General features: G+C 35.6%; 8 protein-coding genes and 2 pseudogenes across 13 annotated transcripts; 6 read left to right on the top strand and 4 right to left on the bottom strand.

The window, feature by feature from the left end:
• The first annotated feature begins 2,939 nt into the window (after positions 1–2,939).
• Positions 2,940–4,350, top strand: LOC110695268. The gene is made up of 3 exons (XM_021872520.1): positions 2,940–3,063; positions 3,490–3,603; positions 3,901–4,350. Exons 1-3 carry the CDS (start codon positions 3,020–3,022, stop codon positions 4,079–4,081), a joined length of 339 nt encoding a protein of 112 aa, XP_021728212.1. The 5' UTR covers positions 2,940–3,019; the 3' UTR covers positions 4,082–4,350.
• A 689-nt stretch (positions 4,351–5,039) lies between these two features.
• LOC110695266 (probable glycosyltransferase At5g03795) lies at positions 5,040–10,500 on the top strand. The gene is made up of 6 exons (XM_021872519.1): positions 5,040–5,434; positions 5,523–5,804; positions 6,984–7,270; positions 8,659–8,891; positions 9,138–9,295; positions 9,823–10,500. Exons 1-6 carry the CDS (start codon positions 5,282–5,284, stop codon positions 9,922–9,924), a joined length of 1,215 nt encoding a protein of 404 aa, XP_021728211.1. The 5' UTR covers positions 5,040–5,281; the 3' UTR covers positions 9,925–10,500.
• Positions 10,501–15,814: 5,314 nt separating this feature from the next.
• LOC110695366 (flavanone 3-dioxygenase 3-like) lies at positions 15,815–19,550 on the top strand. Its single transcript, XM_021872610.1, has 3 exons — positions 15,815–16,086; positions 16,558–16,805; positions 18,762–19,550. Exons 1-3 carry the CDS (start codon positions 15,853–15,855, stop codon positions 19,339–19,341), a joined length of 1,062 nt encoding a protein of 353 aa, XP_021728302.1. The 5' UTR covers positions 15,815–15,852; the 3' UTR covers positions 19,342–19,550.
• Positions 19,551–20,196: 646 nt separating this feature from the next.
• Positions 20,197–23,171, top strand: LOC110695338 (annotated as a pseudogene).
• Positions 23,172–28,579: 5,408 nt separating this feature from the next.
• LOC110695265 (probable 1-deoxy-D-xylulose-5-phosphate synthase 2, chloroplastic) lies at positions 28,580–32,704 on the top strand. The gene is made up of 10 exons (XM_021872518.1): positions 28,580–28,984; positions 29,199–29,375; positions 29,584–29,748; positions 30,206–30,356; positions 30,442–30,713; positions 30,806–31,079; positions 31,187–31,494; positions 31,572–31,853; positions 31,990–32,274; positions 32,376–32,704. Exons 1-10 carry the CDS (start codon positions 28,895–28,897, stop codon positions 32,517–32,519), a joined length of 2,148 nt encoding a protein of 715 aa, XP_021728210.1. The 5' UTR covers positions 28,580–28,894; the 3' UTR covers positions 32,520–32,704.
• Positions 32,603–36,763, bottom strand: LOC110695263 (pentatricopeptide repeat-containing protein At5g65570-like). Of its 4 annotated transcripts, XM_021872517.1 has the most exons (4): positions 33,595–36,763; positions 33,435–33,502; positions 33,190–33,325; positions 32,603–32,708 (listed from the first exon to the last, which is right to left on the bottom strand). In XM_021872517.1, the coding sequence occupies exon 1, from the start codon at positions 35,810–35,812 to the stop codon at positions 33,614–33,616; it is 2,199 nt and encodes a 732-aa protein (XP_021728209.1). In that variant the 5' UTR covers positions 35,813–36,763; the 3' UTR covers positions 32,603–32,708; positions 33,190–33,325; positions 33,435–33,502; positions 33,595–33,613. The 4 variants fall into 4 exon arrangements, with proteins under 4 accessions (XP_021728209.1, XP_021728207.1, XP_021728208.1 ...); XM_021872515.1 differs by having other exon boundaries at positions 33,435–36,763; XM_021872516.1 differs by having other exon boundaries at positions 33,190–33,502.
• Positions 36,764–46,537: 9,774 nt separating this feature from the next.
• Positions 46,538–53,511, bottom strand: LOC110695337 (KH domain-containing protein HEN4-like). The gene is made up of 10 exons (XM_021872589.1): positions 53,448–53,511; positions 52,005–52,648; positions 50,530–50,895; positions 50,355–50,386; positions 49,730–49,970; positions 49,316–49,546; positions 49,140–49,219; positions 48,069–48,112; positions 47,731–47,858; positions 46,538–47,052 (listed from the first exon to the last, which is right to left on the bottom strand). Exons 1-10 carry the CDS (start codon positions 53,509–53,511, stop codon positions 46,903–46,905), a joined length of 1,980 nt encoding a protein of 659 aa, XP_021728281.1. The 3' UTR covers positions 46,538–46,902.
• A 1,298-nt stretch (positions 53,512–54,809) lies between these two features.
• On the bottom strand, positions 54,810–61,600 carry LOC110695262 (KH domain-containing protein HEN4-like). Of its 3 annotated transcripts, none has more exons than XM_021872512.1 (7): positions 60,750–61,600; positions 59,496–59,837; positions 58,567–58,806; positions 57,580–57,813; positions 57,412–57,494; positions 55,844–55,955; positions 54,810–55,258 (listed from the first exon to the last, which is right to left on the bottom strand). In XM_021872512.1, exons 1-7 carry the CDS (start codon positions 61,263–61,265, stop codon positions 55,190–55,192), a joined length of 1,596 nt encoding a protein of 531 aa, XP_021728204.1. In that variant the 5' UTR covers positions 61,266–61,600; the 3' UTR covers positions 54,810–55,189. The 3 variants fall into 3 exon arrangements, with proteins under 3 accessions (XP_021728204.1, XP_021728202.1, XP_021728205.1); XM_021872510.1 differs by having other exon boundaries at positions 54,810–55,265; positions 60,750–61,599; XM_021872513.1 differs by lacking the exons at positions 54,810–55,258; positions 55,844–55,955 and adding an exon at positions 56,311–56,805.
• A 1,651-nt stretch (positions 61,601–63,251) lies between these two features.
• LOC110695261 lies at positions 63,252–69,219 on the bottom strand. Its single transcript, XM_021872509.1, has 7 exons — positions 68,768–69,219; positions 68,611–68,678; positions 67,326–68,071; positions 66,896–67,025; positions 66,067–66,398; positions 65,855–65,985; positions 63,252–65,325 (listed from the first exon to the last, which is right to left on the bottom strand). The coding sequence occupies exons 1-6, from the start codon at positions 69,075–69,077 to the stop codon at positions 65,859–65,861; spliced, it is 1,713 nt and encodes a 570-aa protein (XP_021728201.1). The 5' UTR covers positions 69,078–69,219; the 3' UTR covers positions 63,252–65,325; positions 65,855–65,858.
• Positions 63,704–65,110, top strand: LOC110695335 (annotated as a pseudogene).
• Positions 69,220–69,757: the final 538 nt, after the last annotated feature.

The raw sequence follows: 69,757 nt of genomic DNA, 5'->3' as shown, positions 1-69,757 counted from the left end.
AAAGAAACCATAACAATTACGTAAGTGATTGCGTTATGCTCTTTCCTTTAAATCGTGGACAGCTTGCCGCATGAATTGTGTTAAGTGAGCAAGAAAAAAACTAAAGAAACAAATTGCAACTCGGTCCTTAGGAGGTTGAGCATGGCTACGGGTCGAGCACCAAAAACAATATCTTTATCTGCTTGGGTACTTTATAGTTAATACGAAGTATTCCATAATCAATAACGAACACTAAAATAATTACCATAAATCTAATTGATAGGGCTTATTTAGGTTACCAAACTTAAGGTACTCAATTAGATCTTCATCAGGTTAGATTTCAGATTTCCAATATGATATCAAAATTAAATTTTTTTGATAAAGCGGCAAAAGCGCCTTGTGAAATTAAATTTAATTGCTTATAAAAAACGTTACACACTAATTACTGATGTGGCAATTATCTCAACTATATCAATATATAATAAAACTAATATTTATTAGTTTACAATTTTTTGAATTTTCTTTTATTTTAGAGAAAAATATCCACGTAGAAAAAAAATTGCTCATTAGTTTCTTATCTATATATGAAACTAGATTAAACCCCATGCAATGCACGGTTGTTAAATAATTATAACGACAATAAATTTGACCAAAAATAATGGTACATAAAAATTATGAATAGATTTACCAAATATTAAAAAGTATGAAATATATTTTTTAAAATTATAAACATGCAAAAGAATATAATTAAACACATGTAATATTTATAATGGGTTATTTGATATTTAAAGAAGTTTGTTTTAGATTTTGTACAAAATAGAAGTCATAATTTAGGACAATTGTACAAATCTTTTTTTTGGAGGGAAAACTTTTAGTAATATGCTGACAAGTGTCCCTCTGAGTTTCGCCTTTAGTAGTATGTAATTGATTGATGATATTGACACCCACATATAACTACACCTAATAGTACGAGTCGAATAACTGGAGTGAGTATCCAATCAACCAATTTGATAACAATATCAATTCGAGTGCCTATGCTTTAGATCGAATATTATAAGGTCAATTCAAGTTCAGATAATTTTACTTAACCCTAGGGGTGCTAATCGATTTGAGTAGCTCGTGAGCAATTCGGACTCGACTCGGTCAAAGCTCGGTCAAATAAGACTCGGCTCGAGTTGGCTCGACTCGACTCGATATGTTAATGAGCACAAATTGAACAAACTCTAACTCGACTCGATAAGCTCGTGAGCAACTCGATAATATATTTTATTAATATAGAATTTACAAATAAAGTTATTACCATGAACAAATTTGACACTCAATAAGAGTTAATTTATATTATAAAAAAAAAGTAAATCCTTAATAATAAATAAAATAAATAAAAGAAAACTATATAGAGTGAACAAAAACAATAAAGGCCTACTCCCTTTGTCCCTTATTTTTTGCCCCATTGCAATTTATGGATCAAACTTATAAAACTTTGACCATAAATTCCCGGTAATGTATAAGTGATAATATATTCGTGCGGGGTCTTGTTAGAATCATTTCATTATATATTTTATTAATATCAAATTTTTATAATTTTTATGCGTATAGAAATTGAGATATATACGTTTGGACACGCGTCTTGAAGACCGTGAAAAGTCAAATGGGCCAAAATATAAGGGACAGAGCGGAAGTATAATTTTAGAAGGCTCAAAAATTTAACGAGCAGATCGTGAGCTACTCGACTCGACTCGAAATTTTAACGAGCACGAGTCAAGTAAGTTTTATTGACTTGAAACTTTAACGAGCACGAGTTGAGCACATGAAAAAAGTTTTCAAGTCGAGTTGAGCACCCCTTAACTCGTGATCGAGTCGCTCGATTAGCACCCTTACTTAACCCTACTTAATCAACTCTGCCCTTCAATTTTAAGTCTTTCATTCTTACATTGCTTATTTATAAAGTAACTTTCATGACAAAATGGTAAGTAGAGGGTTCTAAATAATTTAATAATTCGTAACAAGAGTTGGTTTAATTATATACTTGATTGAGTTAAATCTTAGCTTATAGGTTTATTATTATCTTCAATTTAGGATGACCAAGTAGTTTGATACACCCTAAGAATTGCACATAAAAAGCCAAAAACTGGTAATAAAAATGTTGATTTTACCAATCATATCAACACGTGATTTTATTATGTTATAATTTTTTCAATTTAAGTAATCTACTAATTGCTTACATATAGTCATGAAGAGTTACATATATCATTTATTTATTTTACTATTGTTATTACTCTATTATTTTTCTGTATTAGAGGAAATCATTGCACAAGTTAAAGGTTGTGATATAATCCAACGGTTAACCATAATAATTTTATCAAACATTTTTATATTCAACAAGCCAATATAGTCAAACATCCAATTCAACATCAGCGAAAGTTTGAAACAATCAACATAACAACCAAAAATCACCGGCTAATTACCAAACAAGGTGAAAGATAAAGATGTACTCAATTCATTTGTAAATACGGGATAAATAATTGGATTAAACTAATCATAATGGAGAAAGAGAAAAAAAAAATATTATGGATCAATTGGGATGTCTTTATCTTGCATTGTTCAATAATGTACGTAAAATGACCTACTTATAATACTTATAGTATAGTATAGTAGACAAGAGACAGCCCAGTGACAAATAATACTTCGTATTACTTATTTTCTTACAAATAATTAAGTGAATCTAAGTCGTTTCTTACTTATTGTGTTTTATTGAATGATTGTTGATCAAGTTTAAGAATAACTTAATTAGAGATTAATTGACATGGGAAAGGACCTTATAAAGAAGATAAAAAGAAAAATAAGATCGAGAATAAAAGTATTTATCTTGGTTATGTATGCAATAATATACTCGTATACATTAAATTAAAAAAAATAATTCAAATGGATCATGGCTTGGGGTCGTTCTTCTATAAAAGGAGAGTATTCTCCATTCTCTTCTTCCCAAACAAAAATAACAAATTAAAGAGAGACTAATTAGTGAAATTGAGAAATAATTATCATGGAGGGATCAAAGAGTTGTTGCCCACCTGGTGAAGCTAACAGGTAATCATATACTATGAATTTATATTTCCATAAAATATTTTAGTAATTAATACAAGTATTAATTATTATATACAAGTATATCTTTAACAATTTTTACAACATGCATGATGTTAATTAGTAAAATTATACTCTTAGCTATATATTTTTTTTGATGCAATACTCTTATCTATATATAATCAACATATAGAATATTTTTTTTAATCAGTAAACATCAATAGCTTCAGAGAAGGAATCTAACATTAATAGTTTTCTACATATAGTAAAAAAGTCAGTTTTAATAAGTAAAAATTACTCCCTCTGTTTTTTATTTTTTATATTATTGTTATTTTTTTCAATTTTCAAGTGAATACGTTATTTGTTTATATAATTGATGCCTGTTATTTGATTAATAATCAAGGTAATGATTCTAAATGTTTTTGTTAACAGCAAAGCATGCTGCAAGTGCGGCCCTGGGTGGACTTGCGTGATAAGAAAAATTGAAGACCCTCAACCTGATGCCAAGCCTTTCACCAACTGCAGCGATACCTGTGTCTGCATCACGTACGTTTTCACTCTTCTTATATGCATAGTCCTAGTATTTCAAATAGGACAATCATTTAAGAACGAAGAGAGTACATACTCCTTGTATAAATTTAATAGCCTTCATTCGTAAAACCTTGTGAACTCTCGCTTACACAAATTTAATATCAGATTTCTTCTAGTGACCATAATTTTGATGAGATGCGTGCGATTAAGCACTTTGATTAAAAAAAAAAATGGACAGTTATTATGAATGAATTGAACTTGCATTGTTTTGACACAAAATAATACTCCGTACTTTGAATTTCATAATTGTAGGGACGAGTCAAAGAAAGTGGAGACTGAAGGAGGATACTGTGTATGTGGAGAAGGGTATGCTTGTAGTTTCACAAAAACAGAAGGTCCTGATGCTGGAAAAGTGCTCTTCGAGTGTGGTAATGGTTGCAGGTGTGAGGTTTCTGGTTCTGGTAATGAGGTTATTGTCCTCAAGGATGCCTGATAACTTCAATGTGTAAGGGTTAGTGGAAACACATATATACCAAATGCTCATGGTGTAGTACTTCATATGTACAAGCAAGTTGTATTAGCAATTTGGGAGGCCACTAGCCAAATTTCAATATTGTGTGTGCCATGTTTTATTTCATCGAATAAGCATTGTTGTCGATACTCAATAGGGTGTAATCGTGTAATGTTGTTACACTCTTGTGCAATGTAATGTTATTTGTTGTTGTGTGAAGTTTGTATACTTAACTCATCACTACTTTGTCAGATTTGTGGCCTAGCTCTCCAATCCGCACACAAAATATAGAGAGATTAATTAGCAATGCCTACACGAATATTTTTGAGATTGTGGCCGGAAGAATCAGGTCTAGTATGTTTCCACATCAAGTCACAATTATTGCAGCATGTTATGGTCAATACTTGATAGTTGACATAAAAAAATATAGAATTTTGAAATCAGTTGGTAGAAATAATAAGTGTTACAAAATTAGGATATAGTCATTCACATATTTGAATGGCTTCACATAGGTTAAAATAAAAGCTAAAGTAATAAGCAATAATATTTGTATTAGTTACAATATTCTGTAACCATACTTGAAAATTTAATTTTAATGCGACATATAATACTTGTAGTTTTTTTTATATAAAGAAAGGAAAAATAAAAGACTTTACTCACTGGGGAAAAGTAGTTGATGATTAGTTTATGTTTCTCCTCTTTTATTTTAGTTGAATTAACCTTATGTAATTGTGTATACTCGATGCAACTTATATTTGCCAAATTTAACATTTGTTTAACTTCTTTTTACTAAACTTCTGTTTAAATTAATTATTATTTGTTTGTTTTTACTCAAGTTATTTCTGTTGATAGTCATTCAAAAACATTGAGTAGAACAGTATAACACCTAAAATATGGTAGACCTTCAACAATTTAAATCTTGGTAACTTTATCTGAAAATTTCAAAGAAAGCAGCCCAAATAAAGGGCCAACCCACCATCTGATACAATCAATCCCAAAGCCCAACCCACTAAGTTACAAAAAAAGGGAAATTAATTAAATTTAAATACTACGTATAACAACTCACGCGCCTCTACAAATCACGTGTTTCACCGGCTTTCTCTCTCACACACTAAAACAACAAATACACACTCAAAAGAAAGCGCATCACACTGAATCACACTTTCCGTTAACGCGCCACCCATGACGGCGGCGAAACCACCGCAATCATCATCTTCTTCATCAATGGTCACCATTAGAGGATCTCTGCTAACCCTAGCTATTCTCACTCTCATCTCCTTCACTTTTCTCTCTCTTAAATCTCTCCATTCTCCTTCCTCCTCTCCTCCCACCACGGTAAGCTCACTTTCTCTCTCCTCCACTTTCTCTCTCATCGAGTTTCTCTCTCTAACGTGAATTTCCTGTTTCTGTGTTGTTCGAGAAGGTTCTGAATGTGGTGGAGGAGAGAGAAGAGGCGTCGGAAGCGTATCATTCTTCGGAGATCTTTAGGTTGAATTACGAGGAAATGGAGAGGAAGTTTAAGGTTTATATTTACCCTGATGGTGATCCGAATACGTTTTATCAAACTCCGAGGAAGCTCACTGGGAAGTACTCCAGTGAAGGTTACTTCTTCCAGAATATTCGAGAGAGTGGGTTTCGTACTCAAGATCCTGATGAAGCTCATCTCTTCTTTATTCCTATTTCCTGCCATAAGATGCGTGGCAAGGTATTCTTTTCTACATTCTAATTTTGTGTTTGATTGATACTTGTTTTTGAAGTCATTGATTTGGATTGCAAGTTATAATTATGTGAAATTTTGGAGTTATTTTGGATTGAATTGTTTGGAATTTGAACAAATTATTGCATTGAATTGATTTAGGTGGACATTAGGGAAAGTGAGGATAATTATAACGAGAATTTTGGCAATTTCTTGTGCTGGATTACTTTGTGAATTAGAAGTTCAAAATGAATGAAATTTTTAGTTAAGAGTGTTGAGATAGTGAAAACTTAACAGTGTACAAAGTGAGATTCGGGTTAATGCGATATGATCTGTTGTTTCAGGCTGGAAGAATTAAATTTTGGAATACACATAAATCTACAGTACAGATTTATTCTAGTATTTTTCGATAAAGATAGCAAAAAGGTGCATTCATTTGTAGGCTGATTCAGTGCTTTGTTTGTGGATGCTTGAGCAATAATGGTTGAATAAGTGTCACTTGTAGTTTGTATAAGAATGAATGACCGTGGTTTGTGGCAAGTTATATGGAGTTCTTTTTATTGTAGCAAATTGGCAACGCCGGTAGCTAAATTGTAGCACTTGTAGAAATGTAGGTCAATAAGGAAAGTTATACTGATGGTTTGGTAAGATGTCACTAGCATAGTTGTGCAAGCATAGAAAGGGAGATAGATTTTTGTATTCAGGATTACTGGCACTTTGTTTGGAAAGCAAAGAAGGAAGGAAAAGGACGGGAGGGACAGAGGAGAAAGGGGAGGGAAGAGAAAGGGAGAGGGACAGAGGAGAAAGGGGAGGGAAGAGAAAGAGAGGAGAAAGGTGACCTTCATTTTCCTTCCAAATCTCTCCAATTTTGGATGAATTGTGCTTCTTAAAGAGAGAGGGAAAATGGATCCCTCCCTCTCCTTCCGCTTCCTTCCCCAATTCTTTACCTGAAGAAGAGAAATTGTCCTCCTCCCTTTCTCTTCTCTTCTTTTCCTTGCATTTCCTTCTATTAAAAAAGTGTGACTAGTTATGTGTCATTTATCTGTTCACCTGCTTTGGTTTTGTTTTCTTTCCTCTTTGTTGTTGCAGATTATGCCAAACTAAAGCAAATATGTTTATCTGCCATAGTAGACGTCTGATAACCTTTATGATCCTTGTAATGAGTTATGAGTGCATTATACTACGCAGGGGACTTCATATGAAAACATGACTATAATTGTCAAGGACTATGTTGAGGGCTTAATAGCCAAGTATCCTTACTGGAATAGAACGTTGGGAGCTGATCACTTTTTGGTTACTTGTCATGATGTTGGAGTGAGAGCATTTGAAGGGTTGCCATTTCTTATAAAGAATTCTATTCGAGTAGTGTGCTCCCCAAGTTATGATGTAGGGTTCATCCCTCACAAAGATGTTGCTTTGCCACAAGTACTACAGCCCTTTGCTCTTCCTGCTGGAGGAAACGACATGGAAAACAGGTTGGTGGATGTCTTTTGTTGTTGCTCTTTCTGGCATATCACCTTTCTTTGTAACCCCCCTCCCCCCCCCCCTTTCCCCTCTTCCACTACTGCTCGTGTTTTTTATGCCCTGGTTTGTATAGGGTTTTCAAATTTAATTTGGGTTTTTTTCGAATGTTGTTATTGATCTAGTAACTTGTTTAATTGTTATCAAACCTGGAAGTGGAAGTTAACAATCGTGGATCTCTGGACTGGTCAATCATGAAAAATCAATAAATGGTCTAGATTCAAACCAAACAATATTGAAGATGTATGAATTTGTAAATATTTATAAATTACCCTGGGTTTTTTCTATTACCTATCTCAACTTCGGACAAAATTGTTGTTTATTTGTCCAAGTCTCATAGCAAATGACCAGAGCAGGTTTGCATCTGGGCACAGGAGACTTTGGAAAAAATTTAGTTTCTAGTTGAGATTCAAATTATGTTCCCAGGTTTTTTTTTAAAAAAAGTTGTAGCTAGGTATCTTTGATTGGCAGAACTTGATATGCAAAATCCAACATTAATAGTTGAAAAAAGGTGGTGCAGAACTAATTTATGAAAAAATGACCCTAAAAATCACTAAATATGAGTGTTGGAATAAATGTCCAAGAGTGTTCCATCACAAAGATAATTTGTAAGGGGAGGAATGGAGGAATGTTGTCCATTGATTCCAATGTGCTTATTCTCTCTTCAATATTAGTCATACTCATATGTGCAAAACACATATATGGAAGTCGTCACTCCTAGGTCCTCACATGTGAGTGTCCTTTTAACTATGCACATTGGATAGATATAAAGAAAAATTTCCTTTGGGGTTGGGTATCTTATCAATCTCAAATCCTTATCCAGTAAACAAGCCAACCTTTACTATGATGCCATGTTTAGTTCCAGATGTAGTGGACTAGTGAGATGTCCTGTTGCTCCTCTATGCCTTCTCATATACGTATCAGCTGTGTCATCCTAACAAGGACTTTAAACAGATAGTGAAAAGAACAACATTTTAGATTCAAGTGCTGATGAGTTTCGGTTGCGAAACAGTAGAAAACGAAAGGAAGACATTTGTTTGTGAATATTAAGGGGTGGGATATTTGCTTCGGAACTCTGAAGTTTTTCATATTGCTCCTCTTGGTGAATTAGTGCTAATTAATCTCTCTGTTTTGAGTTGCTAATTTGTACGAGTCCATCTAAGACATTGAATAAATTTCATTGGAAACAATATATGGCTAGCAGGCTAGGGATAAGATAGCATAAATTCGTGCCTTGAAAATCCTGCCTACTCTGGTAATCTGGTGGGCTTTGTTATATTTATTATTGTCTGGGTCATCTTTGTGCAGATTATCTGTAACTAACAGAAAGTACACTTTGCAGGACAAACCTTGGATTTTGGGCAGGCCATCGGAACTCTAAAATTAGAGTCATATTGGCCAGAGTCTGGGAGAATGACACAGAACTTGATATATCTAACAACAGAATAAATAGGGCTATTGGGCCTTTGGTATATCAGAAGAGGTTTTACAGGAATAAGTTTTGCATATGCCCTGGTGGCTCTCAAGTTAACAGTGCTCGTATAACAGACTCAATCCATTATGGATGTGTTCCTGGTAAGTTTTTTCTGTATCTATTGTATGGGTTGTGGGAATGGTTAATATTGTATGTATTCACATCACCTAATATACTCAGAAAAATAGTGTGACCTTGATAGTTAATGTGCACGAATTCATGTAGTTCTCAACACAACATCTTAGGTCTCAGATAATTGTTCTAGTTAAGCTTTACTGCAGCTTTTGCAGAGACTTGGCTTAAGAAATTTTAAAGTTAAAGTTTCTGTTTGTCTCTCTTTTCTGCAGTAATAATATCAGATTACTACGATCTGCCTTTTAACGACATTCTTGATTGGCGAAAATTTGCTGTTGTGCTGAGGGAGAGGGATGTCTACCATCTCAAGCAAATTCTTAAGGCCATTACAGACGCAGAATTTAAACGGCTTCATGAGAATTTGGTCAAGGTAATGATTTAATGCTGGCTGAAATTTTGACATTAAACTGTATCTGACAGCCTTAGGAACCCTTGTGAGCTTGTTGTTCTCTGTTCACGTTGTTCTGGTTAAACATTCTCTGAAACTCTGAAAGTGGATCTTCCTGAAGCCATTTGTTTTTCATAACACAGCTATAATTTCAAGTTTTTAGGTATACACACTAGATGCTACTCGCAGTTAGTCTCGCTTTATTACTCATGATGTTTATGAAGCAGGGTAGAATCTGGTATTGTAGTTTTGTAGAATGTTAACTCGGAAGAAAAACTTGAGTGCTACACAAATAAGCTAAGAAGAGAGAAGAGGGGGGGGGGGGGGGGTAAAATGGCATCTTCTTTACTCACTTAAAAATCAGCATAAACTATGAAGGTCTTTGTGATTATCATGACTTTTTAGTTCCAGGTTCCCACAATGATAAGTGATGATAAGAAAAGGGCAAAGATACACGTTTATACACCAGGATTGCAATGTTTGAAATCCTTTTAATCCTTTTGTATCAGGTACAAAAGCATTTTCAATGGAACACCCCTCCTATAAAGTATGATGCTTTTCATATGGTTATGTATGAACTCTGGCTGCGGCACCACGTTATCAAGTACTGAGTTTTTTTTTTGACACGTTATAAAGTATTTCTTTCACCTCCTGTTTGTACACTCAATAGATACCAGACCAGTCTCGAAGATCAAAGGAAAGTGATGCCTAACTGCCATGCCTACCAATTCTGTAGCTCTGTAAATTATGACCTACTGTTTTGTCATGCAACAATACTCTTTCCTATATGTAGGATATGTCAAAATTTAAAAGTTTATGGCGCTGTCCATTCATTTTGTAATCCTTTTTTCATCTTTAATCTTTTTGCTCCATTTCTAGCCTGATTATAATCTCATTCTGAACCATCTAGCTGCGCGAATTTCTACAATCTCATACTTGCTTGAAGTTATCAGATTAAATGCAGGAGTGACATTCAGACTGGCTAAGTGGCTAGTTACCCTTATACAAGCTGTTTTCCTTGTGTGCTTAGACCGGTGGACTGTCAGGGATGATTACTAGTTCACTACTGTTACTACTATTATTGTACAAATTTTCAAGCTTGTAACATAAAAAGCTCTAATCTGTATCCTGATACTGCTACGCTCACTTAAGTTTCCTATTTGGAAAATTGGATCTCATTTCCTTGATACCTTTAGATTTAGCTCAATTGTTGATAATCAGATTCATATAAAAAAAAAAATTTAGGATGGTGATCCATCAAATTCATACTAAACCATGAGATTGTAGTGGCTCTTACTTTAGAGGTGCTCATGTCCTTATCAGGGTCTAAATTTTGAACTTTACAATAAATTACAATAAATTAGTGTGAGACAGTCTCACTTATTAGTGCTTTCTTGTTTTAAGACTTATTATATGCCACATCATTACTCCATATCCAATAACATACTTTATATGTAGTATAATAATGTAAGATTTCTTCAAACTTAACCAAAATTTCTCTTCAATTGTCATATTCATTTAAGATTCTTGTCAAAAGAGAAAAAAAAAACAAATATTCATTTTAGATTTCTTAATTTTTTATTTATTTTTTCAATGACTATACCCACAAATTGAGTCTCAACTGAATTTTGATTTTTCAAGACTTTTATTTATTTATTTTTTATTTAATTTTTATTTTTTATGGGAAAGACTCTACCAAGACTTATATTTCAATGATTTTCAAAAAAAAAAAAGAAGACTTGTATTTCAATGCTACATATGTTTAGGTTTTAAACTTGCTACCAAGACAATGTTAGGAGTATGATAGATGTCATGTCACTCCATGTCAACAAGATTCAAGTCTTAAAGTTAGCATTAATTTTATTACATTGTCGGTCTTTATTTCCAATATTGAAAAGGCGAAATTCAATTTTTCATCACTAATTAAACCTATGTAACACCGATCAACCCAGAGAACAAGTTTATGTAGTTGATAAAAATGATGTTTATCAAGTGACAAAATTGATAATTAAATAAGTTAATATTACACGATTCATAGGTAAAACCACCAAACATCAAAAGTTCAAAATCGCTATTGGTGTTAGCTATTTCATCCACAATATCACAATTTTAGTCATCAACGAGTAACTTTGCTAGTATAAATCTTGAGAGTTGAAAGCTACGACCATGTATAAATATTTACACATGTTATCGATCAAATTATGATTGATGATGACAAACCACTTTCCCGCCATGTTCTACAAAACCTAGTGTCGCCAAATTGTTCTTCGTTTAAGTCCATTAATCAGAATTCAAGACTGTGTTTGTACCGTCTTTCTCAGAATTTGCAGAAATTTTGTTAATCTACAAGCGATTTGTAGGTAATTAATTCTTCTTACAAATTATTATTTAAGGTTCACTGGAATCCCTAATTTTCAAATTATGTTCTTTGCTTTGTAATTTTTCAGCTCTTTTGATTTCATCTTGTAGTTCTGATTTTTGTATTACATTGAATTTATTTTTCATTCTACTTGGTATAAAACCTTGTATTATGCTATGATTAATGAACATTTCTGCACTATTACAAAATTTGTCAACTTTGTACACTAATTTTGTTATACTGCTAGTATGAATGATGTGTTTGTAATCTTATTGAAATGTTTCATAAATGAAAACTATGGCACTTTAGTATCATTAAATTGATAAAATTGTTGGACACATTTGTGGTCAAAGTTAGTAAGCTTATTGAAGTAAGGTCAATTGGAAATAACCAAACAGTGATCATGACTCACGAGGGTAAGATTGTGTACATCCGACCCTCCCCCGACAATATTGTTTGACTAATTTGTGGTCAAAGTTAGTAAGCTTATTGAATTAATGTCAATTGGGATAATAACCAATATGTGATCACGAGGGTAAATTTGTGTACATCCGACCCTCCCCCCTCCCATACCGTGCTCAAAATAGGAGCTTGGTGTGAATAATTGGGGTAGTATAGTAGTACTGATGCTGTTGTGGTCACCATTAATTTCGAAAGTCAAAAGTGACCTATTATTTTGAGGACATGATATGTTTTTGAAACTGTGTTTGCTGGATGTTGTTATTAAGTGTATATCTTGACATATCTTCTCAACTTATTTGTAGTTTGAGTTCCTAGAAAAGGCAGGAGGCATATTGTGCAATATCTTGTATGAGCATGATTTTTGGTTGGACAATTTTTTTCGTGATGCTATGAGGGATTGGGGGTGTTCACGTTGTTGGAGCTTACAAAACATTTAATTACCACTTTACGAACTACAAGGTGTTGTGGAATGGGAAATCAAATTCAATTGTGGTTAGTATTCTGATGCATTCTGCTAATCAATTGCATAAGACGCAATAGAAGCTATTATAAAATTTTATGTTGTATGATTGGTGGAAGAGGAATTACGATGAGGTAAAACAAATGAATACATTGCCAAAATTGGTATCTAAATGGTTGATGTTTCTCACATTGGTGGTTTGCATATTCTTATATTAATTTGTTTTCTGTTGTCAGATACAATATGTGGAAGTTGAATACTGGAACTTGATTTAGGCGAATGCTATAAATGTTCACCAGAACTCTGTATTTGATTGTTCTGTCTTTATTCTTCCAAGCCCTTTGGCCTTTCCATTGACCTTCCCTACATGTAAAACGTTATGGAAGTTTCTTTAATTAGCTACCTTCTGTTCAATGAAAAGAAAGTTAACATTGAACTTTGGATCTGTTGTGATTTTTAGCTGGTTGTACTGTAAATGCCTTAACTAATGGATCACATATGATATTTTTGCTATGATAGTAGCTTAGATCCACTGCTGAGTTGTTAGTTTATTGAATTATTATTGTGTGTCTTTGTGTTAGGTAACTTAGCTTGGGTTCTAAAATCCTTCCATTGAAGTATGACAATCCATTTAGTCACATGTTAGCTCTGGATGTGGCATTTGGGGATCAAGCATTGGAGTCTCTTGTAAGTTACGCTTATCAAACTTCTTTTAAATACCTTCAAAAGTTTCCCATGTGATGTGAGAAAATAGGCAGATACCCGACTTTTTCTGTCTGTATTTTAATGTTTTTGAGCTATGATCGTAAGACTTGGGCATCATGATGATGATTCCCAGGTTTGGAATGACGTAGATTTTTAAGTTTGAGTTGTATGTTTAGTTCCCAACTTTCCTGCAAACTAAGAGGAGGAATATCTCTGTACTATTCCAAAACTATAGGTTATATATGAATGCATGCAATTTCATTTATTTAACTGGATTTTTAGAGTAAATGGTCTAGTGTTTCCTAATTAATATGATAGGAATAGTTAAGGGAAAGAGATGGAGATACTAACTTTTGAAGTGTCATAATTCTGGATTTCAGTAGTGGAAAATAGAACAATAAGAGCAATAAACAAAACAATTCATCATAACTATGATAGGTTTGGGAAGATGTATAATAGCCTTACCTCTTATCAATCGAATTAAGTCGAGACTATTTCCTAAAAACCTGCCTAAGTTGTTTTTTTTCTTTTTCTTATATATATATATATATATATATATATATATATATATATATATATATATATATATATATATATATATAACATAATAGTGGTTTGTTCCTTTTAAAGTTAAACATTTATTACAGCAGCCAGAGTAAGAGTAGTAAAAGCAACAATAATAATACAAATAACGAAAGGAATAGAAGCAATAATTCAATATAATCATTTTATTTTAGTCTTAACCAAATATGATGAGTAGGAAAATAAGTTCGGGTTAGTTATCTGATGCATGCAGATGATCTGATCAATTGCATAAGACTTGAACAGATTTGTTGTCACTTCGTAGAATTGTTTCATGTTGAATGATCGGTGGAAAAATTATTGCAGAAGATGAAGGAAACAAACCAGTGCTAGATATATTAATGGTAGAAAGAAAACAAGATTAAGGGAAATATGATCACTCATACTAAGAAGTGTAATACATTGTTCTTATTTAGTTATTTATGTAGTTTATTTGATTAATAGGGAAAAAAATAGGAAAATTTAAGTGTGATCATTTTCCATCAATAATGATTGATGTTGTATACCATGAGATGAGGTTCCATTTGTTATGTATACTTTTCCATCGAAAAAAGTTTTCATTCCATTATGATCAATTGTAAACAAACAAACACCAATATTGACTATAACACCAATATGTAAGTAACCAATGATGCATGCATTATTAACATAATGGTAGGGTAAGTAATAAATGGGTGAGGAGTTTGGGTATAATTGATAACTCTGACACCTTAATAGGAACCCCAGATGCTAAGATGCCAAGTTGGTGACTACATAGTTCTGCATTAGTCCCATTATTGAATCAAACTCATTCTCGGGACTTTTATAGAGTTATTTGCAGGTTATTATGGCTCTAATCCAACTTATATGACCCATGGGACCCCCCTACATTTAGCTCAATTTTGTGAAAATTTCCCAAAAATGGTCCAAAATCATGAATTATAACCTTTAGTTTTGGATAATTTTTTAACTTTTCCGAATCCAGAATGGAAAGCACTAGGGGTGCTTCCCATAAACCCCATGACTACCCGGGAGGCCATTTGGATAGTTGAAACCGTTTCAATTTGTCTTTAAACTCTCAATTTAACTAATTTCAGATGCACCTCCCTTAATAAACTAAAGGCCACCACAAGCCTTTATGTGACTGATTAGTGATTGTATATGGTTCCAAACAATATTGTATGACCCTAGGATGTATCTTCTACCATTTTTTGAGTTTTTCGTCACAGGGTTTGAGATATCCAAATTTGGTATGATGAAAAAAGCTACATATGCAATTATGCATGCCATGATTCATCAATTCAGCATGAAGTATTAAGTTAAATCAGCTTTGTCAGCTTATTTATTTCTTCTGATTTTACAGCGCCGGAATTCTGCAAGACAGTGGTTTGAGTGAAAGTGTGAGAAGAGTGCAGAAATGCGTTGGTTGAGAAGTTAGGCATTGGTTGAAATGCTCAACTCATGCTTAGGGAAGAAGCTTTGGTGGGAAGTTACCTGAAAACATTGGGCATCACGTCATAATACTGGTTTTGGCTATTCCCGGTGGGCCGGTATTATTCCCGGTATTATTCTTATCCTGAGTCAATCATGGAAGAAAAAGGTGAAGTTTGTCATGTAGTACATGTACTGATGTCAGTTTCTAGATACATTACCTTACAACATTGCCACACTCCTTGACCAGTTGCAAGCAACTGTGTTGTACAGTCAAGTTTTACATTTTCTAATCAACAAACAACTTAAAGCATATGATCAAAGAGGTAAGCCTGGAATTAAACTATGTTTATCAATCATGCATGGTTAAGGCGGCTTGAAGTTTGTTGTTTACAAGTTATATGATCGTCATGCCCTCATGCAGCTCTTCATATTACCTTTCTATAAATAGTATCTTTTTGTTAACTATGATTCATTCTTTTGTTTATTGTTACTCAAAATTTTTTTTTTTGCTCTGTTTTTTTTTTTTTTTTTTTTTTTTTGGTTTGCTTATATTCCCTCATGGAAAGTGACATGTGCTTTCAATGTTTTAGCACTGGACAAAGTGCACAAGAAAAGGGATTGACACATATTCCAGAGTGCTATGAGGTTCCCTCCTCTGAACGTCCCAGCTTGAGCTCACTTGAAGCTCAGATTCCTGTTGTTGACCTGGCTGGATTGCAAATGGGCCCTACTCACCGCTTAGCTGTCATTGAAAGCATTGGATATGCTTGCAAGCGCTTCGGATGTTACCATGTAAACCTAATTTTCTTTATATTTTGTGTGAAATTTGACATATTGGCTCACTCTCTGTGTATTAGCCATCATATATTCAGCTGCTATATCCCTTATTTTAATTTTTTACCAAGTCAAAGGATAGTGATCTGATTTAGGTGAGAAATTTGTTTCTTAAGGTCTTTAATTTTTTTTACAGTCAAAGAATAGTGACTTAAGTGAGACTTTTAGTGTTAAAGACTTAAAGGTCAGCTTAAAGTTTTTTGTCAGCATATTTCAGGAAAAGTTCTTCTAAAGGCTTAAGATAGTTAAAGTTTATATGCATTTTCTAAACTTTGATGGACAAAACTTCCAGCAAGGGGGATCGGCCTGTAATAATCCTTTAATTAGCATGCCCATTGAATATTTTGCATTTTTGGGTGATAAAAAGCTAAATCAACACATTATTCTACGTTGTTGTATATGACACACTAAGAAGATATTGTGCTGCAGGTTGTTAATCATGGCATTGACCAGTCAATCTTAGACAAAGCACTTGGTGCTGCAAATGAGTTTTTTCGGTTGCCTGCTGATGAAAATTTGAAGTTTATGTCGAAGGATGTACACAAACCAGTGAGGTATGGGACAAGTCTCAAGGATGGTGTTGATAAGATTCAATTTTGGAGGGTTTTCCTTAAACATTATGCAAATCCCTTGAACGACTGGGTTCAGTCTTGGCCTGAGAATCCACCTGCTTACAGGTATGTTATCTAATATATTTATTTTGTGAATTGCATAGGTATGAAGCATTACCTATTATTTAGGATATATATTATGCAAGCACCTGAATTGTGTAGATAGTGCTTAATATACCTTTTTATGTATGAAGTGAAAGATGAATGCAGTGTTGTAAATGCTTACGAAGTATGTTGCTCAGACTTAACCAAAGACATGAATTGTATGTTCATTTATGTGATGAATTTAGTTTCCATGTTTCTGATAAAAACACTACTTGATAAATCAATCAATAAATTAGTTTAAAAGATAGACATATTAAATTCAGCATGGAAGAAAGAATGAGGAAAATGAAACTGTTTATCCATGCATGTTTCTTTAGCTCCGTCACTATTTAATTGCATACTCAACGCATGTGACTCCTTGTTGTTGTTATTATTATTATTATTATTATTATTATTAGTGGTATTTGTGACTTCATGTCTTGGTTTGAGGGTTATGTTAGAGTACAAAAAATGCCATGAAAGAGGGTTTAGATGCAAGATAACATTAAACAAATGCTCCTCCATCTGTGCTGAAAATTCTTGAACATGAATTCAGCATGGGAAAAAAAAGAAGCTTGTTTCAAAACCACAAGCAGAAATTAACCCCTTTTTTCTTATACTAAAATATATAAGCAAATGCGTATGCATATGCGTATGCATATACATCTACTTCAGCATCTATTCAAAAGAAGAAGATGAGCATTTACATGTGTCAAGTTGATTTTTCTAATGTTTTGTAAAATATTTTATAATTTTTTATTTTTTGAGGGAATGTTTTGTGGATTGTTTATCAACAATAAAGAGAATCATGTGCATGTGTCTCTCTTTATTTTTCCTTGCCTAATTGCCTTGAACCTGATTCCAGAACTGACCTCAGAGGGAGAAAAAAACCCCTAATTTCAGGAATTTATCTTTGCCTTAATTTATTTGTTTACATTCCTGCAGTCTTGCAGTATTGCCTCACTTGTTAGAATTTGGAGTTTTCTATCCGGATTTTGTATTCATTTGTCTTATATCTTGGGGGTGCGGATTTGCTGCAACACTTGCTGTTGACTTATTTCTTTGTGGGTGTGAATTTGCTGCAAAACTTGTTTCCTTATACAATTAATACTCCTGCCCCTAAAATAATCGCCATGTTAGCTTTTGGTCTTCCTCACAAAGATTAAGAAAAGTGGATACATATGACTTAAAATGATGAAATTGGATAACAAAAAAGTGTAAGAAATGAGTATAAAGTGTTGATGTAATGGTGAGAAAAAAGTTTATGTTAAGGTGGGGGGCCTAAGTGCGCATTGTAATGATCCCAAAACATACTTCCTCCGTTTCCTTTTAGTTGACACGTTTCTTTAGTCACGTTTGCCAATGCACAAGTTCAACCATTCATATTTTTAATTACCGATAAGCAAAAATTATGAAAATTTGATATTTGAAAATATATATCGTGATGAATCTAACAAAATCTCACATGACTATATTTTTCATTACGTATAAAGCACAAAACACGGTTAAAGGAGAGTGTGTGAATAGTGCTAAAGTCAAAACGTGTCAACTAAAAAAACGGAGGTAGTATTTAAGAAGGGGATTATCTAGGAGAGGGATGTACGCTCGTTGCCTTATGGTTATACTTAGCACGTAGTACTGGTAGTAGCCATCCTACTTGATTATGATATTTGAATATATGGTCACTCGTAGCCTTATAATACTAAGCACGTAGTAGTAGCCATCATACTCGATTATGATATATGATCTTTGAACTGATTATTTTCGTACTACTGATTTTTAAACATAAACTTTTACATTCAACTTTATTGTAGCCATTGCAACAGTAAGAACTACACCACCGCGGATAGGAAACTCTGAAATTAAGAAAGTAACTTTAATTCTTTTTCATGACTACAAAAAAAATGTGGCCTTTGTAAAACTTATCATGGTTGATAGGGGAGACATGGGAGCATACTCTTCAGAAGTGCAAAAACTAGCAGTGGAATTAGCAGGAGCTACCACAGAGAGTCTTGGCTTGGGTCCCAAGTATCTGAGTGAGAAGATGGAAGAAGGCATGCAGGTAATAACCACAAACTGTTACCCACCTTGTCCTCAACCTCGTCTCACGCTTGGGTTGCCTCCACATTCGGATTACAGCTGCTTGACCATCCTACTTCAGAGCTCTCCGGGGCTCGAAGTCATGGACATGCAAGACGGTGGCTCTTGGAAACTCGTGCCCTACATTAGTGGTGCCCTGCTAGTTCACATTGGAGATCATTTTGAGGTATTAAGCAATGGGTTGTACAAAAGTGTGGTGCATAGGGCTGTTCTTAATTCCCAGAAGACTAGGATATCCATTGCAAGCTTTCACAGTAAGGGGTTGCTTGAGAAGATGGAGCCTGCTCTTGAGTTGGTGGATGCGGATCATCCCAAGGCATACAAGGGAAGTAGCTTCAAGGATTTCTTGGATTTTCTAAGTGCTAATGATATTGGGCAAGGGAAAATATGCTTCCTGGACACCCTTAAAATAAAATAGTTAGCCTATCCTTAAAAATACAATAGTTAGCCTATCCGTTATAGTCACCCATATATATCGAAATTAAGTTTTTACCGCCAATCTCTCTATTTATTATTATTTTTTTTTAAAATATAATGATGTTATAAAAATACATAGTAGGTAGTACTAGTTCTATTCCATAATGTTCTACCCACTTTTTGTTTCAGTTCATTCCATGCAGTTTTACTCGTTTAACATATTCTTTTGCTGTTTCGCATGGCCATAATGTAATAATGCTGGTGAAATCCTGCGTCAATGATTTTATAAATATCTGAAAGGTGCATATGTGCAAGTTGTCATATACTAGTGTGAGTAATCTAACCAGATTCAGTATGTTACATCATTCCTGTACTCCCAGATCAGGTTCAATCAGTTTCATGTATACAATAGTTGCAATATTACTCAATCTTATGTATGAGTGATTTAAAATATATTTTAAAGCCTAGAGAATACAGAACCACATAAGTTAACAATTTTATGTGAAAAATATTCTGCTTGTAGGAAGAGACAATATTTGTTTGATTAAAAGCATACTGTCATGTTGTGAAATTTACATCATATAATTAATTAAAAAGATAAATTGTGGATGCTAGCTTAGCTTAAGCTGCATGAATTTATCATTAAGCATGGTCAACTTGTGGTTCATAATTGTAACTCCCCTTAGACCCTTACAGAAGCATGACTACTTAAGAGTAATTTTCTATATATAGCAAACTATTCTTCTAACTATATTTTTCATTCCCATATAAATCTCTGTCTCAAATTGTTACTTAGTTGATTATATTCATTTCATATCTAAAATACATATTCATATATACTTAACCTAGGTGTATAATGGAAAGTGATAGGTGCTCTCAAAGTTATAGCACTGGGCAAAGTGCACAAGAAAGGAGATTGTCACATGTCCCAGAGTGCTAAGTTCCTCCCTCTCAACAACCCACCTTGAACTCACCCCAAGCTCATGTTCCTGTGGTTGATTTGGCTGGATTTCTAATCAGCCCCATGCACCGGTCTGCTGTCGTTCAAAGCATTCGCAAAGCATGTGTCCATTTTGGAATTTTCCAAGTAAGTAAACCTATCTTGATAGATTTTGTCCTATACAATATCATTTTCTGAAAGTTTTTAAGATAAAAATAAAATGAAGGGGGCGTCATTTAATTTATTAAGAAAAAAACCAGGGATGACTTTCATGATTTACTTGCAGATCAATTATTCATCATGCGGTGACTTTTATTGAGAATTGGAGTTACATTTTACGGCTTTTATATGGTACGATATTGATAATTCTTATATGTATCTATACTTATGCTGATATCATTATCCTGCCTCACTACTCGGTCACTCTTACGTATGTAACTGTATACTATTTGAGCATTGGAAACTATTTTGAACAAAGCCAGGTACAGCTCTTTATTCAGCTCACAATCCATCATAATATATGGTGCAACAGAGAAATAATAGGAGTGTTCATAGTTGTATATATTGATCAACAGATCATTATATACTTGCAACTTTGCAAATGAATCTCATGAATTGTTTTGTGGTCTGATACTATATTTAAGGTGGTCATGTAAGGATGTTGAAGCATCAAAGACCTTTGATACCTGATCCGGCCATTTTTCCCTATGTGCGTCCCTATTCAATAACCACCACTACTTATTACAATGGATATGTATGCGCAGGTTGTTAATCATGGCATAGACCAGACGATCCTGAACAAAGCACTTGGTGCCGTGGATGGGTTTTTCCGATTGCCTGCAAATGAGAAACTGAAGTTTATGTCGAATGATGTTCACAAACCAGTGAGGTATGGGACGAGCCTCAAGGATGGCGTTGATAAGATTCAATTTTGGAGGGTGTTTTTAAAACTTTATGCGAATCCCTTGGAAAATTGGGTTCAGTCTTGGCCTGAGAATCCACCAACTTACAGGTATATTATCTGAATTATCTTAATTTTCTAAATTGCATAAACTCAAACTACCACGTTACCATGCTGAAGGCTAATCTGTGTACTTTACCACATTAAAGAAACACCTTAGGAAAATTCAAGCTGTCCAAGTACAAGTATATTATGTCTGTTTTAGCCCAATAAGAAAGAAGATAATTAACAACAAGAGTTGCGATGCATGTGTGACTCTAGATTCCAATTTCTATTGCTTGTGAGACGTAAGATATTATTTGTGACCTCATGCATTTGACTGTCTGAGTTTTGAGGGGTTACTTTGAGCACAGAAAATTCCAGGCAAAGAGTTTAGATCAAATAAATGCTCAGCTCCTTTGTATATATGCACTGAAATTCATGTATTTATGCATGAAATTTGGAAATAAATAAACCAATCTATATCAACCATTAATAAATTTAAGCTACTCTTATTCTAATGCCAATATGGCAATGTCTAACAGAAGCATATACAAGCACATGAACCTAGTTTGTCATCTTCTAGAAAGATAAACAAGGGCACTAATTACATCAGCTTGGGTCTATATGATGTATTATTTAGTGTCTTCTGATTATAGAATTTTATTATTTAAAGAAAATAATGCACGCACTTGCCTTTATATAAATAGAGCCCTGATTTCATAGGTGACCTCATCGGGGGCAAGGGGGTGTAAAAATAACTTTCATAAAGCACCCTTTACTTTGCTGTTAGGGTATTTCAGTCATCCATTGCATGCTCCAACAGACATGAAAGTGCCTTCGGAGCTTAGGGAATTGTGTTAAGATTGATTCAGTAGGCGCAGTAATAAACGGTGGTAAAACTGATAATGATAAAGATTCCGAAGAGATCTTCTGATATCATTCAAGGAAATATGACAAGAACACACCTTGGAGTTTAGGCCTTAGAGGTGGGATAGCATTTTGTAATGATGCATGGTCGCATGAACATTCTCATGGGATTTTATTTGCAAAATCACCATTACCCCTTCTTTTAATACTTAAGAAACGGGTTGTTAAAACTCTAGGGTATGAGTGAATATTTTCCAAAAACAAGTTTGTAATTTAAGGAGTTTATCGTTGCCTAAATATGTGTACTGTTATACTCCTGCAACATTTCTATGTGATATAATTCGAAATTATTATACCATATGTCAACAATTCGATCATGTTATCTTGTGCCTTCATATTATATGATCCTTTGGTTAATTCCATATATACATTTAATAACAGGGAAGACGTGGGAGCATACACTTCAAAAGTGCAAAAACTAGCAGTGGATTTAGCAGGAACTATCACAGAGAGTCTTGGTTTGGGTCCAACGTATCTGAGTGATAAAATAGGAGAAGGCATGCAGGTAATTACCTCAAACTGCTACCCGCCGTGTCCTCAACCTTGTCTCACGCTTGGATTGCCTCCTCATTCTGATTACAGCTGCTTGACCATCCTCTTACAGGATTCTCTCGGGCTTGAAATTGTTGACAAGCAAGATGGCTCGTGGAAACTTGTGCCCAACATCAATGGTGCCCTGGTAGTCCACATAGGAGATCATTTTGAGGTATTAAGCAATGGGCTGTACAAAAGTGTGGTGCATAGAGCTATCGTTAACTCGCAGAAGACTAGGATATCCATTGCAAGCCTCCATAGTTTGGGGTTGGATGAGAAAATGGAGCCTGCTGCTGAGTTGGAAGATGCGGATCATCCCAAGACATACAAGGAAAGTAGCTTTAAGGATTTCTTGGATTTTCTTAGTGTTAATGATATTGGTCAAGGGAAAATCTGTTTTCTTGACACCCTTAAGATAGTATAATGTAGAACTAAAAATTTATCCTTCTTTATCTTAAGCAACTTTTTATTGAATTTATCTTTAATCTAATTGTTACACCATGACATTAGGCATGATACTCCCTCCATTCTTTTAAGATTGCACCATTTGACTTTTCATAGTGTTCAAAACACGTTTTAAAAGGTAAATATCTTTATTTTGCAGGCTTAAAATTTTTTAAAAGTTAATATTTAAAATCAAAATTGTAATAAATCTAATAAGATCTCACATAATTGTAATATTTGTACGGTAAAAGTACAAATTAAATGTCAATGGGGAACGTGAAAGTCACTACATATGGGCCAAAGACCCTAGTTTTTGTAATTTTGTAATGTAAACAGTTTGCAAATTTTCTAATTCCCTGCAAATTACTAGTATGTACATATTAATTACAGGTCTGTTGGTCCAAATAGAAATGTTATTCCGTGATATTCATATGTCCTGAGTAGGCAAATTGTCATAATTCAATGTACTAATGTAATCTACTCTAAACGTTGGTAAAACTAAAGAACAAATTGAATTTCATTGCATATGAACAAGACATTTTGACCAGAGCATTCTGTGAAATTTCAAAATATTGTTGGTGGGGCCGCTTTCCAAACCAGAGTAGTCTCTTACTTCGTATTATTTCTTAGGTACCTCATTTAACCCAAAGAGTGAAAGAACTACTTCGTAATAAACAACCGTCCAAATGAGCAAGTTATATGAAGTGGAATGAACAAGGGAGTAATAAAACTATTTTCACTATAATTAGTATTAATACCATTTTGGACTGACGATAATCCAAGAATTATATGTATAACTAGATTACTGCCCGTACGATGTACGGTATTAATAATCTTTTTTCCATAATTAATTGTGATATAATATAAAAATGAGAAAACTCATGTGAAAAAAACAAATGCAATGCATATAGAAAAATAAAATAATATGGCAAAAATCATTCAAACTACAATTGATAAAGAAAAAAATTTATTGTTGATTAGTTGAGTTGAAAATATTTAAAAGTAGTATACATTATATTACATTAATAATGCACATTATTCCCAATAAAACTATACAATCTAGCTAGTGACTATATGACTAAAACTTATTTATAAATGCTTTTAATAAACATCAAAACTTTAATCAAACAACAGACTAAAATCTACAATAAAACTATTAGCACAACATACATGTCAATATATAAATTACAAATTAAATAATATATCATCTTTATATCCAATAAAATAGTTTCAATGGAAATAAATACTACTTAGATCATTAAAGACAATAACAATCCATAATAGGCAACACTAACCTATGAATTGATGCTCTATATGATATCGTAGCTCTTTGTTACTATACAAAAATGTGTTTGAAGCTATTCAGTAATTCTAGTTTGATCATTGTTTGTTTATTGCCTTAAAATTTTATTTGGAGATGATAGCTATTTATACAAATAAAAAGAAACACAAGAACATGTCACTTGTCACTACATCCGACGTGTCTTTTAAAATGCAGCTTATTTATGAATGTCGAATGTAATAAATTTATTATCTCAATCAAGTGTTTCAACAAAAGATAATAATTTTTTGTATTCACTAAGATATATTTTTTTTTTAATTATGTAATAATTAAAAAATTGATTGATATTTTATATTTTCAAATTAGACATATACTATATTGTCGAACACAACATTTATTTTATAGTCATATCTAATACTCGATTAGTCTAATAAACAAAATATTAGAGGTATTTGAAAAATAATTAAAGTGATGTTTTAAAGTAATTTCTTTAATATCAATTACTTCGATATGAATCAATTTATTATTACTTTTTCGGTAATATTCAATAATACTCGTTTAAAAGATAATTATAAAAGAGTTGGAATTCTATTTTTATGTAAATGTGCATGGAAAAATTTAGAACACTAAATAAAAGGGAATACATTTTATATAGAGATGATATATAAGATTTTGAATAATATTATTATAATTTTATTATAAAAATATTCCAAAAATAAAATATTTTTTACTAAAAGGGGAGGGGGAGTTTTGGAGGGAAAAAATAGCACCAGTATGTTACACATATCACTCCCGATTTCTTTTTTATTCTTAAGTTATTATTATTATCTCAATCAAGTGTTTCAACAAAAGATAATAATTTTTTTGTATTTAGTAAGATATTATTTTATTTTTTTTAATTATGTAGTAACAAAAAACTGATTGGTATTTTACATTTTCGAATTAGACATATAATATATTTTCGAGCACAAAATTTATTTTATAGTCATATCTAATACTCTATTAGTGTAATAAACAAAATATGAGAGGTATTTGAAAAAAAAATTAAAGTAATATTTTAAAGTAATTTCTTTAATATCAATTATTTCAACATGAATCAATTTTATTATTACTTTTTCGGTAATATTCAATAATACTCGTTTAAAAGATAATTATAAAAGAGTTGGAATTCTATTTTAGGTAAATGTGCGTGAAATAATTTAGAACACAAAATAAAAGGGTGTACATTTTATATATAGAGAATATATATAAGATTTTGAATAATATTATTATAGTTTTATTATATAAATATTCCAAAATAAAATATTTTTTGCTAAAAGGGGAGGGGGAGTTTTGGAGGGAAAAAACAACACCATGATGTGATAGTGTCACTAGGGATGTCAATGGGGCGGGGCGGGGCGGATGTTGGCCTTCCCATCCCCATCCCTATCCTAATCTAAAATTTTCATCCCCATCCCCATCCCCGCGGCGGGTCTAAAATTCATCCTCATCCCCGCCCCGGCGGGTACAATTCCAAAACCATCCCCGCCCCAACCCCCAGTTGGATATCCACCCCCACCTAAGACCCGCCTAATCTCCGCCTCCCAAATACACAATCCTTCATAATTAATAAAGGTTACAAAAAGAAAAAAAATTATTGTTAATATTACACATTTTTTGTTTATAATATAAGTGTATTACAAAGTATTATATTTACTATTTTATTTTACATAATTTTTTTTTATAAAATAGTATAAAAGTATATAATTTTGTTTTTAAAAATATATGGATGTGGAAATGGGGCGGGTACGAAGTGTGTAGGTGGGGATGGGACGGGTACGAAGTGGGGCGGGTGGGGCGGGGCGGGGATGGGGTGGGTACAACCTAAAATCCACCCCCGCCCCATCACCCATGGCGGGTATGGTTTTTATCCCCATCACCCGCCAAACCAAAACGGGGCGGGGATGGGGCGGGTATCCTATTTGACCCGCCCCACTGACATCCCTAAGTGTCACTCTCGGTGTCTGTTTTAGTATTAAGTTATTGATTACAAGTTTAAAGATCAAAATTGGATGACTAATCAGTAATCAATAATGAACTAATTCTGGGCTTCTTTGATGGAGCATGTAATACCTTGGCTGAAATTGATTCTGAGTACACCAAGAACTTACTTTATCCGTCTCATAATACAATGCCTCTTTTTTTTTGGTAAACTAAAATACTATGTCTCTTTCTATTTAAAAGTGGTACTTTTGACATTAATACCTCTTTTTGACGAGTTGTCATCTTTTTACCTTTTCTTTTTTTGTACTTTTAACATCAATTTCTAACATTTTCTCTTTCTATCTCTTCAATTAATCTCAGCTACTTTTTCTTTCTCTTTATCTCTCTAACCCCACATGCACATATGTACTTATAATAGTAGTAATTAGTTTTAAGAAATTTACAACTTTTTTAATTCCCGCGTAAGAAATTTAAGAAATGTACTTATAAAGAGGCATTGTTATATGAGATGGAGGGGATATTTTGTATGACACCACACACTATTAACAATTAATACAATAATTAAACTAATTAAACGTTTTCCATGACTAGCGTGTACCCGCTTAATATACTACATCCGTTTTCTTTTTAATGTACCTACAAAGTACTGTTTTTCCACTTTTTTCAATGCACTTCTTTAATTATGAATATCTCTAACTCTAACTTTAGACACTACTCCCTTCGTCTATAAAAGAATGATTCATTTGAGCATTCTTCACGGGTTTTAAGAAACTTAAATGGAAAGTACAAGTGTATGGGGAAACTAATAAAAATACATTAAAAAGGTAAATTTACATGGGATTTGCAAAAAAGTAGAGAGAGAAAGTAATAAAAGTACATGGAAAAAGCAAAATTTACACGGAGAAGCTAATTTTGCACAAATATTATTGCAAATTGAAGGGTATCTTAATGCAAATAGTATGAACATTTTGAGACTAAAACTTGACCAAATGAGTCTTTTTTTAGGAAGAGAGAGAGTAAAAAATATGTAAAAAATGATTTTTAAACACTACATATCAATATATCATGATGATTTTTCCAAGACTCCTTATATGGAATAACTATGTTTTTCCTTGTAGGTTGTAAATTGGTACACCATTTGAAAACAGGAGTACAAAGTATCTCTTTATGAGAGTAGATAAAAGCAATCATTGATGTACTAAACTACTAATAATTGTTTTAATAATGATTAATATTTAATTTTTCTTTCTAGGGAAGAAGAATTGTACCCAATTTTACATGGGTCAACCCAACCTAACCCCAAATGTTCTAGTAAGTATTTTGGTATTTAGTCCGTAGTCTCTAACATCAATATATATTGCTAGTATATACTTCCTATATATTGAGAAAGAAACCAAACTTACTTGGTGGAGAACTCATCTTATGATTTGAAACCTCTACTCTCAAGCCATAAAATGTATAGAGTAATTAATAATTGTTGTAAAATGGTGTATCAATTACATACTACTAAAAGTGAATTTAAGGGGACACTTAACAATGTATTTATTAAATAATTTTCCGCCAAAAATTTTTTTTCTAAAAAAAATCATCGTTATATTGAAATAAAGTTTGTATCTAGATTATGACTTTTATTTTATATAAAATCTATAGTAAACTTGCTAAAATACCAACTTGCACATTATAAGTATACCATATTTAAATTTTTTTCTCACATGTTTTTATCGTTTTAATATATTTCATGCGTTTTAATATCGGGTGAATCAATTCATTATGTTTTATATAATTAGATTGTTTTTATAATTATTCAACATCCGTGCATTGCACGGGGTTTAATCTAATAATTTATATAAAGATGTACGATTGAGATTTAAAAATTGTAATAGCTACATAATTTAGGTAACTGTTATGATTAACACCTATGACATTAGGATTGCAACACATCACGTATGCACTCCATTCATATTTACCTAATTAATTTTTGTTCGTATGATAACTATAATAAGTCTCAAGTCTGTATAAACCCCACCAAAAGTAACGATGTCCCAATCTCTTGAAGATAAAAATAAAGTTTTCTTCTCCAATTATAATAGCCAGCATAGCATTAACACACAATAGTCATGGTCTTAATAATTGGCAGATTTCACACTAATAATTGCAATTAGTTGTAATAAATAGCTTTTGCTCATTAATTTTTTTTTTTAAAAAAAAAATGAAAAGAAAAGAAAAATTTGACTTTGAAAATGTTGTAAATAAGTTTTGAGTGTAAAACACAAGCCCAACCTTCCCATATCATAGTCAACATTGAATCCCCAGGAAAAAGACAGAGTATGCGGTAGTTATCTCCTTCATCACATGGATAAATAAGTACATTATATAGATTATCTCGTCACCCTTGTGCATCAAACATTCATTCACCCATACAAAATATCAAAGTTTGCTTAAATCACATTGGAGTTTCAGACTTTCAGTAGTAAAATAAAAACAGAAGCTTAGCAGCTGCAATGGCGGTCAGAGGAGCTGCAGTGACACCAAAGTCAGTTCTGCCAACGAATCTAACGCTTTCTTTCAGAAACAAAACTCACTCGAAGCAGGTTTGCTATTACTATTGTATTTTTACTACACCTTAAACTTGATTTTATTCTGTTCATGATCATATTGTACATATAAGTGATTTCCTATAAGCTTTTACAGCAGCAACAATATAAGTGTTGTCATTGCACTGAAAAGAGGGGTACTGTATCAGAAATGTGATGATTAAATTGACATACAAGTTGCATATAACAAATGATGGTGTTATTTTTGCAGATTTCTGTGAAAGTTTCGGCTAGCAGCTCAGACAAGAATGATCAAAGTAGTAACTCTAGTAAGTCAATAAGAAAAGAAGGAAATGGCTGGAAAATCGACTTCACCGGAGAAAAACCGCCCACCCCATTGTTGAACACTATCAATTATCCTTTGCACATGAAAAACCTATCTACTCAGGTAAGACAAATATTCTAGTTTCTGGCTTTCTGCTGTTATTGATTCTCACCGCTTCCTGTAACCGACAGGATCACTGAAAACAATGCAGATAGCTAGAGATGCATAATTTTATTTGTTAGTAGCTTATTTTATGCGATGAGCATGAAATCAGGCCCCTAAAAAAATATGTCCCCCTCCTCCCTTTGCTAATGAAACGCTTGTTGTTCAGGATCTTGAACAACTTGGTGCGGAGATAAGAGCTGAACTTGTGTACTCAGTGGCAAAGACAGGCGGGCACCTTAGTTCTAGCTTAGGGGTGGTGGATTTAACAGTAGCTCTACATCATGTATTCAACACGCCTGAAGACAAGATTATATGGGATGTTGGTCATCAGGTGAGAATTTTGGAACATATTGATTTGCTTTCAAACAATTTTGGAAAAAATTCAACTGAAGTTCATTTTCCAATAAAAATCAGGTTTCGAAATTCATTTTCATTTGTTTGTTGCATTACTAAAAAGTCAAAGAGAATTGGGTAATGGGAAATGGGAAATGAGGATAGGTTAAGAAAGGTTAGGCTTGGGAAACTATTTTGCATTTCACAATCTTATAAAATCATTTTACCCCTTCAATACCAAATGTTGATTTTCTAGGACAATGATTTCCTAGGAGAGGTTGAGAAAGGTTAGGATTAGGGAAACCACTTTTTAGGACAATGATTTTCTTGATTTCTTCCCATCCAAACACGGCCTGAAGTTATACAGCAGGAAAGTCAAGTTGCTTGACGATAGACAATCTATCTTTCCTCAATAAAGGCAAAGTTGACAACACAAACTGTAATGAAAATTGCAGGCATACGCACATAAAATTCTGACAGGAAGAAGATCTAAGATGAACACAATAAGGAAGACCTCAGGAATTGCAGGGTTTCCTAAAAGAGAAGAGAGTATCTATGATGCTTTTGGTGCAGGGCATAGTTCTACTAGCATATCTGCTGGTCTTGGTATGGTATTCTCATATTAGAGCACTGCAGTTTATCAGAAATACAAAGCATGTCACTTTACTGAAGAAATTATACAAATTTGCAGGTATGGCAGTTGCAAGAGATCTTTTACGGAAAAAAAATAATGTTATCTCAGTGATTGGGGATGGAGCAATGACTGCAGGACAGGCATATGAGGCTTTAAATAATGCAGGGTTCCTTGACACTAACCTGATTGTCATATTGAATGACAATAAGCAGGTTTCGTTGCCCACCGCAACACTTGATGGCCCTGCAACTCCTGTCGGGGCACTCAGTAGAACACTAGCAAAGCTTCAAGCATCTCCAAATTTCCGGAAATTACGTGAAGCAGCCAAGGTAGACATAAAACCCAGTAATAGCTTCAATGAGTTATCATTTTTCTTCATTTGTAGAAGCTGATATCTGACTTGTATTCCTCTATTGTTAAGGGCATAACAAAGCAAATTGGAGGGAAAACACACATGGTTGCGTCAAAAGTTGATGAATATGCAAGAGGCATGATTAGTAGTGCAGGATCAACTCTCTTTGAGGAACTTGGTTTATACTACATCGGACCAGTGGACGGGCATAGCATGGTAGACCTAGTCACCATATTGAAGCAAGTCAAGGAAGTTCCAGCACCAGTACCAGTTCTAATTCACGTAGTGACTGAGAAAGGAAAGGGGTATCCACCAGCAGAAGGAGCATCTGATAAAATGCATGGTGAGACTGCAAACTGAAACTATATCTCCTCTCACATGATAAAAAAGTGAACTTACATATGATTAACTGGACCGAATTTCCGTTTCTCTTACAATCAATCTTTTTAGGAGTTGTAAAATTTGATCCCAGATCAGGGGAGCAATTCAAGTCCAAATCCCCTACACAGTCATATACGCGGTACTTTGCCGAGTCATTGATAAAAGAAGCTGAAGGAGATGAGAAGATTGTGGCTGTTCATGCTGCAATGGGTGGAGGAACAGGTCTAAATTATTTCCAAAAGAGATTTCCAGATCGCTGCTTTGACGTGGGTATAGCAGAACAACATGCAGTAACATTTGCAGCAGGTTTGGCTACCGAGGGCCTCAAGCCTTTTTGCACCATCTACTCATCATTTCTACAGAGAGGATATGATCAGGTGAAACATCATATTGATCAAATATAAAACCCTTACTTTCACAGTTCCCCTGCTAATGGCTTGTCGCATATATGCAGGTAATACATGACGTAGATCTTCAGAAACTTCCAGTCAGATTCGCAATGGATAGAGCAGGTTTAGTGGGTGGAGATGGACCAACCCATTGTGGTGCATTCGATGTCACCTACATGGCCTGTTTGCCTAATATGGTTGTCATGGCTCCATCAGATGAAGCAGAGCTGATGCACATGGTTGCAACTGCAGCAGCTATTGATGACAGACCAAGTTGTTTCAGGTACCCGAGGGGAAATGGAATAGGAGTTGCCCTTCCTCTTGGAAATAAAGGAACACCACTTGAGGTTAGCACCAAAAACAACCACCTCGAAATTTAGTGAGAGCAAAAATATATGTACGGAATTAGTTCATCCAGAAAATTATACTTCGTATGTACTTAAGCACTACTAATATTTGCATCTACGTTCGATACTTGAACAGGTTGGAAAGGGAAGAATATTGAAAGAGGGGTGCAGGGTAGCATTGCTGGGATATGGATCTATTGTGCAAAAGTGCCTAGAAGCCTCAGTTTTGCTAAAATTTTGGGACATCTCAGTGACAGTAGCTGATGCAAGGTTCTGCAAACCTCTTGATGGTGATCTTATTAAACATCTAGCAAATGAACATGAAATACTCATAGTTGTTGAAGAGGGTTCTATAGGAGGTTTTTCATCTCATGTGTCGCACTTCCTCGGTCTGAATGGTATTTTGGATGGATCTCTTAAGGTGACTTTACAGGAAAAATATGAAAATTGAATTCCTCTGCCATGCCTTCTTTATTATTTTTTTTCCTATGCTTTACACTCACCCCATCTCATTCTACACAGCTAAGAGCGATCATCCTTCCTGATAGATACATTGACCATGGAGACTACGAAGATCAGTTGGAAGAAGCAGGATTGACTTCAAAACATATAGCTGCAACCGTGCTGTCAATGTTGGGAAAGCAAAAGGAAGCTCTTACACTTTAGGTTCAGAAAATAGGTGCGCAGAAATAAGTTGCCATCACATGTAAATCTATATATCTTAGAAGATTCGGTTATGGAATACCTACCTTGAGAATATTGTGGCCAATTTTGATTGTTTACCACGTTTGCCTTTGCCGATGTGCCCTTGTAGCATAAACAAGACATGTATTGTATTGATTACCCACACAGACACTACAAGAGATTAAAAAAAACAAAAAGTCAAAGAATAATCATGTGTCATAAAAATTATGATTATGAAATATTGAAACTATAAGTACTCCATAGAATTTCCCAGCAAGGCAAAATGATGATACTCCTGGAAAAGTAGCACAAAAATGACATAATTTAGTCTTCAGTAGTCTTCAACTGTAGGATTTTAAAAGCTATAAGAGGTGTGACTGTCTCATCTTGGTGCTAGGATTGGCTTAGGGTAATGCCCAGTGAAGGGAGAGGGCAGGGATCATGGTCGCACATTAAATATAACATCCAACCAAGAGATTGGCATGCGAAGAAATATAAGGTCAGATTTTATATGTATATCCATCTGATATTACATTCCCTTCTGATTTTCACCTCATCTATCTACGATAATTGCATTGGGAAAGTTACGTTAGTCAATTAAGTGACAGAACGAAAAGAGTTTGGGACCCAAAGTGGGATAAAGGTTAACTACCTGTTTGGAATTGAAACTCCAGTTCCTCACTATCCTTTTAAACAGAAATCAAACATGAACACAATAATTCTCCATTCTTGCTCCCCTGAAAATATAAGTAGGTTGACAGGCTAATTTCAAAAGCCCTCTAAGGTCACTAGTTGAGAACAGAAAAGCCACACATAGTCAGTAATGACACTTAAAAGTACACTAAAAAAATTAATACAGCATAGAGGGACCATAATATAGAGAACTGCATACCATACCTCTTTATTTGGAGCCCTTTCCCAAAAACATATAATGGTTAACTGAACTTCATGCAGCACCACAAGACCTAGCTAGGGTAGATCAATTAGCAGTGGGCTGATGTAACAAGGTGTTAAATCAATTTGTGAGACAACATAGCACTTTGCTACCTTCACTTACCAATTTTGTCATGATTAGATCACCAATAATCTTTGCAAGAGCAAACCCCATCCTTAAAATGGTGAAATCTCTTGGTATCTCTGGCAATTATCTCTCTCCCGACTACTTTTGTAACTAACTTTATCCAAGCATGGCAATCCCCACAAACTTTCAAATTTTTGTAAATCCTAATGCAGCTGGTTTTTTCAGAGGTCTTCCATAGGGAAAAGGCTATGGCTAGTTTCTCACTGTGATAGTACAAGGACCGCTCCTTCTCCTTCTCATCCAGGTTCTGTAGCACAAACTCAGTAGCTGGAACATACCCCAACTCCTTAACTTTCTTCATCAGTTCCTTTATTATATAATCTATTTCTTTAAAACTTGGTTCGGAGCAATTCCCTGCCATGAAAATGTAAACCTCTCCGCCTATGATCACCCAGCTCATAGCAGGACTCTTTTTCAGTCTATTCTCCCTGATTAAAGACTTTATGCCAACAACCTGATTCCAGTCACCTTTTGATGCATAAAGATTGGAGGATAGAACTAAGCTTACCTCGTCTTTAGGAGATATCTCGATTACTTTATTTAATATCCTCCCTGCCATGGTAATGTCTCCATGGAGTCTACACGCACTCAGCAGAGTCCTCCACAAAACAATATCTGGGTTATCAGCTTGATTTATTAGTGCTTCTGCCTCCTGAAGTCTTCCAGCACGTCCATAAATATCTACCATGCAAGCATAGTGTTCTTTAGTTATCTGAATATTATGATAGCCAAAAAAAGAGTCAAAGATGTGACGGCCTTCATCAACCAGCCCTGCATTGTCGCATGCTAACAGAACACTAACGAGGGTTACGTCATTGGGTTCAAGCCCCAAGTCATTCATTTGCTGAAAAAGCTCAAGTGTTTTGTGTTCAAAACCATTCTGAGCATAAGCATACATCATTGTGTTCACAAGCACCAAATCAAGGTCCAACAAGCCATCATAAACCAGCTTAGCAAGTTCCACACAACCACACCTCCCATAGAAATCAATCAGAGCAGCACCAATAAACTTATTTAAGTGTAAGCCTAATTTTAGTATAATGGTGTGGATTTGTTTCCCTTGATCAAGTGTTGCAAGGTTGGAGCATGCAACAAGAGCCCCAGACATGGTAAAACAGTTTGGAAGTACAGAGCTGCGCATCATTTGACAAAATTTGGATAGGGCAACTTCCTCTCTACCATTCTGCGAAAGACCAACAATAAGGGATGTCCAAGTCACCAAGTTTGGGTTAACAAGATGCTCAAAAACCTTAAGTGCATCATCAACCCTGCCACATTTCGAGTACATAGTCAGAAGTGAAGTCTGCGGAGAAACTCCAAACTCATGACCACATTTGATTATAAACCCATGTATTAACATGCCAAGACATGAATGCTTCAAGTTACCACAACTCACCAATAAGCTCGTAAAAGTGTACTCATTCGCCTTAACTCCTTCCTTAATCATCTGATTAAAAGCCTTCATTGCTTCACAATCTTCCCCATTTTGAACATAGCCAACAACTAAAGTAGTAAACAAGATCACATCTTTCTCCACAACTCGATCCGCTACCAAGTGAGCATTCCTCATTTGACCAAGCTTGGCATACATATCAACAAGGGCACTTCCAACAAACACATTCGAAACCTCCAACCCCAAAACAACCGCTTTCCCATGAGCTTTCTGGCCATCACAAACAAGACCCAGATCAGAAAACGCTTTCAAAACACAGGACAATGTAAAATCATCCGGACAAACTCCCTCAAACGCCATCCGTTTATACAAACCCACGGCTTCAGGACTCCTCTTATGCCTAATATAGCAAGAAATCATGGCATTCCAAGCAACTACATGTCTCTGAGGCAATTCGTCGAACAGTTGGTGTGCATAAACAAGGTTGCCAAGTTTTAAATACGCATTCATGAGCTTATTGCCTAATCTTAGGTAAGGAAAGCCATGATTTCTCATATGGGTATGAATGTTTCTAATTTCTTCTGTAGATTTTGAATTTTGGATGAGAGAGATGTAGTTCTCTGAGACTTGTTTGAGGTTTGTGACATTTGAATGCAATGAAATGCCCAATTGTTTTAGGATTTGAGTAGAAGATGAATTTACTTTTTCGATGATTGGTTTGGTTTTAATTTGATTGAAAGTGTTGGTTTGTAGAGGTCTCACAAATTTCGAAGGTTTTACCCACCATTTCAAACCATTCATGACTTGTTGGGGTGATTTGTTATGACTATTTGGAGCACGAAGAAGCCGGTTTTGTCGAGGTGGGATTTGATAATCAGGAATTGATTTTGGTCGAGTTTTGTGTGCTTGAGAGATAGAAGAATCAATGCAGCATCAGTAATTTCTTTTAGTTCGTCTGGTTTTTCGAAGTGGGGGCTGCGTTTTGATCCATTCTTGTTGGTAAAAACAGGGGATTTTTTAGGAAGTGTATATATAACAGAAAAAACGGTATTGTAAATTATGGAGAGAAAAATTCATCAAATTTTTTGACGAAAACCGCAGCTTAGCACATATTATTAAATCACCAAGTGTTCAATACAATCACATAAAGCCCCCTGAATTTCAGGTGGGTAACTCTTCAAGCCAAACACGATATTCACTAAAATTGAAACTCAACTTTGCTAAGCTATGGGCAACAATATTACCCGACCTTCTAACAAATGAAAAAACACAACTCTGACAGCTACTAGCAAGCAGCAGAATATCCCTCACCAAATTTCCAAAAGAACAAGGAGATATGGAGCCCTTCTTCATATGGTGGAACAACTAAATGTTATCAGTTTCTAGAATGAAATTCCTGAAGCCCGCTTCCATGGCTATCTTAAGGCTTGATCTCATAGCAATCGCTTCACCAACAGCAACATCTACCTTCCCAAGCTCTGTCGAACAGAAGACTACCACAGCAGCCCCCTCCTCATCCCCAAGATCCCACCAATTCCCAGCAAATGACCCTGGAAGGCTGCGTCTGTATTCAGCTTATACAGACCAGCAGCAGGAGCCTTCCAACTTGAACTGAAATGCTGCACTTGCGTCACCACAGCAGCCTTCACATTAGCTTCTTCAAACTCTCCCACCAAGCACATTGTCTTATGAAGAATGTCAGCCTCCCTCTTCTCTTTTTTATCAAAAACCCATACATTACGTTTTAACCAAATTCCCCACGCCAGACACCAAAAAATATCCCACCATTTAGTCTCCTTGATCTTTCCATACATCAGATTGCACCAACCTCGACAGCCATCATAATCAAGAGCACTTGTGTCAAGCCACAGGACAGAATGTCTCCAAATAGAGGAGGCTGCTGGGCAGAAGAGGAGCATATGAGCAGTAGTTTCCTCCCCCTCCCCACACATAGGACATTCATACCCCTAGCCATCAAACGACTCATAACAGGCAGCCCCTCCCTCACACTTCTCCACGCAAATAATTTGATCTTTGGTGGAATACGGGCATGCCAAATACTCTTCCAATTAAAATCTACATGCCCATTTGACGAGGTTGTCTTATCCCTTACCTCTTCTTCGACCATAAGCACTCTTTACGCTGTAAAAACCATCTTTCGAGTGATGCCAAGACCAAACATCTTCCTCATCAAACAGAGGTACTGGAATACTACAAATATTATCATTTTCCCGCTGAGAGAATAACTCAGAGAGAGTAGTCAAATTCCAGCTCTTATTTTCCCATAAATCCTTGACATACATCGGAACATCACTACCATCCCTCTTTGGTGACAGAATTCGGAACTTTGGGAGATTAGGCACCCATGGGTCTTCCCAAATACGGACACTACTTTCCCCACCAATAGTCTTTATAGCACCCTTCTCAATCACCTCTCTAGCACTTAGAATCGATCTCCAAGCAAAGCTCATATTTGGGACAGCTTTAGCATCAAAGAAAGTTGAGGTAGGAAAATATTTACCCTTAAGCACCCGAGACATAAGCGATTCCTTGTTACTCAAAATTCTCCACGCTTGTTTTGCTAACATAGCCTTGTTAAAAATCCTCATATTTCTAAAACCCAATCTTCCCTGATTTTTTGCACGGAGCATCTCATCCCATCCTACCCAACTCATCTTCCGTTCATCTCCTTTTTGCCCCAAAAGAAACTCCTACACAATTTTTCTATCTCGATTAGGATGCCAACGGGAATAGAAAAGCATTGCATAGCATAAGTGGGGATAGCTTGCGCCACTGATTTGATGAGAATTTCCCTACTCGCTTGAGAAAGATAACTACCTTTCCAACCTTTGAGCTTCTTCCAAACTCTATCCTGAATACTCTAAAAAATTTGTTTCTTAGAACTTCCAATGTAAGTCGGAAGGCCTAAGTATTTGCCATGTCCCTCGATAGCCTTAAATGCTAACTTCATGTGAAGCATATTTTTCTTCTCAAGATCAATGTTTCGGCTAAAGGACACCTCTGATTTTTCCATATTCAGTTTCTGGCCCGACGCTACCTCATAGGTCGACAGAATATCAAGCACTTTGTCACTTTCCTCCTCATTAGCTCGTATAAACAACAGACTATCATCGCAAAAAAACAGGTGAGAAATTGGCTCAACATGCCTCCCAATCTTGACTTTATGAATAAGCTTTTTCTTTTCCGCATCCCGAAGAAAGAGCAGATAAACCTTCCGCACAAGGAGATAACGGATCTCCGTGTTGCAACCCCTACTTGGTCTAAAGGCCCGAGACGGCTGCCCATTCACTAGAACATCAAAAGAAGCCGATGAAACACATCTCATAATATTCTTCACATAAGGCTCCAGAAAGCCAAATTTCATCATCATTTTTTCCGGAAAGACCCATTTAACTCTGTCATAGGCTTTACTTATATCCAATTTTAACCCCATATATCCTTTCTTCCCACTTTTTTTTTTTCCGCAAAAAATGAAAGCACTCATAAGCCACCAAAATGTTGTCTGTAATTAGTCTACTAGGAACAAAACCACTCTGAGACTCACTAATAATACATGGCAGAATTTTTTTAAGTCTGTTTGCCAACACCTTCGACACAATTTTATACAGAACATTACACAAACTAATAGGTGTATAGTCAACCGGAGACTCACACTCTTTTTTTTTCAGAATTAAAACAATGTGCGTCTGATTAATAAAACCTATATCACTACCATTGTTCAAAATATTTAGAGTACTTTCTACTACATCACTTCCGACAACATTCCAGAATTTTTGGAAAAAGATAGCAGACATACCATCAGGGTCAGGGGCCTTATTGGGATGCATCTGGAAAAGGGCCGAACTTCCTCACCAACGAAAGGAGCTGCAAGTTCTGCAAACTGAGCTTCTGAAACTACGGAATCCACTTTCTCAATCACAGCATCCGTATCACATTGTCCACCTGATGAAAATAATCATCAAAATGGCGCACAAAAACTTCTGAAATTTTCTCTTCATCTTGAAAAAAGTTACCAGTCGCATCCTTCACTTCTCGTATGTGATTTCTCGATTTTCTTTGACTAGCTTTTGTGTGAAAAAATGTAGTATTTTTATCACCATTTTTAAGCCAATCCTGTCTACTTTGTTGCCTCCAATATGCCTCATCCCTTCTCTCCAACTCATCCATTCTATCATCCAAAGCTCGTATTTGAGCTATGATCTCCTCTGTTTGTGTCTCTCCTATAAGACTCTCCATCGTAGCCCTGCAACCCTTCATTTCTTTCACAAAATCACCAAATTAATTCTACTCTAAGCACTCAAATTTATCGAGGTGTGAGCAATTTTCGAACAAATGTCACCACCCCAATTCCACACATCCTTCACTGTGTCTCCACAAGTTTCATCTCGAAGCCACATTTCTTCAAACCTGTATTTTTTTACTTTTTTTTTCTTTCTTATTTTTCCCACACCTTCGTTAATACATAGCAGAGTGGGCAAGTGGTCCGACTTCCTCTTCGATAAATGCATCACAAACGATCCAGGGAAGAGATCCTTCCATGTTTTGTTTGCTAAGAAACGATCGAGACGCTCCTGCACATTGCGATCACCACCTTGATTGTTAGTCCATGTAAAGTCGTGACCCACAAAACCCAGATCCACTAACTCACAAGACTCCACTGCTTCTCTAAAAATATCAGCCTTTACCATACGAAAGTCATTACCTCCTTGTTTCTCACTCGACATCAGCATCAAATTGAAGTCACCCCAACAAATCCATGGAATGTTCGGGTTACTCCTAATACTTTCTAGCAAAGTGCGAGTCAGGTGCTTTTTCTCAGCTTCCGGATTTTCATATATTCCAGTAAATCTCTAGCCTTGCTTACAAGATTTTTTGACCCATGAGTCAATATGGTGTAAAGAGTACAACTTAATTTCCACCCCTAAAGTATCCTTCCATAACAGAGCTAGCCCTCCACTTCGTTTCCTTCCCTCCCCTTCACAACTAACAGCAAGAAGATTATTAAAATAAAGCTTATTTTTTACTCTTTCCATCTCATGACTTTTTAACCTCAATTCCGACAAACAAATGATTTGGGGTTTTTCAAGAAAAGCCCACATTTTTCACTGCATTTATCGCTGTGGTACTCTCCAAACCTCTACAATTCCACGACAGGACGTAATTCATTGTTCACCGAGAGTCCATAGTGTGAGACCGCCACGTTTTGATTAGAGATTGCAACCTTTCACTTCTAGCTCATAGTATCAATTTCATCTCCATCTACGACCATCTCAAACTCCTCATATACCTCTTCACGTACCCCCTTTTACCACCACTCAACAACTTTCCTTCCCCAACCCCTTGTTGTCACTCTTTATAATATTGACCTTCCTAAGCCCTTTCCCCTTTTCTCCAGCCTTAGTAACACCCTCCTTCTTTTCACCCATCACACTAGTCTTTCTATCTTTCTCTCCAGTCTCACTTGCTATCACATGATCTGCATTAAAGTCATTATGCTCCCTAGTGTCCATCATCATCACTCCCTTTTTACTAATAATGTCATCTAAGCCCTCCCTAGCTTTCCCCTCCTTGCTCCCTCCTGCACTCTCCCCACTTCTCTCCACATTGACCCCTTTTTTTATCTCCCCTTCTCCTCCTGAGCTTAAAATCGAGGGAGCAACCTCACTCTCTTCGCACATCGATGTACCTATTGTTCTCAGCACTAGCTTTTTCCCACTGTTATCCAACACCGCAAGAAGTTCAGCCTCCTTATTCTTCAATAAACCTTCCTTTCTTCAACATCATGAACAGTCAGAGAGGAAAAAGCAAGTTTTCTAGCAGCCCCAACCAATCCCAACTTAATAACATCCGGGTCATTATAGGTAGGAATTTTCTTCGATAATGCTGAACTTTTTAGTCGCTCAACCCAAGTCTTCTCAATTTCACGTTCAGCTATATCAATTCTGAGTTTCTTTTTTGGAGATGCTCGTAGCCACGGCCCATACTGGTACACCATCTTCTCCACATCCCCTTTCGCTTGCTCCTTGAACTGGCATTCTCTCTCTGTGTGTTCAAGTCTACTACAGAAAGAGCAAAAATCTACAAGCCTCTCATACTTAATATCCACCCAACGAGACTTATTTTGCCCCATAGCTAGAAAAAGTCCTCTTCGCAGTGGCTTATTGATATCCACAAGGACTTTGATGCGCAAACTATCTCCCCACTCTAGGGGATCAGAATCATCTGCCTCTAGAAAGCCCCCCAAAAACTCCCCCACATCATACATTACTTCCAGGGATCGTTTATTTAGAGGCACATCTAGTAATCTAACCCACATAGGGGTCTGCTTGAAGACGATTTCAGACGGTTGTTTGTCACCAATTACTTCTTGCAAAAGGTCTCGTCAAAAAACCGTGGTCTACCTTCAAGAACACGTTATCTTCCTCACATAAGAATTGAAAAACGAATAAATTTGTTTCAACTACCCCAATTGCGAATTTCTGTTTCAACCTCCATACATTCGCCAAGGTTCTCTTCATTGCTTCAAGAATGTAGGGTTTCACTGTCCATAGTTTTCCTACCAGAGTGAGATTTATTTTGGCTTTAGTATCATCGCTAACAATTTCTATGTAATCACCCCCTAACACCACACCTTCTTCATCAGTTAAACGCAGTTTTTTCCCAATCCTTCACCAGATCGTCCCCCGTTATTCACACCATAATCAGAATCCAGGGAGTTTGGCCTTTGAAAAATTGAAAATTGATCAAGATTGGTAGCAAAAGGGAGATGCAACGCACAAAACCCCTAACTCGGGACTTACTTTTGATATCTTATTAAATTCATCAAAAATATTACAAATAAACTAACGTGGAATTATCAATTGATAAACCTTGGAAATATCCGATTTTAAAGACGTCCTGTATATTTTTTTATATTTTTTTTGACACACTGTATAATATTTCTTTTAATGCTAAAAAGAAGAATTATTTTTGTCTTCAAAAGAGAAATAAAAATATTTCCTTTTTTTGTTTATGGGATGAAATTTGGGAAACATTACAATTACATAAGTGATATCAGTATTCATATGTGTCTGTTATACATGTTAGATATGTATGTTGAATAATTTAGAGTATGGAGACTAATCTCATGGTTGTTAGATTAATTTGCTTAGGTAATGGTGTAGCAAATTAATTGACAATAGAGTTAAAGCAAAATGATCCCAATGCTGGAAACTGGCTGCTTCGTTGCTCGATCGGGCTGCCGAGTTTGATCGGGCCCGCATGCAGTTAGAGAGGAAAAAACTGCCTGATCGGGCCCGACCTTTTGATGGGTTGACACTGCTAGTTTTTTGGCAGTTACTTTTCTTGATTTGCTTTATGTATAAATATACTTGGGGGGCATTTGGTTAGGAAAATGAAAACGGAGTGTAAATGAAACAAATAAGAGGGGAAAAGGAATTATTTAGCTATTACCTTTTTATTTGTTTGGTTTAATCATTGAAAGGGTATATTTGTTTATAGGAGGGTAAGGGTATTTGTTACCCCAAGTTTTTGAGAGTTAACAAATGAGGGGTTAACCATTACCCTTATGTAATGGTAATTGTTACCATGCCTTCTAACCAAACACATAATAACGATATCATTTTAATCGAATTTGTTTCCAATTCAAAAAATACACCAACCAAACGCCCCCTTTATGTGATGTGATTTGACCGATGAAAAATGAGTGGAACTTCTCCTTTTTCCATTCTCTGATTTGCTTTATACTTCAAGAAATTAGTTTATCTATTTTTCTTGAGAAACCTTTTACATTTCATTTATCATCATCATAAATTATCAAAGTTTGTTTCCATTAGATCACAAATATACTACACACTGTTGTAAAAATTAGGGTCGAAATATTACTTTGGGAAAGTGATTTTGTTCACGCCTTGAAATGTTTAAATTTGTCTGATTTCGTTCCATTTTTTGTGACCCGGTAAACCAATTCCCCAACAAGATACGAGACATGCCTATTTCGAGGACTTTTGTAGTACATTACTTTGGTTTAGGCTAGCTCAAGTCCTAGAGATTGATTTGTACTGTATGAGTTTCAAATTCAAGGAATTTAAGGGTCAAAACTGAATGAGAATATAGGACACATTGTCACATTAGTATCGAGTAGAGATCTGACAAGAAATTTCTCTTTCTTAATATATTTAGATCATGTATCATCCTTACAAACTGTGTTAAAAATAGACAAATTCATCAAACTCTGGCAATATCTACAGATGTCTAGAAAGCTGCAAGAAGGCTCTTCATGATTCTGGGCTCACCAAGCGGCACCTTGTTTTTGAGGGCTCCTTTCCTAGTAGCTCTGAAAGTTAAAGGGCCAGAGTCATTGCTGCCTGTTATTACTTGACAATCAATGTACACTTGAACCTGTGTCTTCCCATCCATCGTCGATTTCCACAAAGCCTAGCCTTACCCCTCCTTTCAATCTTGTCAACCTGTGATAAACATACCATATTAGACAGGTTTTTTTGACAAGAAATTTGAAGAACTAGCTCCTATGCCAGGATATTACACGCTACAGTGTGAAATTTGCACGTGTTTCATGAATGTTTGTAGTTAGTGCATATATCTCACACTCATAGCAGGTGAATGGCACATGCCTGTGAATGCATAACACTCCGCATCAGGGTAAAGGGCTTTCACTTTCTGCTACCAATGACAAGTATTACACCTTCTGTGAAAATGTTGCTTTATGGCCTCAAGTTGTTCATTCTCTGCCAATACTGCCGTGATGGCTAATCAAAAGAAGTTTGCGGTTATCCCTTATGGTATGAATTGAACCAGAGTGTAGTTGACTTAATTGCTGAGATGTCTAGTTTTGGGATTGGAGAACTCACATTTAAGTATTCAGGTGTTCCGGTCAGTGCCAATAAAGTAACTCCGCTAATGATTGTGATCGTATGATCGAGAAGATGATAGCAAGATTCAAGGTATGGAGTTCAAGGGATCTTCCCTCTGCTGGTCGCCTACGGTTAGTGTATTTTGTGCTTATGAGCATCAACTTCTATTGAGGGCCGATCATTATTGTATCTTGAAGAGGATAAAGACAAGGTGACAGTAATAATCCGGGCTCTATTGCCTGGAAGGCTGGAACAGTTTGTTTTGGTTAAGTGTCGTGGTTGGAGTGTAAGTTCAAGACTTTAGTTGAGTTTGACCTTAGTCAATTATCATATTACCCATTACATAAATAATCCTTGAGACTTGGTCTCTAGTCTCTACCACCAGCATCATATCACGTATTGACGTACGCGACTCATGATACACTAGTCTAACACTACGAATAAAAACATGTCAAATGTGCCCGAGAGAAAATAAAAGACCATATTATCCTATGTAAACAAGATTTTTTTTACAGGTAAGGTACACGGGGAGCCCCTCCTATCACAAGAGGGAAGGGATGAGGTTCGAACCCCCGTCACATGCATGGGGGGAGATGGAGGGACTCCTAGATCCTCTCAAAGGATATACCATTATGTAAAATATAATGAGAGGTATATATAATTATAAATGACTTTAGGTAGAAAATTCAACAATGGACACCAACACCACAATATTTCAATTGAAATTAAGGGCTTAGGGTTAGGTTTAATACTTTGCATAAATAAAATCAAAGGTAAAATTGTACATTCAAGTGTGCAATAATGAGAGGTATAATTGTAAATGGCATAGTGCAGAAATGCAAGGCTTAAGGTTAGGATTTTAAATTGGGTAAGCATTTTACGCATAAGATTTAGGGCCATCATTTATCAATTAGGGTTTAGGGTTTAGGATTAAGATTTAGGGGAGGTTTAGGAGTTAGAATTAGGGTTATGGTTTAAAGTTTAGGGTTAGAATTGGTGTTAAGGATTAAGCATTAAGGGTTTACGCTTTGGGGTTTAATAATAGGATTAAAGGGTTAAGCATTTAGGGGGATTAAGGGTTATGGGTTTAGGGTTTAGGGTTAGGGTGGGTTAGGGTTTAGGGTTTAGGATTAGGGTTAGGGTTGGGTTTAGGCTTTAGGGTTTAGGGTGGTTTAGGGTTAGGGGTTAGGGTTTAGGGTTTAGGGTTTAGGGTGGTTTAGGGTTAGGGGTTAGGGGTTAGGGTTTAGGGTTTCTTGTTATTTTGAAAAATCGATAAAATAGAAAACTGGTTAAATTGAGATTCAAAAATGGAAAGAAAATTCGTTCGAAAATCAGATGGAAAAATAAAGATTTGTTTGATACCAATTCACCGTTTTTTTTTGGGAGGAGAATTTCAAAAATCGAATCAATAGAATAACAAGAAAGAAAAAATAAAGTATATTTTTTAAACAAAGAGTTTTAAATCCAGCCATTAGTATGGTTCAGTGACTCACCCAGGAAGAAACAGTTCTAAATCCAGCCATTAGTATTCAAAAAAAATCAGAAACAGGGGAATTAAACAAAAATCAGAAACAGGGGAATTAAACAAAATTCAGAAACAGTAATTGGAACAAATAAGAAATCAGAGGAAAAAAAGATGTGAAAGAGGGATAATTAAACAAAAAGAAAATCACCATATTTATTGGAGTGAATGATTGGGGGAAAATTCGAAACACCATGATTCAATCAGCTTTAGAAGAAGAAAAGGCAGAGAGAGGATATGCGGAGAAACAGGAGTCGGAGGAGAACAAAACAGGGGAAATTAATTGTGGGATTATTAAATAATTGGGAAGTAGCGGAAAAAATTGGAAGGTTCGACAGATTGCTCACCTAACAATTTTTGTTTACTGTATTTCCGATTAATTTTGAAACTTGTTATGATTTTGATTTTACTTATACTTCCTCCGTTCTTTTTTATTTGATCCGCTTTAACTTTTATATTATTCACCATTTTCCTCTTTTGATCCTCTTTCGTGAATAATATATAAGAAAAACATATTCATGTGAAATCTTTTAAATTTGTCAACAGATGAAGTATTTAGGGTTTTTTTTTTTTTAGTTAGGGTTGATATAATCTTTGTTTTATATAATACATAATTTATTATTTTTTTTTTTAAAAAAAGAGCTTCAAAAGCGAATGATGAGAATCAATTCTTTTTTATTGATGGTAAAAAAAAATGATAAAGCGAATGATGAGAATCAATTCTTTTTTATTGATGGTAAAAAAAAATGATAATAAGGTAAAAAACATAAAAGGAGAATATTAAAACCTAAAAAAAAAAAAAATCCTAATACTCTATGTACTCTGTCATAAACTGATAAACTATCTTGAAACATTGTTTTTTATATATATATATATATATATATATATATATCATGTAAAATGTAAAATGTTATTTACTTATCTCTATTTTAAAAACATTAATATTTATACTCCGTAGCACTTCTCACAAAGAGCCATTCCCAAAACCCCAAAGAATCAATTCATTTAAAATACGAATTATATTGCATGTCATGTACCCGTAATATAGAATAGTGATTTCACAAATGGAACCGCATAGCTGTGTAGTTCATAAATCTTTGATTTGTTGTTCAAACTTGTATTGATGCTCATATCAATATTGACACGAGAAAAGAATAAATAATGTCAAACAATGAAAACCTAAAATGCAATAGGACCTATAGATACTTCATAGTTACATGAGAATTCGAAACTATAAAATGTGTTTCCTAATATCAATATTCTTACATTCATTCCTAACTAACCAAATTTTACATTACTTTCACCCAGAGATCATGATGTACTAACCACCCCTGGTTGTTTAAGCAAGCATCCCATTCCCACTTATGAAAATTTGACTTGCAACTTCCGAATCACTTTGCTGCTAACATATACAGGAGCCATCCACATTACATACACAAAATATTGTAGATTTTGTAACAAGCATGAAAGGCCTTTTACTTAATGATCACACAATCACGGTTGCTCATTATAAAGCCATAAAGCATGCTCTTTGCTGCCAGGGTTTGATTAGGGGTCCCGCATATGATAACCTTACCATCGGTTCCAGGAGAAGGATCATGAACAATGACAGTTGCACCTGAAATCTGGTTCGAATTACAATTAGGTCAATATGATAATTTCTGATCAAGGCAAATAAGCATCAGCTTAGCACTAATGTAGAACTACACTACTACGCCTACGTAATAAAAGCAGAACATATAATAGAAGTAATTATGAACATTTTCGTGGGAAGACAAAAGGAAAAGCACAGCAGTGATGCAGTTGAGAGCTAATTATGTGAAACTAATGCATGTCACTATAATAGTGCCAATTTGTCCCCCCACCAAAAAAAAAATGCCAATTTACAGCTTAAAACATTAGGTTCTCCTGGAAGAAGACAAGCAGATGGATTCAGATACATTCATGTAGAATTGTAGATCCCAGACCTTAAGTGATCTTGGGTACCAGATGTCAGAAAGGATCAGAAAGCACAAGTCATCAAAAGGATTTTAAAACAAGATTTTTAAGAAGGTACATATTCAAAAAGCACTAAAAAGTGTAGATACGAAGAGGTAGTGACCAGAAATCTTTGCGATAGTGAGTCTTTTCACATATAAAGTTTAGACTCCAAGCAGCTATCTTTTGACATAAAGCAAAATGCATAATGCAGAAATACAGCATCCAAGCTAATCACTTCAAGATACTATTCTGTTTAAATCACCCTTCCCAACTTCCACCCCACACCCCCCAATGAGAAGTAAGAGTCTAGAAAGGCTGATTACCTGTTTCAGACGAGACAGATTAACACCACCTTCACCATACACAAGACCAAATACATGAGCAGGAACCACAATTTCAACTTCCGTATTTCTGATGACAGAACACTCATCCCCACTGCACAAGCAGTTAGCTCAAGCATTAAAAAGGAAATTGAGTCAAACAAATTTTTTGCTCAATATACTTGCAATTTTCATACTCTTGCCGCTAATTTAAACGCAAAGATACAATCAAAATAATACAATAGTAGTTTGAAAATATCCAATATGGCTGTTTACATTATGAATATCACATCATTAACAGATAAACCAACACAATCACAATTTCTTCCTTCAGAAGATACCAGCAATTAACATCAAATCATCAAAAGCCCACTTCAAGCAGTTGCTGCCAAGCAATTAACATCAAATCATCATTCATGCAAATGTAGACCACATTGTCAATATTACAGCAATTAGTACAACTCTTATAGTCACTTAAGTAAAGTAAGGCGTCAATCAAGAATACAAAGATCTAATTGACTCACTTGCACAGTAGCAATATTGTTGCCGTTACACACAAAGATCAAATCATATCAGATACAAAAAAATTATTCCTCTGCCACTGCTCTCTTTCATATATGCCACCACCATTATCTTTCTCTTCACTACAATAACCCTCATCCTCCATCACCTGTAGTTTCCACCTCCATCATAGCAAGTTTGGCCTCCTTATGCCACAAACTTGATTTATACCAACAGTAAATCAGATACTAAGTGTTTAGGAGGACAGTAGTTAGCCGGTAAAACTTTTATTTCCCTTACAGATCTCATATTCTTCCTTGAGGTGGTGTTTTGCTTACTGTCTGGAATGGATGAGAGATGATGGTCACCATGGTTTTTATTAATGAGTAATACAATTGATAGGTATGGGGGTGTAAAGGGAAAGCTGGGTTGGAGTGACTGTTTTTGGTAGTGTAGGGGGTTAGACAGTGGTGGTGGTAGGGAAGAAGATGGCGATCAGTGAGGAGTGTGGGCTGAAATGGAGAGGATGCAGATGATGGTATGGGTGGAGGAAGGGTGAGGTGGTGGTGCTAGATGTGAAAATTGCAATGGTGGTGGAACTGCAGGAAGATGGTTGCAGTGCTGTAACCAGAGACTGTACAAGGGTGCAACAGCATACAGACTAAATAGTCCTTAGGAATGAGGGAAGCAAGTGAAACAAAATATGCGGTAATTATAATAAAAAAAAAATAAACATAAAAAAATAAAAATAAAAAAATAAAAGAAAGAAAACAAGAAGAAACTATACCAAAACACTCAGAATGAAAAGGGAAGATATTAATTTCCTTACCATTCCAAGGTCTCTCAACTGCCCTTAACACTAGTGATGAAACATGAAAGAGCTACATTGATGAGGTCCATATAGTACTGACCTGACAAGTTCTGTGCTGCAAGATGCCATAAAATCACCTCGATTTTTCTTAAATGTAGCCTGAGAATGTCCAAATGAACACTGCGATCAACAACCACCTAAATACTCAAGTTTAACTACAACCTAATGATAGATGACAAATCTAATACTACGTAGTATTGACTAATGAGATTTTACCTCAGATGACTGAACTGTGGGTGATGAAATGTCTGTATCATAAGAAATCGCACGCTTATCTTCATTTGACAAGGTAGTGGTTGCCTGGACATGAGGAGGCCGACCATAAACATCGTAAAGCATGTGTGGTAGAAGAGGTGTAAATATCGCTCTGCTGGAAAATATGCTTTCCCTCAGTGTCCATGTGACTTGAAGCAGACAAGTATGCACATCAGAAAACTCGCCAACTATCTACAAGAAGGTATTGCGTTCAACCTTTAAATGGGAATTAAATATGTCGACAAGGCATATCCAGCGCATATATCATGGTCTATACACTTTGAAAGCGTAATATAAATGCCTTAATTATTGAAATCAACAGAAGAAACTGATGACGCAGCATAGGCATCATCCTTCACAGATAGATAATCATACCTGTATAATTTTCTTACCCACCAAAGCAGCAGAAGTACAATGACTGTCTAATATCTGCACTTCAGCACCAGCAGTATCTTCCATATCCAACATGTTTACTTGACTACATGGAATCAGGAGTTTTGCAGTCACAGAGTCTCCTCTATTCTGACCTACATGCCCAGATCCTGAGGCAGCTTCCACTGATCTTGTAAAAACACGGAGTGGCTTCTTGGGCTGGGGAATACTGACATTCCTTGTTCTAAAATTGACAAGCCACCATGCATAAGACAAGAAGCTTATCAGAGATCAAGCTCACACAAGTCTCTTACCAAAAACACAAGGCTGAATATGCATAGCTTGTAAACTTACTTAGGCCTAAACTAAAAACTAATAATAACACTAATAATACAACAACAGCAGAAGCAAAGATAAGAGAATTTGAAAATTAAAAAAAAAAAATCCCAGTTTTGGCAATTTACACTCTGTGGATGGATTTACCTCAATATCATCACACCCTTTACTTGCAAATTTTACATTTCTACAAGACTTGATGAAAGAAGGAACTCTAAAATACATTAATCATTTTACTTGTATATTTTGAAATGCAAGTAGGGTATTTATCTAAACGTAATCCAAGAACAACCTATCATTTCGGCATATTGAAACAACAAGGTGCTGAAATGATAAAAAAGAGCAACTAGAATATCAAATTCTAAAGTGTTAAAAATCTAGAATAGAAGTATATATAATAAAACCATGCAAAACTTAAAAGGGACAAGAAGGAACCAGAATATATATCAAAAATGTTACTAACAAACCTCCATAGCAGACACCATGATAACACACTCATCACTACCCACTACTGGGTCTATCACTTCTATACGAGTTCCTGTTTCCCTTTTTAAGGCTTTCATTATGCTCCCTCCCCATTCAATCAAACCATCAGCCGCATAAGTGGGGCAAAGCAGCCTGAAAGCCACTTCTTTGGTCCCTGCAGCCACACAACTTAGACCCCTATCTCCAGCATCTGTATCAATGCTTAGATGTTTCTGTGCATGCAGATCATGTGATACCCCATCGGAAACTGAACCACGAAATTGACTTATAGCTCTTGAACTGTTTCCTTGAAGACAATATGTAACAGCAAGCAGCGCCTTTCTTACTGCCAGGGAATCACCTGTAATCTGTAACACAGAAGTGCATCTGAAGAATCAGTCAAAAAAAAGAACTTATAACCAGATCTTATGGACACAACAAAAAACATGCTCAGTCACATTGACATGAGTTCACCACATTTTACAAAAATAAAAATAAGAAGAAAAAAAATCAATAAAAGTGAGGTTTCTCAAGCATATCAAGGTTTGGGGTAAAATTTGAAGCATTTAGAATATTGGTAATTCTCTTCTCAACTACAATGGAAGTATGGTCAAAACTATTTAGCCATGAAGGTCCAAAGATGACATGTTGATACCATTAAAGGTTGATATGGGCCAGCATTTTCTGTCCCTAACTGAAGTCTGAATGCAATGGTTGTGAGACTATTGACTTTTGTGAGCTGAAAACAATTGTTTTCTCCCCTTCAAACAGCAACAACAGAATAAATAGCACTCTATTTAACATTTCCCAAAATGGTTTGCTATATGTTTGACAACAAAGCAATGTTGCCAATATACTTCGTATGAGTTTACACATATCATCTACTACAACCATTATTATACATATTTGTTCAAATAAATAACCCAAAACCTAATCAACATGATGCACTGCAACTAGAATAAACTCTACAATCATTTTATAAATTGTTCAAATTATAATCACATTTCTTTGAAAAAATCTGAAATTAGTATCACACCTCATTGCAAATTCTAATTACTCCTTCCGTTCCATAATAATTGACACGTGTTGACTTTTTCATAATTTTGACCTATTTTTGGAATATCAAATCTTGTAATTTTTACTACTCTACATAATTAAGTGGGAATTTGGGACCAACATCCAAGTCCCCACTTCCCAATTTCAAAAATAAACTCGGCTAATCAGATTAATTATACCTTGATAACATAAATCATTCTAAAAAAAACAACATTATCACTCTCAAATTCTTAATCCTAGCGATAGAGTCGGCTACATGAACCAGAATTCAACAATAATCGAAATTTAACGAACTAAATCAACTAAAATTCAGGCGTGGATCACAGCAATGCTAATCATGGATTATAATATTATTCCTAATCTCACTAATTCCAATTCAAATTAAAAAATCAAACAAAACAAAAAGTTGAAAAACATAAACCTGAATCAAATCATCAGAAATATCAGCACAAAGAGGATGCTCATCCAAAGGCAATACCCTAATAGTTACACCCACAATTCCAACCAACGACTTAATCTTCTCTTCTCCCTTCACCGTCAACAACCGGCAACACCGGTAACCCTCCGCCGTATTCTCTTCAAGAATCTCCCAAACCCTAAACACCGCCAATTGCGCCGACGAAACCTCGAATTTTCTCTCTCTTCCACTACCATTACCATCCCTCAAAATTAGTGTCTTATCCAAGTTTCTGGGTCCGACGATGTTGACAATACGCTCGTCGCACCCAGAAAGTGGGTCTTCCACGTGAAGTAAGGAGAGACCAGTTTCACGTGTAATCTTCTGGGACATGGCACTGCCGTGCCCAATGACGGCGCTGCCGGCTTGTATGGGAGAAAGTAGGCGGAATGCCACGTGTCCTTGAGGTGGTTTAAGGTGGGGTTTACGGGTGTTGTTCCCGGATTTTCCGGTGGGTTTTTTCTGCTTTTTTTCATGGTTTTGAAACCCAGAATTGGGGTGGTGGAGGCGGTGGTTGTGGTGGTTGCGGTGAGTAGAGTGGAGTACTGGAGTAGAGTAGAGTAGAGTATGAAAGAAGAGGAAATGAAAGGAAGCGTATGTCAGGAAGACTGAAAAGGTGATCAGCAAAAATTAAGAACAAGCTTAAATTGCGCGGGAAGTGTGAGTAGTGATTTTAGGTTAGTTTGTCTTACTAGGAGTACAAAGTAAAGGAAATTATTTTCCTCAAAAAAAAAAAAAAAAAAAAAAAGTAGGAAGTACCGAAGGAGATTATTTATTCAAGATAAGTTCCTTGATTTTTATTTTTATCTTTACTAAGACGGATTGAAAAAGATAGATTGCAGCATTAGCGGTTAAGGAAAACAAATTTGAGTCGATTCTGTAAAAGGTGAGTGATAACGTGTTGTTAAAAAAAAACGTTTTACAATAAAATTTAGATTTATACGTATTTTGCTTGAAATTTCACAAACAAACGTGTACAAAGAGTAAACTTGAGTTTTTTTCATTGCTAAAAATAGTTGGAATGTTCTCTTTTTATTCATTTAAATAGGCAACAAGTATTGTGCCGTGAATTTTTATGAAAAACAAATTTGAGTCGATTCTGCAGGAGGTGAGAGAACGCGTGTTATCAGGAATGATGATGTGTTTATGCTTTCTACATACTCCATAATGAATGCTTCTTTTAATTTTTAATCACTAGAGCATGATACTTGATTGTCAAAGTTTTTAAAGTTGGCCACCAAACTCAAAATGTAACAATATTAGAAAAGAAACGGTGGGTATACGTAATTATAGATTATCTTAGTATCTAATAACATTCACATGGAGTATCAGTCAAATGTACACGTCAATGTTATCACAAAACAGGTAAGCAGGTATCTAATGTTGTATATATTTTCGACGGTTTACTGTTGCGCCCAGAATTTGGCTCTTGCCCCGATGGCCTGGTATAGGTCACACGCTTTAGCACCATCCCTTATTATAAAGCAAGTTTTAGAGTTAATTTAAATATTAAGCTAGGGGAAAAAAAATGTTATTATTAAAACTGTTATTTGAGAAATTACTTTTCGATTTTGTATTATTATTAAAGTTGTCTAATATGTGTGTTTATAAATTTTCATATACATATTTATAGTTGGATGTATGTGTATTTGTACGAATGTTAAAAAGACCGAAATACTCTATGTTGTATTTATATCATTTTTCCTTATTCTTTTTCTTTTTCTTTTTCTTTTTCTTTCTTGCCTCTTCTCCCTCGCGTACCCGTGTCTCATCCCTCTTTCTTCTTTCACCCAGCCACCGAATGCTTCTTCTCCTTTATTCTCACTAGAGCATACTCGTGTCAAAGTACGGCTGTACGGATTATATTAATCGTATGCATCGATTGGTTTTTTTTTTTTTTTTTTTTTATATGAAAAAGTTACTGTATCACTCTGTATGTTTACCCATCCAATGGATGGAATATATTTATTGGCTAATGAAATAGAATAGGTAAGTTTTTTATATAAAGAGTAAAATTTGTAATTATTGGTAGTTTTTTAAACAAAATGAAAATTAATTGGCTATAATTGTAAGGATAGAGTTTGAGTGCTATGGGTAAAAGTTGAAAAATAAAAAAAATAAAGCTTTTTAATAATAAAATAGACTAGATTAGTACTACCTGACTACCTGTGCATTCGGTGGCCATAAATAAATTTTTCCCAAAATGTATTTTATATCTTTAACTTTATAAAAACTAGAGTATACCCGTGCACATGTTATTATATGTATGTTTTGAAAAAAAAAAAAAAAAAAAAGAGGTAGGAAGTGAAAGTTATTAATGGGTGGTTATTGATTATTTTTTTAATTGAGTGATATGGGTAGTTATGGGTAAAAAGGGTCCTATTGATTATTTTTAAAATAAAAATAAAATAAAAGGGTTAGATTTAAATTGAGTGATATGGGTAATTATAAGTAAAAATGGTGGTTATTGGTAATTTTTTAAAAAAAGAAAAATAAAATAAAAAGAAGGGCTAGAATTGCAGGGATGGGAATTTGGAGTGTTGTGAATAAAAGTTGAAAAAATAACTCTTTAATTATACTATAAGATTGTTTGGCTCGCTTTTTTTTTTTTTTTTTTTAAATATGTTCTTAATAGTTTTATAAGGTAAATTAATAAATATTATAAACTTGTACATATTCCTCTTACTTTAATGGTTATTATTTAATGATGCATCATAATATTTACTGTATTATCGAAAATATACTAAAGTGATAATTAGACAAAATATATTTAATGCTATTTCTATCGAAAATTATGCCAATAGTGAAGCTAATAACTTGAGACGAAGAGAGTAGTGAATAAGGTTACAAACTAGTTTCACCAGCTAGCATTAGCTACAAGCCTACACAATTGAACACTGGTTGAGTGGTAAGAGTAGCATTTCTAAAGCTAATATTAAAGCCATTAACTAAAGAGGCAACCCCCTGTCTATTTGTAATTTTGCAATGATATACATGAAATACTCTCTACTCCTCTGTATTGGCTCCCTCAAGTGGAAAATATCCTGGCTTTCTACATTGACACGTTTACCAAAAGAATATTCACTCCTATCTTATTTACAGAGTTCAGCAGTTATCTGCACAGACGTGATAGCAAGAGCCTTTGACAGTCATCGAGCAGCCATAATAAACCTTCCGATCACTCGCCAGGCAATGATCCTGCACTTCAACTTTTGCTCCTGAAATCTGAGCCAACGACATGTAAGATATCAGTACTCAATATTGTTCAGCAGTTGTTATGAAGGGAGCCTATTTTTTTCAACCAAATAACCCATGGCCAACAGGAAACCAAGTCACAAAACTGAGTTCACCTTCAATTTTCACATCTTATGGGAGATTACAAGGGTAAGATGACTAATTTCACAACTAACAAAACCACAAAGCAAAGCAATTTATTACCCACATTCCGGGAGGATTCCACTTTCACCTAGGCGGGATCAGGGTCTGACATAAGCAGCTTGTGCGTATCCCATCATGAAAAATTAATCTCTATCAACTATCACGCACAAATGATGAATAGATAGTGATAGCCAATGGAGACTAGGAGTTCGAGCATCTAGTTTTCAGAGTTCAAATGGGATTATTTTTTTTGTCAATAATAGGTTGCTTAAATTTTTGGAACGCATATTTCATTCAGCACCATGTGAAATGAAGCACCAAACAATCATGCAGTGAGCTAAGGATTCCATTTACATTAGACCACAATTGTCTTCTTACTGCCAATTCTTATTTTGAAAAAGAATTAAGAATAGGACGATTATTACCGTTCGTAAACGAGATAAATTACTGCCATCATCTCCAAAAACAGAACTAAATACATCTGCACGAACAGATATCTCCATCTTCGAATTTGTCACAATAACAGATCTGTTGATACTGCACAATCAGCCAAATACATAAACAAACAGAGAAAGGCTCCTTTCATGATCACATCAACAGCATATATTGATACACATTGTCCAGAAACAATCTCTTTCAAGCCATGAATCTGCTGAGTGCCAACTATAGTTGACATTTCTTCAGAACAATGTTATCATCTAATGATGTTTTTTTAGGCAATACTCCCCACTAAAAAACAGTCTCCATAAGATTAGAATGCCACAATAAACAGCTAATATCATCATCAACAGTAACATAGCTCAAAAATATTATTAAAGAAAAAGGCTATGCAGAAAGATCTTAAGCATGTTACAATTAGAAAACTGAAAACAAATATTGATGTCCGGGATAATTAGATCATCACAAAGGATATCACAGTCAATCACCATAAATATGGGATGTGGGGAGTGAACCCTTATCCAGAGTACAACCGAATTAATGAGTATGTAAAAGTCATACCAAAAAGAAGGATAATCCGAGATCCCTTCTAAGAGATCTAACATTCCATACAAGGAGGGAAGGGGAATAAATACATGTATACTTCCAGAAAACTTCCAATAGGGATATGAAAAAGGTAAATATAAAATAAAATAAGTATTGAGGGGAGGTGATTGTTCACAACTTGGCCTTGATAGATATTGTGGTGCAATAGGATGCAGTAAATTCTGGATAAGGGGGTTCTGGTTCCTTCCTTCACCTTACTAGAATCAAGCTGTTCAAAGTCATGAGTTCATGACAAACAGCCCTCCTCCAATCACCTTTACTGCATCTTTAAACACTACTTTCCCAAGCATATCAGCTATTCCATCTGCCATTACTATCATATATCTCTATTGGTATATAATTCCTGTTGATCTATCACGTAATAAGTGTTTCAGATAGACAAGGCACACATGAAAACAGAAGCCTTTTAGTCTTTCACTATAACATCAAACAGTGACTCAATGAAGAATACCCATATGATAAACACCTATAATAACTTTGAAGCTTATATTACAATGCAATAATATTCTCGAATCGGAACAAGAAATAAGGAAAGGTGGTCTAAATGAATGCACAATGAGAGGGAGTAACAAAATGATTAGACTCTTATCACTCAGTTCCTTGAATAATAATCCCTAAAATCCCAAATTCCTAATACAATCTCTTGACAAGTGAAGGGAGAGATAGGAGAGGATTTAGTACAGTACTACAGTTGTACAGAAGGATTCAAGTGCTGTGTTACATCTTGCTTACAGTGAAATCAATGAGCAAAGAGTACGTATTAAGTAGCATGCAACTTAATGCACATATTTATATAGACTACACCACTTTTTTCATTAATAAATTCCAAGGTTTTATAGGATAATACACAATTACACATACAAATAGAAGCATTGTATTTATTATAAGCATGCAACCACAAATGTCATAAAAGCAACTAATCTAGCATGTAGCAACATATATGACTAACCTGCTATGTTCAGAATCACCAGTAACTGTCGTTAAATCTCTTGAATGTTTTATACTAGCAGAGTGGCTGTGTCCACTGGACAGCTGTAAGCATGCTCCACTTAAGATCCAGAATACAAAGACAATGGAAAACGTAAAGGATAATGAACGAGAAATAGTCAATAATCACCTCAGATTGTAGAGCATTAGATGGCACGGAGCCATTAGATTTTTCAGTTACTCTACAGTCCTTCATATTCTTTGTTAAAGCAGCCGTTTCGTTGAGACATTGAGGCAGATTGAATAGTTTATGTGGAAGAAGAGGTGAGTTGTTCTTGGCTGATATTGAATCAAAAACACACTCTCTCAGCATCCAACTGACTTGAAATAGAGCAATTTGCACACTAGCATACTCACCATCTATCTGCAAGCAGTGACCATAACCACATCACCCCGAGTTTAGTTAGTCGAGCAAACAAAAAGATACCCTAAGAAAACTAACAGCAGACAGCAGAAAGCACATAGGCAAGCAGGAATAAGTAGCTCAAGTTGAATAACCACAATCGATAGCATAGGAAAACAGTTTTAGAAAGCATCACTAGATGACCATAAGATCAAAAGTTTGGGCTATAAATGGTTAAAAAATCGCATCTTCACATGAAAGACTAGCCACAAGGGCCTTACAGAACAAGAGAGTAGCTCTCCGGTCCTAGAAGGACACACTACTAACAAGGCACCAACTAGTAGACAAACATATACCTAGCAAACCCTTGGAATAATGACTTGAGTACATATTCACAGTCTCACTACCCAAAAAATGTGAGGTTTCCATGGAATTTATAAAATATTATGTGCTCGATGGTTTGGTCGCATTGAAAATCTGATAGTTTGAAATGCCTAATAAACTTGGATTTTTTTTTTCATGTATATATATTTCAGGTATGCAAATGCATACCCATCACATTAAGGTTGATTAGGAATGTGGCATAGGCACGTACAGTTTACAAGCAAACAAACTAGTAGAACATGAAAGATATTTCAGTATTCTTACATCTTAGCAATGAAAACACAATGACCAGAACAAATGATATTAGCTGGACCATGCAAAAGACATTGAAAACTTTTTTTTATAAAAGATAATTATAGTTCAGAGAAGTGTAAACACTTCTAAGATCACCTGTATAATTTTATCGTCAGTAGAAGCACCAGCATGTGTGTAATTCGGTTCCAAAATTTGCAACGTAGCACCAGTTGCTTTCGGTATACAAGATGTGATTGAATCCCTTAATACGTTTAGGTGACCAGATTGGCTGGGCTGGATCAGAAGTCTGGCAGATGCATTCTCCCCTGATGACATTAATCCATTAAATACACGAACAAGAGCATTTTGTGCAGAGGAATGTTTTGATTTCCTGTTCTATAAGTGAGGAAACGAAGAAAGTATCAGTGAGAAATACAGATGAAACAGCAGTTCTCAGTCACTTTCTCCTCTAATTCTATACCATTGAAATTCAGAAAACACCTTCAAATTTACACTTTGGACATCCTCCAACATATAGGAAGAGATACACGTCAACCAATAACCTGATAGCCTACACTATCCCGTATACTCGCCATCTTTTCTCTTGGCAATGGAAAAATTAACTTAATTGGCATTGACTACTGCAGAAATACCTATATTGGTGCATACATGCATGTGCTAGTGTTCAGGATTGTGGGAGTAAATGTATGAGCTTGAATCAGATGGATGAAGCTTGTATTTGCAGGTGATTATGTATTTAAATGAGACTTGCGAGGGAGAGTGTACATGGATGAGAATATAGGATTCATTTCATGATTTATGCTACACAAACATGTGTAATGTGGTCACCAACTCAACATACAAGGGATTGATCAAACCAAAGTTCTGAGGCATTAATTTTCTCAATGCCACTCAATCAAGATCAAATAATTAACAAGATCAAACTAGGAATGACTTGATGTTACATAGATAACAAATCAAAAGCCACAAAATACTCAAGAGGGTTTAAACATAATTGAAAATTTATAAATCTCAATTCACTGTATGTAAATTCCTTCAAAAAGGAAGAAAGCAAGAAGGCACACCTCAAAACCAGAAATAGTGATGACACGCTCAACGCTGATATCATCAGGAGCAGAAAGCAGTATAGAAGCCCCAGTTTCCTCCTCGAGAGCTTTCACTCTTCTCCCTCTGAAGCCTATCACAGCACCAGCCGCCTCCCATGTACAAAGTAATTTGAAAACCACTTCTGCTACTTCTCTTTTATTCACTATGTCATTATTAGCTGCATCACCTATCTCCATTTTCATGCTCGGACGTAGGTTTGCAGATGCTCCATTAGCTTCTGTGATTTGCAAAGTCTTCTGTTGAATATATCTTGAAATAGCTAACAGAGCTTTCTTTACAGCTAGGCTACCACCACTAATCTACAGTGAAGAAAATTCACAGGTGATATAATCTGGTTATAGATATTTATCTCCTCTAAAATTAACTGTCACATTTCCCAACCCAACTAGCTAAGGATTCATCATATTTCATTAAAAATTAAGTGCCCTTTACAAAAATTGTTTCCTTCCTCCACCACTTCATTTATGTCAGAGACCCAGAATCTATAACTTTTGAATTTCTGACCATAACCGATTTTTATTTTAAAAAAGTATGACGACTAATGCAAACATCTTATAACAGTATTATTTGGCCAGCATATAAATGCTTTTAATAGTAAAGGTAAACCTGTCAAAAATCGACCCAACCGGACCCAAAAATAGTGGTTATGAAGAATATTATGTGATCCACAACATGATCTTATTCGAAACCAAATAACCAGCCGGTAGACTCAAGAATCATCATATTCATCATAACCGATTGTATACTTACAGCAGAATTCGTACGAAAAGGTAATGCTGACTACACATCGAGAATTTGGTCCCCTTTAACGAGCAAGTATTTGTTAATATTGTACTACAAACATGACATGCACTCCAACCAAATGTTCACAAATATGCCCACTTGATTAACTCTTTTTGTTAACCCGAATAAGTTCTACTCATGTACTACTCACTCAAACAAACATGGACATACATAGTTACATACAAAAGACATTCTAAAATCCCTTAATCAATCGGGTCAAGTCCAAACCCAAAAAACTTTGGGTCATGAACCAGCAATGTTCAACGAGTTCAAAAGGTATCATAAAAAATAATAACCCAAACTCAAAATTCTCTCCTCAAACATTCAAATTTGCAAAAATTGCACCAACATGTTCAACCTCAAACAATTTATTAATAAAAAAAATGCTTAAAAATAGTAGCAATTGAAAAAGAAAAACTCAAAATTACCTCTATCAATTCATCATTAAACCCAGCACAAGGTAGAACCAACTCATTCGGAGCAAAAATGACGATTTTCCCACCAGACTCCTTGCTCGTCTTCTCAATCCTTTTCCCTCCAGCACCCATTACAGCTCCAACCAACCCAGGTCCCACCAGTAACTGACACGTCACCTTCCCACCATCAACCTCCGGTAGACCCACCTCTAGCATCCGGTCAAAAACCCTAATCAAACCCTCTTGAGCCGCCGAAACCGGTACCTCCAGGTTAGCAACCCGCACCTTCCGGTTCACGGTACTTCCCCCAATAACATGGATGAGGCGCTCTTTACAGGACGATAAAACGACGTCGTCGACACGAATTTTGGCGGAGGTTTCTCTTTCTAGGTTCTTGATGATACCGCCGGCGTGACCGATGACGCCGCCGGCGACGCGTGAAGGGCATAGTAGCCGGAATTCGACGTTTCCCGGAGGAATTGTGGGTTTGTAAATTTGATTAGATTTCGAATTTTTGTTGTTGGACATTACAGAAATTTCAAATTTGTCAGAATAATTCTAAGGGATTTGAGTATGAAGTTATGAACTACGGAGTATGAAGGTGGAGGGAGTGATAACTGAGGAGAAAGAGAGTGCGCTCTCTTTGTTTAAATACGAGGGCGATGACAATTATATCCTTGAGTGTTGTGATGATACCAAAATTTGGTTTGGGGACATTGTGGAATTGAAGGAAATTGAGTGGAAGGGTCCGATGATAGTTTGCCTTCTTTTTGCGAATGATAGTCTTTTTTTAAATAGAAATTTCTGTTTTTGATTCCTTGGTAATGTCATCTTCGAATTTTCTTCCCTATTTAGATCATTTGTTACTTTAACGACTTTTTGTCACTTCTTAATATGTAATAGCGATTCTAGGGAATTAAATCATATTAGTTATATTTTATAAGTCCAAAGCTATTTTAAGATCGTTATTTGAGAATTTCTATTAAATTCTCGTAATTACAGAAAAATAAAATTCATATCGCTTGTTCATTTAAAGCGAATGGAGTGAAAATAAGTAAGGGGGATATGGATTTAAAAAAAGAACACATTATACCTCCAAAATAATTATAAGGGTGTGGTACAAGTGTAAAAGTGTAAGAGATATGAGATAAAATCACTATTGGAAAACACAAAGTTTTATATGCAGCAAGTCACACCGTATGGCTGGGGTTACTTACTCAAGGGTTACTCGGTCGATCATGGTTACTCGGTCGGTTAGAGGTTACTCAATTAAGGGTTACTTGGTCGATTATGGGTTACTCGGCCGGTCAGGGAGTGATAACAACGTTTAATGTTTTGGTATGTGTCAGTCGGTCGCATAGTGTGGCTAGTCACACAGAAAACGCGCTGATTAGAAAATATGTGTGTGGTTGTGATATATTTTCCATATTGATATTAATAAGAGAATAATATATTTAGGAGGAGATATTTAGGATTATTTATATTAAGATATTATTTAGTGAATATATCTTTAGAATTTTATGATTATGGTAGTATATTTTTTAAGAAGATTTAGTAAGATTGTTACCTATCATATGGTTGTAGGTTTTGTATAAATACTTTTTTCTATTAATGAATAATAATCACTATTTACCTTCTATACTAAATTTATTAAAAAGACATTTTACATCCTTGATGAAAAAGGAGGACAGAGAATAAAGATAAAGATAAGTAAGAGCAATTAAGTAATTTTCTTACTTATCCTAATCAAATTCCAATTTCACATCAAACAAGAGGAAACTCCATTTTTGATCTTATCTCACATTCTCACCTACTATTTCTTTATCATTATCTCAACTTTGTATGATCCTTATTGATATTCCTCGTACCAAACGTTCCATTAAGAAAAATCATATCAAAATGATGAAAGGCTAGTCCTTAAATTTAGTCTCAAAAGTTCCTAAAATTGAATTTAGCCCATTAAGTTTGACTTGTTAGGTGCATCTAAGAGATAATATTTGTCATCATTATAATACATTTATAATTGGAATTCCTTTATAATTTTATACATTGTGAGGTAATTAAGAGATAAATATTTGTCCATTATTATACATGTACTTAACAGCTACAATTAGCCGATTAGGTATGCTCGAGTGTATTATACCAGAGATTGCGGCCTGATTTGGAAAAGTCAAGCTCCTCAGCATTCAAGATATTGACCCTGAATTGGCTCGTCACTCATTATGGTTGGAGTCCTGTTATAGAGGGGTTTCAGCGTAGAAGGCCACTATCCACTAACTATTCTACCGTTTCTTTTGGATAGAGTGATGAATGCAGAAAACCGGATCAAAATATCAAAGGACTGCAAAGACAGGTCAATAGATAGAAGCCGTCTCTGAGCCTACATGCTCAAAGATGAAGCAGGTTAGATTCACAGAGAAGAGGCAAACACAGCTAGTGCAATCACAGTTGTAATTGTAGTGACCAAAGACTTGCACAATTGCACCGCCATCATGTTGTTAAGGTGGAAGTGTATAAAAGACCAAGAAATGATGGCTAGATTTGTCTACTCTTTCATTCTACAGTAATTTTTTTCAGAATGCATGCGCTCAATTGTTGCTGTCACATGTATATATACTTATACATCTGTATTTTGTTCTACTCTCAGCATATATGAACTACATATGGCAGTATAAAACTAGATAAGCTATAAAAGCAACAGAGATGTCAAACAACAATTCCCAGGACGTTGATTTTTGGTTCCCAGATTCTTAATTTCTTATCATACAGATGTAGAACTGCACATAACTTGCTATATAGAAATTCATATATATCTACGAAATGTTGCATGCATATTCATCTAAACAGGTGTCCCTTGATAGAAATACCAAAGAAATTCAGTGGCAAAGCTTATCCACAAAGTTGTGATCTCCCATTGCTTCAGTAATCTGTTATTTGCCCCTCTTTCTCTAAGTATCGCAGGAGCCATGGATAACAGGAAGGAGCTTCACATAGTAGTGTTTCCATGGCTAGCATTTGGTCACATGATACCATTCCTAGAGCTCCCAAAGCACTTGGCTACAAAGGGACATCGCATATCTTATGTGTCTGCTCCACGAAATCTTGAGCGCCTCTTTCCAAATATACCCCAGGAATTGGTTCCCTTTATTGAGCTAGTCCCTCTTCCATTTCCAAGAGTTGAAAAGCTACACCAAAATGCTGAAGCAACCTCAGACGTGCCCTTTGGTGATGTCGAGTTACTCAAGAAAGCCTATGACGGTCTAAATGAACCGATGGCTAGGTTTCTGGAAGCTGCTTCTCCAATTGATTGGATCATCTATGACTTCCCAAGCTATTGGCTGCCTCCAACTGCTGATAGACTGGGTGTCCGCAAAGTTTTCCTGTCTTTAATGAATGGCTGGAGCTCTGCAGCTTTTGGTCCATCATCAAGTATGGTCAAAAATGGCGCTGGAACATGGAGTAACCCTCAAAGCCTGACTAGTCCACTCAAGTGGATTCCATTCCACAACAAAGTTGTCTACCGGTTCCACAAAGCAAAGAAGAGCATCAGTGCCACACACAAAAATGTTTCTGGTGTTTCAGATATGTTCCGCAGTGGATCTTCAGTCCGTGACTGTGATGTCTTTGCCATACTTAGCTGCAGTGAGCTTGAAAATGAATATTTACAACTTCTAGAAAAGCTTCACAGCAAGCCAGTGATTCCTGTAGGCTTGTTGCCAATCTCAGTGGACGAGGGCAAAAGGGCAAATGATGATACCTGGCAATCAATAAAGGGTTGGCTGAACTTGCACACAAATGATTCAGTGGTTTATGTAAGCCCTAGGCAGGGAGTTTTCTCCGAGTCAAGACACAATCATCGAGTTGGCACTTGGATTGGAGCTGTCCATGCTGCCCTTCTTCTGGGCACTTCGGAAACAAGCATATAAACCACTGGAGCTTCCGGATGGATTTGAAGAACGAACAAGAGTTCAGGGTTTGGTTTGGACAAATTGGGCACCTCAAAGCCAAATATTGGCACATGACTTGGTGGGTGCTTTCTTGACACATTGTGGCTGGAGTTCTATAATAGAGGGAATTCAGTTTGGAAGACCACTAGTTATGCTACCATTTGTGTTGGACCAAGGATTAAACGCAAGAGTTATGGAAGAGAAAAAAGTTGGCATAGAAATACCAAGGAACAATGACGATGGATCATTCACTAAAAATTCAGTAGCACAATCACGGAAGATGGTGTTTGGGGGCATACATGGTAAGATCTACAGAGCTGAGGCAAAAAAATGAGCAGAATGGTTTCGGATAAAAGCTTGCAGCAACATTATACAAAGAATTTCGAGGAGTACCTTTACAACAGATCCATACCTGAGACCGTGTGATTCTTGAGTAAGCAGATGATATCTATGTTTATAACCTAGTCAAAAGCAACATTTTTTTTCTTGGGATCCTTCGTCTTTTCTTTAGGTGCCAATGGAGGATGTCTGTGTCCTTGTAGCATGTTCCATGCAATAATTGCATCCTCCAAATTGGTCAGCAATTACCAATTGTCAATTTGCTAGGACAAAATTCAGGATCCATCATATCCCCTTCTTCACTGACACAGCAAGAAACAGAATAACTGATTAGGTAGTGTTCAACCACTTCAGCTAACTAGGTCAAACAACTATCTCATTGTTTTTAAAGGTGCTTGTTAATTACAAATATCAACCAACAAATCAAATTTCATGGTGAAGAAGTCAGCTAATTCAATAAATAAGTAGCCAAAAATCTAGTGCACAAGCTAGTAACTGTCGTTCAACCAAGCTCCAATAAGGCTAACATCATCCCAAATTTTCAATATCGAGATAATCTCATGAAATAATAAATAAAGAGATTTCATAGCATGTAATTGTATTTAGATAGTGTAATATGCTAATACTAAGTATATTGGTGGATTCACGTGGTACAATGCAGAGAGATTCTCGCCTTTTTTTAGCAGAAACAAGTCATCAACTATACTAGACTTATACAGGCATCTAGGGTCAGTTAAAAATTGTGTTGTGGCAGGTTGGGGTAGTGAACGGATTATGAGAATAATTATGCATAGAAAATTCATGTAGATGCATAGAATTGTGAAAGCTAACCCATCTATTTTGAAGGTGAAGTCAGCTTATTCTCATCCTGATTTTGCTTCAATGAGGAATCCCCACCCATCAATTCTTGGAAACCTTCTACCTTCACTGGTGGTGCCCTAACAGTCCCAATACTCATACTCCTGCATGAAAGAATCAAAGTCAAAAACTTATCAAATTATTCATGTAGAACAGAATCCATCTCTAACCCTAGTATATCTTACGGCGATGGTATCTGCGGTATCTGCATGGAAGTTGGCTGCCTCATTTGATTGCCAGACGATCCCATGAACCTTTGAAAAACTTGCTGCTGCTGCCGCCATTGAATTTGTTGGGCTTGTCTATTCATTGCATTAAATGAATTATTCTCCAAAGGTAATTCAGGTGGGTTCTCCAGCTTCACCTCAACCATGGGACGATCTTTCTCCATGCTCAAAATAGGACGCGGAGAAGACGCTGTCCGCTGTTGCAATCTCTCCAGGTGTTGTTGTTGCTGTAAGGTCAGATTCTGGGGATGAACCATCTGAGGCATTTGTGGGTTTATTTGTCGGGGTATCTGCACAATTACCAATAGTTTAAATCCATGAGTTGCAAACGAAGTTTTCCCAACATTAATTAGTGCAATGCTGGTAGAGCAGAGCCAATGTATTGAGCCCTTCCTAAGCTCCAAGGCCTATTTATTTGGAATTCTATAAAACACGCAATATAAAGGTGATAAAATATATGGTACATGGAATCCTGCACAAGTTAGTTTACTTAAATGATTGGGAAGAGAATCAATTTACCTTTTGCTAAAAATACTAAGTAGTTTAATATGATTACAGGATTTGGAGCTTTTATCTGACCACACAATCATCTTATACAGATTTTTTCTACCTTATTACCCTTTTCTTTTTTCTAAGGAGGAGGAGGTTCAAATTTGACTGTGATACTCATGGACAAGGTAAAATAGAATATTTCTTTGGTATCCATGTACTTGGCAATGGACACAACAAGGCATTTCCAAGCAACTAGCAGGTGTACCTCACAGAATACAAATGTAAACAAGCATACCTGTTGGGGGAGCTGAAGTGTATTCTGCTGTGGCGATGGAAGCTGAGACTGCATGCCCTGTACTTGCTGTGGAGTTTGCTGTGCAACGTTCCTAGTATCCTTCACGTATTCGGCCAAACTGCCAAGGTTACTGCAGGATAAAAGGCAAATAGCATTTACATGTATACCAATATGCAAAGGTCATGCGACAGAGCAGAAATAATCTTTACAGGAAAATTCATAAAATCAACATATGTTTGGATAATGACACGAAATCACAACATCTATCAGCAATCAACAAAATGAGATAGAGAATGGATCCTGAAATACAGTGCCAGGAGGTATACTCAAGTCCAGGAAAAGGAGAGAGAGAGAGAGAGTCAGAGAGATAACAAGAATCATATTTAAAACATGTACAATATATTTTCAGCACAATATTTCCCATGCTCACCTATTTCCTGTTACGTGGAGGAACATTTTAAGCAGTTCCATTGCTGAACACTGCTTTTTGTAGCTATCGGCAAGGACTTTCAATATGCTACCTAATTTAGAAATATGGCAGCTGAGAAACTGGGATAAGACCCGAACCGGAATTTCAGAGGCACCTTCAAATCCCGCCTTTGTTAGGACACGGGCAACCGCCCTCTTAGATATCTGCATTGCTTGTTCATGACCCAACTGTCTTCTGCTGCCATCCGAACGAACTTTTGTACGGGCTTGACCAGACCCCTGTTCTAGATACTCAGGCCTGATACCAAGCCTTTCAAGCATAATAGAACTCTTGGTTGTCACTTGAGGCAATTTATCAAGAACACCAAAAAATTCCACTTTCTGCTTATCATCACTTGATGTACTAGGTGCAACTGCACTATCTGGTATGCAATTCATCATAAACATCGTTTCTGGAAAGAAAATAGTGCTGTCACTACCAGACATATCTTCATCCAAAATTGCATTAGGTTGCATTCTATTCTCAGAATTTTCGAATCCTCTGCTTTCATCCTCCTTGAACACTATTCTCCTCCTCTTATGCCTTTCCGTAAATTTCAGGTAATTAGACATTTCACTGGGATTACGTCTCTCAAGTTCTTGATTCGGAAATGATAGAGTGTATGGCTTGCTCATCCTGTAATTCTCAATAAATTGATGATACCAAGTGTCCGGAAAATCTTCCTGTCTGAATCTCTGGGGTTGAACCTACACAGATCACAGTAAAGAGTACTTACATACGTCAATGAAAGAGTGATCACCCCTATTAAACTGACCATTGTAAGCTCAACTTGAATTGCTTCATAAAAAATGTATTAACCTTGTCACTGGATATGGCATGCTACAAAACTAAAAACCCTAGGAATGGAAGACTTCAAAAATTCTATGAATTTGTTATCGCGATTCGCAAGAACGGAACAAAAGAAAATGCAAAACTTTTCACCCTAAAAGGATATTAGCAGCCACAGAGAAAGATGCAAACTTTTACCCCTAAAAGGAAATTAGCAGCCACATTTATATAATTCCAACAAAACCCCCAAATCATATCTCATATACACATGAATTTATTAAAATCAATATAAACCCTAGTCAATTCATACAAATTAATCAAAGAATTATCAGCATTATTACTTGAAACCCTAAACATATACAAATTCACTAAAACTATTGTTTAATCACAATCAAATCCAGTTCAGCTGATCAACAATTCCAATTCGAAGAAATCAATCTGAACAAATAACACAAACCTTAGAATCTCGCTGAGGAACACCATCCTCCAGGGTGAAATAAACATCATCAGCATGCAATTGCAAATCTTCCATAAATTAAAAAAAAAATCAAAAATCAACTCCAATTCAATCAAACAAATTAGGTCAAAATTGGGGGGATTAAATAAAAACTTACAATTGGGATTGAGAAGAGAAACAAGAGAAGACGAAGAAGAAGAAGGAAGAGAAACATTGGAAGGAAGGAAGAGAGAGAAAGCGGCTTTATCAAAGAGAAGAGCGCGAACACGAAGCTGAAGTTGGATGTGAGACCTAGACTTGGACTTAGAGTCATCGGAAGCCATGAAAGCATCCCAAGAAGAAGGAGAAGAGAGAAAGTGGATGAAAGTTGAGTAGAGTGAATCGCCAAGCCATGTCCGCCATATCCCGGAGCTTTCAAGCTTTCTTGCTAGATCGTAGCCTTTTCCATCGTCGCCCAGAATTGACATTCTCTCTCTTCTTTCTTCTTTCTTCTTTCTCCTTTCTTCTTCTCTTTGTCTTCTGATTTAGTTATTGTTCACTGGTTACAGCTTACAAAGACTACAGTCAATGGAGAGCGGAGAAAATCAGAATTTGTTGAAAGTTATTTTTTATTTTGAAAAATTGGTTCTTATAACCCCACATTTAGTCAGTTTACTATTATTTAATAATCCCACTTTTACAGTGGATTTTCATCTATTGGTCCCTTATAACCGATAACCTGTACATTGGGTAAACTTTTTTTTTTAATTTAAGTGACACGTGACAGTAGATAATTGGTCAAAAAAAAACCTTTTTTTTTTTATCCCCAACGACCACCTAACCCCCCAACCTCCGGCAGCCCCTCCTCGGCTCCTCCTCATCTCCACCGTCGGAACTCCCATTTCTACCGCCGGAACACCTATTTCCACCCCCTCCCAACAGCAACCGACCCAGCTCCCCCTAAAACCACCCTGATTTTCAATAAAAAAAAATTTTAAAAAAAAAATCCTTCAAGAGCGGTTAGAGGGGGTTTTCGGTGGAGTTTCGGGGGTGTATGGCGGTTTTCGGTGGAGTATTGGGGGGTTTATAGTGGTTTTCAGTGGAGTTTCGGGGGTATGTAGTTGTGGTGGTTTCGAGTGTGGGTTTGGGTCAGGGGTTGATTTCGGTG

Source organism: Chenopodium quinoa, unplaced genomic scaffold (assembly GCF_001683475.1).
Source record: "Chenopodium quinoa cultivar QQ74 unplaced genomic scaffold, ASM168347v1, whole genome shotgun sequence".
NCBI lineage: Eukaryota > Viridiplantae > Streptophyta > Magnoliopsida > Caryophyllales > Amaranthaceae > Chenopodium > Chenopodium quinoa.
This window is presented reverse-complemented; position numbering and strand designations above follow the sequence as displayed.

Excerpts from the sequence above, each read along its gene's own strand:
- LOC110695261 (XM_021872509.1), bottom strand. The coding sequence starts at position 69,077 with ATGTCAATTCTGGGCGACGATGGAAAAGGCTACGATCTAGCAAGAAAG. Across the intron at positions 68,679-68,767 it reads TTCTCTTCTCAATCCCAATT|ATTTGCAATTGCATGCTGAT; the intron begins GTAAGTTTTTAT and ends AATTTATGGAAG. Across the intron at positions 68,072-68,610 it reads TTCCTCAGCGAGATTCTAAG|GTTCAACCCCAGAGATTCAG; the intron begins GTTTGTGTTATT and ends TGATCTGTGTAG.
- LOC110695366 (XM_021872610.1), top strand. The coding sequence starts at position 15,853 with ATGGAAAGTGACATGTGCTTTCAATGTTTTAGCACTGGACAAAGTGCA. Across the intron at positions 16,087-16,557 it reads AGCGCTTCGGATGTTACCAT|GTTGTTAATCATGGCATTGA; the intron begins GTAAACCTAATT and ends ATTGTGCTGCAG. Across the intron at positions 16,806-18,761 it reads GAGAATCCACCTGCTTACAG|GGGAGACATGGGAGCATACT; the intron begins GTATGTTATCTA and ends CATGGTTGATAG.
- LOC110695268 (XM_021872520.1), top strand. The coding sequence starts at position 3,020 with ATGGAGGGATCAAAGAGTTGTTGCCCACCTGGTGAAGCTAACAG. Across the intron at positions 3,064-3,489 it reads CCACCTGGTGAAGCTAACAG|CAAAGCATGCTGCAAGTGCG; the intron begins GTAATCATATAC and ends TTTTGTTAACAG. Across the intron at positions 3,604-3,900 it reads GATACCTGTGTCTGCATCAC|GGACGAGTCAAAGAAAGTGG; the intron begins GTACGTTTTCAC and ends TCATAATTGTAG.
- LOC110695265 (XM_021872518.1), top strand. The coding sequence starts at position 28,895 with ATGGCGGTCAGAGGAGCTGCAGTGACACCAAAGTCAGTTCTGCCAACG. Across the intron at positions 30,357-30,441 it reads TAGCATATCTGCTGGTCTTG|GTATGGCAGTTGCAAGAGAT; the intron begins GTATGGTATTCT and ends ACAAATTTGCAG. Across the intron at positions 31,854-31,989 it reads ATAAAGGAACACCACTTGAG|GTTGGAAAGGGAAGAATATT; the intron begins GTTAGCACCAAA and ends ATACTTGAACAG.
- LOC110695262 (XM_021872510.1), bottom strand. The coding sequence starts at position 61,265 with ATGTCCAACAACAAAAATTCGAAATCTAATCAAATTTACAAACCCACA. Across the intron at positions 58,807-59,495 it reads TCACTATTTCTGGTTTTGAG|AACAGGAAATCAAAACATTC; the intron begins GTGTGCCTTCTT and ends CCTCACTTATAG. Across the intron at positions 55,956-57,411 it reads GGTGATTCTGAACATAGCAG|TATCAACAGATCTGTTATTG; the intron begins GTTAGTCATATA and ends CTGATTGTGCAG.
- LOC110695337 (XM_021872589.1), bottom strand. The coding sequence starts at position 53,511 with ATGGTGCTAAAGCGTGTGACCTATACCAGGCCATCGGGGCAAGAGCCA. Across the intron at positions 50,387-50,529 it reads TCATGGTGTCTGCTATGGAG|CACCTTGTTGTTTCAATATG; the intron begins GTTTGTTAGTAA and ends TTATCATTTCAG. Across the intron at positions 47,859-48,068 it reads TGATTTGATGTTAATTGCTG|CTAACTGCTTGTGCAGTGGG; the intron begins GTATCTTCTGAA and ends TTAATGCTTGAG.
- LOC110695263 (XM_021872514.1), bottom strand. The coding sequence starts at position 35,812 with ATGAATGGTTTGAAATGGTGGGTAAAACCTTCGAAATTTGTGAGACCT.
- LOC110695266 (XM_021872519.1), top strand. The coding sequence starts at position 5,282 with ATGACGGCGGCGAAACCACCGCAATCATCATCTTCTTCATCAATGGTC. Across the intron at positions 5,435-5,522 it reads CCTCCTCTCCTCCCACCACG|GTTCTGAATGTGGTGGAGGA; the intron begins GTAAGCTCACTT and ends TTGTTCGAGAAG. Across the intron at positions 8,892-9,137 it reads CCATTATGGATGTGTTCCTG|TAATAATATCAGATTACTAC; the intron begins GTAAGTTTTTTC and ends TCTTTTCTGCAG.